This window comes from Diabrotica virgifera, chromosome 1, assembly GCF_917563875.1.
Source record: "Diabrotica virgifera virgifera chromosome 1, PGI_DIABVI_V3a".
In the NCBI taxonomy this organism is placed as follows: domain Eukaryota; kingdom Metazoa; phylum Arthropoda; class Insecta; order Coleoptera; family Chrysomelidae; genus Diabrotica; species Diabrotica virgifera.
The window spans coordinates 282,057,480-282,129,568 of record NC_065443.1 but is presented as its reverse complement, the minus strand read 5'-3'; the positions used below and the strand labels follow the sequence as shown (position 1 = coordinate 282,129,568).

The 72,089-nt window shown below is 32.2% G+C and overlaps 4 protein-coding genes across 4 annotated transcripts; all 4 read right to left on the bottom strand.

Annotated features, from left to right (window-relative positions):
- Positions 1 to 40,280: 40,280 nt before the first annotated feature.
- On the bottom strand, positions 40,281 to 50,440 carry LOC114327349 (uncharacterized). The gene is made up of 3 exons (XM_050663655.1): positions 48,641 to 50,440; positions 48,565 to 48,596; positions 40,281 to 42,299 (listed from the first exon to the last, which is right to left on the bottom strand). Exons 1-3 carry the CDS (start codon positions 50,362 to 50,364, stop codon positions 40,465 to 40,467), a joined length of 3,591 nt encoding a protein of 1,196 aa, XP_050519612.1. The 5' UTR covers positions 50,365 to 50,440; the 3' UTR covers positions 40,281 to 40,464.
- A 5,892-nt stretch (positions 50,441 to 56,332) lies between these two features.
- LOC114327346 (uncharacterized) lies at positions 56,333 to 58,517 on the bottom strand. The gene has a single exon (XM_028275934.2). The coding sequence runs from the start codon at positions 58,038 to 58,040 to the stop codon at positions 56,343 to 56,345; it is 1,698 nt and encodes a 565-aa protein (XP_028131735.2). The 5' UTR covers positions 58,041 to 58,517; the 3' UTR covers positions 56,333 to 56,342.
- Positions 58,518 to 62,944: 4,427 nt separating this feature from the next.
- Positions 62,945 to 64,966, bottom strand: LOC126879136 (uncharacterized). Its single transcript, XM_050642107.1, has one exon. The coding sequence runs from the start codon at positions 64,871 to 64,873 to the stop codon at positions 63,176 to 63,178; it is 1,698 nt and encodes a 565-aa protein (XP_050498064.1). The 5' UTR covers positions 64,874 to 64,966; the 3' UTR covers positions 62,945 to 63,175.
- A 3-nt stretch (positions 64,967 to 64,969) lies between these two features.
- On the bottom strand, positions 64,970 to 69,022 carry LOC114327345 (uncharacterized). Its single transcript, XM_028275933.2, has one exon. The coding sequence runs from the start codon at positions 68,939 to 68,941 to the stop codon at positions 67,208 to 67,210; it is 1,734 nt and encodes a 577-aa protein (XP_028131734.2). The 5' UTR covers positions 68,942 to 69,022; the 3' UTR covers positions 64,970 to 67,207.
- Positions 69,023 to 72,089: the final 3,067 nt, after the last annotated feature.

Below are 72,089 nucleotides of genomic sequence, written 5' to 3'. Positions count from 1 at the left end.
GGTAATTATCGCATATATTTTTACTGCCTTTCTTGTGTATTGTAGAAATTACAGACAATTGCCATTCTTTTGGTATGACTTCGCCATTCATACATCTATTAAATAGATCTCTTAGGTATTCATACAGGGTGTTGCTACCGTATTTGAGCAGTTCTGGTGCTATGTCGCCAGGCCCTGACGCTTTTCTATTTTTTAGGGATTTGCATGCATTTCGTACTTCTTCCAGTCTTAACCGAATCGGTGAGCCACCGACAATTACATTGAAACTTTCGTGATCTTCGTTTTTAACAAAATCTTCTCTATTTTCTACTAGTAACTGCTTGAAATAGCCATCCCACTTTTCCAGAGTAATCGGTGTTATTATATCCCTTTTGGTATCTGTTCTCAACGTTTTAAGGAATTTCCAGCTCTCTGTGTTTCTTGTCCCCCCAATATAGGTGTAAGTTGATTGCATTTTTTTGTCCACGTTTCGTTTTTCTTCTGTGTGATTTTTTACCGCACTCTTGCTTGTGCTTCTTTGTATAAAACCTTATCGGAATCTTTCTGTGTACTCATATATTTCCGGTACTTTTCTCTCTTATCGTCTATTTCGGTGGCTATTTCTAAGTCGCACCAGTATGGTTTATTTCTTATGTTGTCTTTGTACTCCCCCAATGCCTCATATGCAGCTTCGTGTATACATTGTGTTATATGTGTATGAAGATGTTCCGTATTTATAAATGTATATTGTCCTTTCAGTTTCTCGTCCAGTCGCTTTTCGTATAACGTTATTCTTCTGAATACAATAAAACTTTTGAAAATATCTCTGCATCAAAAAGTCCACAACATATTATTACACAGGGATAAATAAAAAGAGATTTAGTCCATATTGTGAGTGCATTGCCGCATCAGTATGAAAATTTTTCTGATTTGGAGTCTTTGCTGATTCCTGTTAAAAAATGTCCCCTTTAAAAAACTTAGAAGGGTGCCGGGCAAAATTTGTGGGTAGAAATTGTTTAAGTGAATGAAAATTAATGTTGACGACGATTCAAGCAAGCTTGAAGATATTTAAATATCAAACGGACGACGCTTAGGAAAAACATAACATCGATGCATCTCAGGTTGCCTACCCGAATCGTCATAATTTTTGTGCTCGTATACTGAGTAAAGTGTAAAAACAAAATAAACGGTTTCGTTTTGATTCAAATCGAGCCTCTTGCCATCCTCTGACACCGAGTTTCGGGTTCTACCTCTTATCAAAGAGGCTTGTGAGAATTGCATCGATGAGACTTACATTTTTTCGACTTAAAAAATCATAATATGTAAATTTTTGAGATTGCCAAGTGCCTACATTGAAGTTCAAAGATTCAGTTTCAATTACCTGACGAGTAATCGGAGTTTATTTCAATATATATGTAGATTATTATTTTTTTATTGGGGAGCACGGAAGGAGCCCCCACGCAAGTGATATTATAAGAACAAAATGTCACTGGCGCTCCCTGGAAACGCCCCTCGGGCGGCCAATCCTTCCACAACTGGTTCCGAACAAACAAACGAGAATCAACGGCTACATTGACAATGATGACCATAAACATTGAGGGTATTACTTGTAATAAACAGGAAATTTTGTCTGAACTGTGTCAAATCCACAGATGTGATATATTATGCATACAAGAGACTCACCGTGACATATCAGCACATAGACTTAGCGTTGAGGGAATGCAGCTTATCATTGAACATCCAAGTGCAAAACACAGAAGCTCCATCTTCGTGAAAAGAGATATTCATGTAACATCAGCTCAAAAAACATGCTACAATGACATTGAATTTCTGACCGTCGAAATAGGAGCCTGCACAGTTACATCTTTGTATAAACCACCCTGGAGAGACTTTGTTTTCTCCCCTCCAAAAAATTTCGCTTCTCAAAAAACCAGATTTATTCTCGGGGATTTTAATAGTCATAATGTTCATTGGGGCTACGCTTCAACTAATAAAAATGGAGATCTTGTGGAGTCGTGGGCTGAACAAAACAACCTGGCACTGCTGCATGACCCAAAACTGCCATATTCATTCCAAAGCAAAATATGGAAGAAAGGTTACAACCCTGATCTCACCTTCATCAGCATGTCTCTAGAGGACCGTTGCGTCAGAAAGATATATAAGCCTATACCAAAGACACAACATAGGTCCGTGGGAATATCCGTATACAGCGCTATAAAAGCTCCCAAAATCCCTTTCAAACGAAGGTTTAATTTCAAAAAAGCGAACTGGGAAAAATATACTGATGAATTAAAAACACAAGTGAAAAATATGCAGATAAGTACTAAGGAGAATACAGAATAGCAGGGAGATACTGGATTCCATCAAAATAAGAAAACTTCAATACTTGGGTCATATAACACGTGGTGACAGATATGAAGTCCTAAAATTAATTATGCAGAGAAATATTCAAGGAAGGCGCAGCATAGGTAGGAGAAAAATGTCCTGGCTGAGAAATCTCAGAGAATGGTTTGGATGCAGCTCAACTGAACTCTTTCGGGCTGTAGTGTCAAAAGTGAGAATAGCATTGATGATTGCCTTCGTCGCGGAGATGGCACGTAAAGAAGAAAGAAGAAGTAAACCGTCAATTTTGAAAACATAACCTGCTAATAATTTTGTGTTGGTTATACATTTTAGCAGATACTTTTAAAATCTTTTTTGAAAACTATTTCCGGTGCGGAGATCTAAACGTCAAACATTAGTTAAAATGTAATTCATATTGTGGCTTTATAAATCTCGAAAACCCTACAAAGTATTTTTGTCCTACATTTGTTAAATTAATAAAATTAAATGTACCCCCTCTGTGACTTAGTGGTAAGAGCCCCTACCTTTGGATTAAAAGGTCCGAATGGTTGGTAGTTCGAATCTCACCAGAGTCAGAGATTTTTTGTTTATTATAAATTAATAAATGAAAATAGTTTCTGTCCTTGTAGGATCGGTACTCACCAGAGGGACCGCAGACGTTCGGATACAATTAGCGTCTCTTTGCAAAGACAATGACGTCGACTTTGCAAAGTAACAAGACACTTACTCAACACACACACACTACACATAGGTATCTAACTGCAAAAATTCACCGTACCTACCATGCCAATGTCAATGATGGCCATTAGTTGTCGAGGCATTAGCTAAATAAAAAAAATAAATGTGTTTAAAAGTAATAGCATCCACATTGTCTTTATTTAGTGAGTAGCATTAAAAAATATTAAATTTTAGATTTGTATTTTAGATTATAATTAATCACATTTAGTATTGCATTGTAAGTTGCTAATTCGCTATAGTGCAGCCGATATGTGAAACAATTGTGCATTTAATGATAGAAGTATATAATTTGGACCACATATACTGCATATTTAAAGGTTACAACTTAGATACGAGCCCATCCCAGCTTTTGTTCCTTTTACAAAAATGGCGGGCATTCAAAATGGCGACTATACATATGTGACTAATAGCACGATAACTTTTGAACGAAACGTCAGTTTCAACCAAATTTAGAATATTGGTTCAATTTTTTATTGGTTTACCAGAATTTGTGTTTTACTGTTTTTTTATGTAATAATATGTTGTTTCTTTTTCAATTCTTTCACCCTGTATATATAAATTTTTCAAAAAGGTAATAACGCCGTTGAAAAGAGTGTAAATATATTTTTTAAGAAATATTTTGAACTTTTCAGTTGTTTTAATTACCATTTAATAAATGCATAACGTATTTTCACATGTACCTATGGGCGGTAGATTCATTTTGAATTCCCGCCATTTTTGTAAAAGACTATATCTGAGATGGCCTCATATCTAAATTTGAATCTTTGTATGTGTAGTATGTGTGGTCCAAATTATATGCTTCTAACTTTAAATGCACAATAATTCTTATATTATTATTTGCACGAATCTGCCGCACATATTTATGTAGGTACCGGTACACGACAATTAGACCGAAATCATTAGACCGAAAGCAGTAGACCGGACTCATTAGACCGAAAAGCACTTTACCGAAACCTCACTAGACCGAACAGCATTAGACCGAAATGGTACATAAATTAAAAAGATTGCAGTAAATTATGCTAAGATTTTGTATATCTGTCTTTTTGATTCTTGGATTTTTTTTATTATTTTATATATAGACTGTGTAAATTGTTACTCTGTACAGTTTGATATGAAATAATTTTCATCCGTTAAACAAATTAGTAAACGTTGAATTTAAATTAGGGGAAGAGTGACGTTAACACCATTTTAACTGTTTATAATAACCATCCAATAACATTTAGTTGTAATTACAATTGTCTTATCTCTTTTACCGCGACAAGTAAAAAGAATTGCTTTTCGGTCTTCTGCTGTTCGGTCTAGTGAGGTTTCGGTAAAGTGCTTTTTGGTCTAATGAGTTCGGTCTACTGCTTTCGGTCTAATGATTTCGGTCTCTTTACAGTAAACCGTAGGTACCTACATGTGAAGATACCTACGTTGTAGGTACAATGTATAGTATTTTTACTACAAAAACGTTATTACGTAGGTCAAAATTTTTGACGTAAGAGAACTGTCAAAACATTAGAATGTGACTTTTCATTATTGCTATGTTTATTATAAACACGGCAATAATGAAAAGTCACATTCTAATGTTTTGACAGTTCTCTTACGTCAAAAATTTTGACCTACGTAATAACGTTTTTGTAGTAAAAATACTATACCTACGTTGTGCATGTATTAAATGGTAATTAATATAACTAAAGAGTTCAAAATATTTCCTAAAAAATATATTTACGCTCTTTTCAACGCCGGTATCATCTTTTTGAAAAATTAATATATACAGGGTGAAAGAATTGAAAAAGAAACAACATATTTTTACATAAAAAAAACAGTAAACACACAAATTCTGGTAAAACAATTTTTCCGGTTTAAGACCTCGATATTATTCATTAAAAAACCTATATACCAAATTTGGTGGAAATACGACATCTCGTTCAAAAGTTATCGTGCTACAGTAAAACCTGTCAGTAACGGCCACTAAAAATGAAAGAACTATTGGCCGATATAGAAAGGTGGCCGCTATTGCCAGTTTTTGTAGTCTACATATTATAATTGGTTTGGGAAATTTTTAAACTGGCCGTTATGACAGGTGGCCGATGTTCGCAGGTGGCCGTTAACATAGGTTTTACTGTATTAGTCACATATGTATAGTCGCCATTTTGAATGGCCGCCATTTTTGTAAAAGGAACAAAAACTGAGATGGCCTCGTATCTAAATTTGAACCTCTATATGTGTAGTATATGTGGTCCAAATTATATTCTTCTACCATTAAATGCACAATAATTCTTATAATATTTGCACGAATCTGCCGCATATAGGGACATGTGAAGATACGTTTTGCACTTAATAAATGGTAATTAATATAACTAAAAAGTTAAAAAAATTTCCTAAAAAATATTTTTACGCTGTTTTTAATGGCCGTATTAACTATTTGAAAAATTAATACATATAGGGTGAAATAATTGAAAAAAAAAGAAACATATTTTTACATAAAAACCAGGAAAAACACAACTGCTGGTAAACCGATTCATCCGGTTCAAGACCTCGATCTTAAACATCAAAAAAATAACCTATATACCAAATTTGGTTGAAATCTGAAGTCTCGTTCAAAAGTTATCGTGCTATTAGTCACATATGTATAGTCGCTATTTTGAATCCCCGCCATTTTTGTAAAAGGCAAAATCTGAGATGGCGTCCTATCTAATTTTGAACCTTTATATATGTCGTATATGTGGTCCAAATTATAAGTTTCTATCATTAAATGCACAATTCTTATAATATTTGCACGAATCTGCCGCACTACAATAACAATTACAAAAATAGAATACGTGAAAACATTGAAAGGTAAAATACGAAATATTCATGCCACTACAGTAAAGCTCCATTAACTCATATATGTAAAAACTTGTAATAGCACAGAACGCAAAGATTTGGCAGTTATTTAGACGATTCTTGTTAACATTTATGACCTTTTCGTGTTACGTTTCAACTGAGGCCATAAAAATGACAGCACCTGCAATTCTACACGGCTTTTAACAACGAAGAACTCTGCAGAGTAAGGCAACAACCAGGGGATGATGTTGGTGATGTAGTTTTCAACTTGGTCATAAAATATTTTACGAGTCACGTTACTTATTCCGTCACAACAAAGAAATTTGCAATCTTAGAATATATTGAAGGAGTAGAATTAGAAAATGCAGTCAGGTTATACAACCTTATTTAAAAACACCAGGGAAATTTTCAACAGCTTGATTTACACCCAGAAAAGGTACCTAATACCAATCTAAATTTTTAATTTTAAATTTGAGATTTTCTTATGCTACAATACAGAACAATATACAGGGTCAACCACCTCTAAGTAATGACATCACTGATAACTTGCTTAAATAAATTAAATGCACTGTATACTTTTATAATAGTAAAAAGAGAACTTTTATAGTCCATTAGCTCAGTTCGAGAATATTTTTGACATATTCATAGTCATAGAAACCTACATAGATTTGACCAACTCTGAAAAATAGCGTAACGCGGAGCAGTTCGGGTCGGTGGTCTATCTATCTCTCTCTACTGGCGCTTAGCTTTCTCTCTCTAGCATATGATGGCTACCGCCTCTGTGTAACTGTCGTTCCATTACTCCCACCTCTTGGTAGATACGCTCACACTCGCACGACAGACAAAGATAGCTAGACCACCGTACTTGATATCGACGTTACACCCCGATGCATTGTTTAGCATATTCCTAGCCAGATCTATTCTTGACATATCTCTGCCTACAACACAACAATTTCTACTTCCCAGTACTAATAACTCAAATAAACTTACTATTGCAGACTTCTTTCATTGAAAAAAGAAGGATAGTTTCACTTCTTTCACTTTTTTTATGTTTCGGAAGTATATCCGTCCTTTATGCAAGAAACATTATTGACAAGCATGCAAAAGTTGGTTGCGAACACATATACAAATAAACGTCACAATTAAAACAAAGCATTCCAATATGCTGTCAAAATTAAATCAATATGGCGGCTGGGAGGCAAACATAAATGTTATTCTGTTGGTTCTTAATGTGTTTTAGATCATATTAGTTACGATTATTTGTAATTTTGTTTTGTACAAAGATTAATATAATATCTTCACTGGAAGAATCGATTTAAAAAGATAATAATACCACATATATGCCAGAAGCTCGAAACAAATGACTGTGAATGAAAAGCCCTATTCAAGAAATATTATTGACAAGCATGCAAAAGTTGGTTGCGAACAAATACACAAATAAACGTCACGATTAAAACAATGGCATTCCAACATGCTGTCAAAATTAAATCAATATGGCGGCCGGGAGGCAATCATAAATGTTATTCTGTTGGTTCTTAACGTGTTTTAGATCATATTAGTTACGATTATTTGTAATTTTGTTTTGTACAAAGATTAATATAATATCTTCACTGGAAGAATCGATTTAAAAAGATAATATGACTCATTTCTGTTGTGTTTTGAGGTGTGGAATGTTAAGTAATCGTGGTAAAGTTCAGTTTTATCGGTTACAATCAGTGATACATTTTAAGCACAAAACTGAACTAAATAAGTTATTATCTGAGGGACAAAAACAATGGTTAAGTGCTATAAAATGTCCTATAAAAATGCTAAATAACTAACTATGTCCATGTTACTTACGCTTGGAAAACTGTCTCCAGTGTAGGTTAACTGAGACTCCTTGAGGAAAAAATTAATCAATATTATTTATTTTGCTAATATTTTGCTTGTACCTAGTTCTTCTTCTTCTTTTAGGGCCTATTCGTTTCGAATGTTGGCGATCATTCTGGCTGTAATTATTTTATTAACTGATGCTTTAAACAGATTAGTTGTTGTTGTGGAGAACCATTTCCTCAGGTTCTTTAACCGTGATATTCTTCTTCTCCCAATTCCTCGCTTTCCGAATACTTTACCTTCAGTAATCTGTATTTAGTGCCGTTTCTCATTACGTGTCCGAGATATTCTAGCTTTCTCCTTTTAATGGTATACATCACCTCTCTTTCTTTGCCCACTCTTCGTAATACGGTCTCGTTGGTTATCTTGTCCGTCCATGATATCCTTATGATTCGCCTGTATCGCCTGTATAGCCACATTTCAAAGGCTTCAAGTTTTTTCTACCTAGAGGAAACACTTGTACCTACTAGCAACATCTATATTGTTTGAGAACAACTTTCGAAAATATTTACTCACTTTTTATTTATTTGCTGCTTAAAACTAAATGAAGTCATTCAAGTACTTCCACAACTGAAAACTACACAAAATCAACAACAAAATGTTGGCAAAATAGAACTAAAAACTACTAAAGGTAAAAAACTTGGAAAAAACACAATGACAAATACAAACAAATAAAATTTTTGCCTCCCACCGGTGACATAGACGTCAAAGTCTTGGAATATATATATACACTGTTTTAGGCGTCAACGCCCTTCCGGTAGGGATCTATGGAGGAGTGTCACCGAGCCGCAAGCCCTTATCCCTTGCCGTACCGCTCCTCCATAGGCCGATCAGACACCAGCTTATTCCAGACCAAGTCGTAGATTCGTTTTAGAATTTTAGACTACGACGTCAGCCTTTTTATTTTTCTATTCACCGGGCTGGGGCACGAACCTCGATCGCCTCGACCGCATATCCACTATAGATTTGTCAATCGTGCGCCTCAGTCCGCTTGGCTAATCTGATCGACATTGTCGATCACATAGTCTTGTATCGACATAGTCTTGGAATGCCATATGTTAACAACATAGAAATAGACCCACTAAGTCATAACGTTTAAAATGTATTATGTATATTATGTAGAGCTTCTACAACTACACTTTCGACGATCTAGAAGAATTGCCTATTAAACAAAGAAGAGATATGTGGTTAATGCAGGATGGATCTACGTCTCATTATCCCCTAATAGTACGGAAATACATATATAATAGGACACATAATGCACCTTAGGGAATTTGAGGAGCTCCAGGTAATATTAGAAGGCAAGATCGAAGGTAAAAGGTGTATATGAAGCAAGACAAAATCGTGGCAACGAAACATCAGAGATTGGACCCACATAACAGGAAGTAACTTAATTCATTAAGCCTAGAACAGAGAAATTTGCTATATTGATCGCCAACCTCAATAGAGGAAACACTTAGTAGAAGGAGGAGTACGGAACTATCTAGATAAGCACTTTCCTCCTAGTTGGATTGGCAGAGGTAGTGAAGTTCTGTGGCCGCCTAGAACACCCGAATGTAATCGCTTTGATTTTTATTTCTGGAGGCATATGAAATCACTGGTATACTCACAAAAATTAAATAATAGTCGAGCAATATGGCTGAAAATAGTAAAGATCGTTTTTAAAGTAAGAATATCGTTTAACGAAAGAAGATCGTTTAACGAAAGGATTGATAAGCATATCTCACACTAGTAAATGTACGTCACACTGAACATTTGTTATAAAAGGTGTAGTTAAAATGTGTTTTTTGACATTTTCATGTTATCAAAATTGTCCTTTTATTTTGATTATAGCACAATGGTTCCTTTTAGAAACAAAATTTGTTTTTAAATTACTATTGAATGCATCTATCCCTATCAAGAAATTTCAATAAATAACATTATGCTTTTTTATTAATAGCGATTAAAATTTCATTTAATCAAAAATCCTAATACCCAAAAACATCGACATAATTAATATATTAATCAAAATACAGTATTGCAAAGACTGTCCTAGAGTGGAAACCCCAACGAAAAAGAAAAATTGGTCGCCCAGCACAAACTTGGAGAAGATCCATCATGGACGAGATAAGAGGTCAAGAAAAGTCTTGGAATGAGGTGAAGACCTTAGAGCAAAATAGAACCCGATGGAGCATTTTCACTGAAGCTCTATGCTCCACTGAGGTGTTCAAGAACCTTTATGGAGAATCGAAAAATTGCGCTAAAATAGCAATTTCGCCTATAGCGTAGAATTTGGGAAGAGCCAACCATTCCCTTTCCCCTATCGTATGACTCTGGTAGTAGCCAGAAACGTTTATTTAATATAATTTAACATAATTTAAAAACACCCTGTAACTCAGTATAGATATACATTTTATTTAAGTGATTTGGCTTAAATCTAAATACATATTTTGAGCACAGAAATCTACATTTAAAATATTTCCAATTATTAATGAAACACTGTGTATATAAAATATAATATTTAGTATAAATAATTATATTTTCAAATAATAAAAATTTCAGTAAAAATGGGAAATCGAACAATATTAAATTGTTTTATTAATCACAGACCAATAAACCAAGGACATTTACATAGTTTTATTGAAAATTTGCGGTCAGGAAATAACATACATAAAATATACATACATGATTTCAACAATAATTATTAAGGTACCAAGGCTATTATAAGGATAATAACGCTTGAGGTCAATGGTGTATAAGCCGATGGCCTTTGGCCCGAGGGATATATACGTTGACCGAAAGCGTTATTATCTATAATACCCGTGGTGCCTTCAACGTTTAATGTCCGACTAAATTATTCTTTATATGCAAAAAATTTGAATGAATTTTGAATTAATTAGTTTTCAAATAATGGTAGGGGAGCAAAGTATGCTAAATGTGCAGTCACTCGAGCGCTTTGGGGACCTATTGGGTTGTAAAGAGTAGGTCCTAAAACCAAAAAAAGTTAAGTAAAGTTTTTCATTTTAGTGGGCGCTTGCCATTTTTTAATTTAATTTTCCATTTCCAACAATCGTTTTTTCCGATTAAAGCGACATCTATCCATAATTCGAAAAAATGTTTCGAATAAAAGTTACTTATTTTTACGTAAGGAATCCAAATCTGCAATAAAAAATGAGGGTTCCTATTTAAGATTTTAAAGTAACCCCCCACCCCACATCCATGGGGGGTCATGTTTGGTGCCTTTCGACATATTTTTCAAAAATATTGAATAAGTGTATTTTACAGTTTTTCGATGTAATGTTCATTTCGCGAAATATCGCGGGATTCGTATTTAAAATATTAAATTTACCCCCCATCCCTCTCCGTGAGAAGTCATGTTTGGTATCATTGGATAGATTTTTAAAAAATATTGAGCACATATTTTTTAGTTTTTCGATCTGCCATTCATTTCGCGAAATATTCGCTTTTTTCTTGTGAAACTTTGGGACTCACCCATTTCCTTACGCCCGGCTCAAATCGTCAGATTTTTGAAATATACACTCTTTTGCATGTACTTAACCTACCTTATCTTAATCTGACAATTTCGAGTTTTTTTAAGGGTAGATTTTTTTTTCGGGCCCCCCTTAACGAACTCCCCTGTGTTAAGAGCCAATGTATAGTAGAGGTGCATCTGCAGGGTACCAGGTTTCTCACCATATGCTAATCTGACGCGCTCGAGTGACTGCAAAAATCCCCGCTTGGGCTCCCCTACCATAAGTACATTTACCAGCAATGGTCGTAACGTAATTGTGGTAACCATAGTTTTACTTAGGTTGTTATTTGTCAACTTGACAGTATTTAACTAGTTATTTAAATTTAATGCACTAGGGCGTTATTTTTCAAAATAACGCCCTAGGCCCTAGGCAGGCACGTAGCCAAGGGAGGGGTCCATGGGGTCCGGACCCCTCCCAAAACCGCCTCGGCTTTGGTACCAAAGCAGCAAGCTTATCCCCAAGTTAATTATTATAATTTTTGAAAAATTGAAAAATTGTTATCATTTTTTTTTATTGGGATTATTTCTGTTTCTATTATATCCAATTTAAAAATCAGATTTACCAAAAACGAAAGAATTCTATCAGCATTTCATATTCGTTTACTTGGATTTGCCTCTACAGAAAAAGCAAAATTGCTAGAAAATTTGTCTGCCCATTACTCCGCGACACTTCCCTTACAGCAATAAATGAATATGTGTTATGGTGTAACTGTAATACAATATCATCTTTGGAACCAAATACATACTGAAGTTCTCCTCGTAATGGAACATTTTAATAAAGTTTTTCAAACATTTACAAATTCCTTACAATTTTGGAAACTATCCATGCCACAACGGCCAGTGTATAACGTTCGTTCTCAACAATGAAGCGAGTAAAAACTTTAAGATGAGAAACGAAAGACTCAGTTTGCTGGCTTTTGGTCCGATCATTGGAACGTTGAATTAAAGCCAGATTTATAATCAAATAACCAAAAATTATTAGGTAAACAGCTGAATAGAAGACCAGGTATACTCTTTTCTACGGAATCCTATATTTCTTTAGTAGTCACTAATATCATCAGGTACGCTAAAATGATATTAAAGATAGAATGGTGAAATTAGGTAGGTATTAAAAACAACTCACTAGGGTGATATTATAATAATACAACATATAGATGTATTATTATAATATCAATGACGACAATAATTGTCGTCATATAGATGTTATATCTTAGTAAAGTAGTAAAAACAGTGATTTGAAAATTTATAAAAATGTTAGTTTTACATGGTTAAAATATTTTATTAAATTTAAAAAATATTTTTTAATTAAATCAGAAAATAACAACAAATTTCAATTTTTCAAATATTAGAATAGTCTTTTCAAATTGTGCGTACGGATATAAATTTTGTTCCGAATAATTTTTTCAATACCTTACCATCTAATTTAACAAAAAATTTGATCCAGCAGGAAAGAATTTTCCTGTAACTGGCTATATACAATCAATCACAAAAAAATGTTTATTGAAAAATCCTTTATAAAAGGTATAAAATTTATTAAAATCCCTCAAAGAACTACATCAATCACAGAACGTTTTAGATATATAAAATATCATCATCATTGTTAGAACTGGTTGATCACATGCTGAGCCACCAAAAAAATACCAAGGTATAAACCCTTTCAATGGTATACAATACAATTTGTTACATTAACATTGTTACTTAAAATGCCAAACAATGGATAAACTTTATAAAGATAAGGCCCTTAGGCACTGTATGACTCGCCCATCACATGGGTTGCTGAATAGATGAGGGAGTCATACAGTGCCTAAGGGCCTTATCTTTATAAATTTTATCCATCGTTTGGAATTTTAAGTAACAATGTTACTTAAAATTATATACCATTTAAAGGGTTTATGTATACAATAGTATTTTTTTGGTGGCTCACCATGTAATCAACCAATTCTAACATTTATGGTGATATTTTATATATCAAAAACTCTCTGTAATTGAGATAACCCTTTAAGGGATTTTAATAAATTTTATACTCTTTATAAAGGATTTTTCAATTTTTTTTATTTAAGTTGTGTTTGGACCCCCCTCAAGCACATTTCCTGGCTACGTGCCTGGCGCTAGGGCATTATATCATACTTAACTGACTTCGAAATCATGTCATTATTTGTCAAATAATATAAAAGTCGGACATTAAAATAATAAAACAACATGTATATTAAAAAATCAAAATGGCTGAATAGTTGTTTTAACAGATTTTTTAGAAAACAACAGAACACTGTATCTTTGATTATACCAGCCTTGTTGGATGTTTACTCAATATTTCTGCTATATTTGATAAAAAATATTTATGCAAAAACATAACCGAAGCTGCATGGAAATAAAAAACCGACAAGTCGACCATCTGCTTCTAGAATCCAATAAAATTCCAATGGGGATATTTTTGTATGGAGCAAAAAGGCCGAGACTAAAAATCTGCCGCAGGAATTTAATCTAAGTCCTTTCCTGGAGAGCCGGAAAGAATGCAATAAGATAGAGAAGATCGCTCTCAATATGGGGTGTTTGTTTTTCCACTTTCCGAGAGGTATGTAATAAAATTTTTTATTTGGATTCGTCGCTTGTGACTATTTCGCTAGGTACGTGTGGGAAATATATTCCAGGAAATTTAGAGATTCTATAGTGCATTTGATACATAAAATGGGATGTAACGATGTGTGGTGAATATTTGCTATGTAGCATTGAAAATGCAACACTCGGTAAAGCATAAAGAATCCCAACAAAATGTTTGTTAACGATTTATTGTAAATACTGAAAATAAAAGAAACAAAGATGGAAATTGTCGAATCCTTTTATCGCAAAATTTATAAGAGCATTAATGAAAGGCAAGATCCAGCATAGAAAATACTTTTTTATTGGTACCCCATTTTGCTTATTTAAAGTACATCTCAGCGTATTTAAATTCAACTTTCAAAAACGCGCGTGTTTTAAAGTTATCATGGCAACATCAACAGTTTTAAATATTGATTTGACCTGACAGGAGTATATACCTTGTAACGTCAAATAAAAATAAAATATGAATAAAATATTACTGACAACTGTTTCAAAATCTTTATTCAAATATTTGAAAATCTTAATCTTTTAAATGAATGTGAAAAGTACAGTTGGTATGGTTTGAAATATTTATACTTTCGTTTTCTAAATCTGGAGAAATGCTGTTTAAATTAATACTATCGACATTCTCGGAAGCCAATGAGGTTGTACTTCCATTAGTGGCACTCCCAATAATGTTTGAAATATTCTTCTTATTGATAATAGGTACTCTCTTCACCAGTCACCACAGCTGCCGATTTCCATCCTACTTGTCATTGGATTTGATCTATTGCTATACGAGCGGACGTACGTCGAAACACATGTCCCGTGTATTTCTCAGGATCGTCCAATTTTAGATAACGTGTAATTTCTCATAGTAGGGGAGCAAAGTATGCTAAATGTGCAGTCACTCGAGCGTTATGGGGACCTATTGGGTTGTGAAGAGTAGGTCCTAAAACCAAAAAAAGTTAAGTAAAGTTTTCCATTTTAGTGGGCGCTTGCCATTTTTTAATTTAATTTTCAACAATCGTTTTTTCCGATTATAACGCCATCTATCCATAATTCAAAAAAATGTTTCGAATAAAAGTTACTCAGTTTTACGCAAGGAATTAAAATCTGCAATAAAAAATGGGGGCTCCTATTTAAGATTTTAAAGTAACATCCCATCCCATTTCCGTGGGGGGTCGTGTTTGGTGCCATTCGATAGATTTTTAAAAAATATTGAATAAGTGTATTTTACAGTTTTTCGATTTGATGTTCAGTTGGCGAAATATCGCGGAATTCGCATTTAAAATATTAAATTTACCCCCTACCCCTCTCCGTGGGAAGTCGTGTTTCGTATCATTCCATAGATTTTAAAAAAATATTGAGCTCATATTTTTAGTTTTTCGATCTGTCATTCATTTCGCGAAATATTCGCTTTTTTCTTGTGAAACTTTTGGTACTCACCCATTTTCTTAGGCTCGGCTCAAATCGTCAGATTTTTGAAATATACACTCTTTTGCATGTACTTAACTTCCTTTATCTTAATCTGAAAATTTCGATTTTTTTTAAGGATAGATTTTTTTCGGGCCACCCTTAAAATACTCCCTGTGTTAAGAGCCAATATATGGTAGAGGTGCATCTGCAGGGTACCAGGTTTCTCCCCATATGTTAATCTGGCGCGCTCGAGTAACTGCAAAAATCCCCGCTTGGGCTTCCCTACCATCATGGATATGATCCAAATATATTAATACCAACTTGATTAGTGCATTTCTCTTTATCATACCCTAAGAAAGCTGGATCTGTACATATATTTTTCGAAAATAACTTTTCGAAAGGAAAGTACTGAGGAGAATAGTAGATGTGAGGGAAAATAGAATCTTCAGAAGTCGATACAACAACGAGCTCTATAAACTGTATAAGGAAACACCCCTGTCAGACTTCATTAGAATACAAAGATTGCAATGGACATGTGATAAGAATGGGAGAGGATAGGCTACCAAAAAGAGTACTGAATATTAAACGTGACCGGTTGGAAAGCCGTGAAAGCACTGGGAAGACAGCGACGCACAATCCCTTTTAGGAGTCCGTGTATGGAGAAGAGCAGCCACAGACAAACAAGGGTGGAGGCAAAAAATAAAGGAGGCCAATGCTCATTTTGGCCTCCAGTGCCGTAGAAAAAGAAGAAGAAGACTTATATTTTTGGATCACAATAACAATAACTTCTTCATCAAACGCATCTTTCTTCCTTGATGTCGTGTAAGTGTAAATCGCAAAATTCACATCTTCTGCAAGAGTCAAATATACTGCAAATAGCTACCACCTTCAAGAATAAATATGTAATGTCCGGTGATTCTGTGAACAACTTCCACAAATAGTCTTCCTTGAATACATACATCTTCTTGGCAACGTCATTCTTGTTAATTGTGTAAGCAATATACAACCAGTAATAACAATTAACCCTATGTGACATACTGCAAATTTATTTTTGCTTTTCTCATTTCCCAACAACGAAAGGTATAGTCTAGGCGCCAGAGGGGTCACCGTATCATATTCAATTCTGATGGACAAACTCAATGGTTTCTTATGGATTTTTGGCTGCTGATTACGAATTTCGAGGGGGGATTTCGATCCGAGTGGTCAAAAAATTCGTATAAACAATTTAATTGTTTATAAATTGTTTATAAGGCTCTGGCTCATAAACTAAGAGAGATAAAAAAATGTTTCAAATAAAATTTGTTCCTTAATAAAAAACGAAGCAAAAACCGTTTACTAAACTTAAATCTAACAATTATAACTCAAGATATTGTAAAATTAGTGCACAATGCAAATTGCAAATTGCAAAGTAAGTATTTTTCGAAGCTTTATCGATCGTAACTCGGCTTCTACGCATGCAAATGAGCCTTAGAAGGTGTCGTTTTAAAGCTTAATTAACAGGCTTCCAAACAAAGTTTGTTAAATTACTTGATCTTCATTTGTTTTAAAGTTATATTCGTTTGAAATTACAATTTTCTTAGAAATATTGTACATTCATTTGTTTATAAGGGTTTCAAGCAAATTTGAGCTATAAACATTTATACTTTAATGAACAATAATGATAGAAAAACTCAAAAGGAACAATTTGAGGTTATGAAAATATTCATAAGTTTATTTTTGGCCAAGATGTCGATATTTTAATGGCGCGCTATGAGGCGGAAGATCGGCTTACAGTCAATTAAGTATTTTTCGACGCTTTATCGATCGTAACTCGGCTTCTACGCAGTAAAATGAGCTTTTCATGGTCTCATTTTAAAGCTTAATTAATAGACTTCCAAACAAAGTTGTCAAATTACTTTATCTTTATTTGTTCTAAAGTTATACTCGTTTGAAGTTATAATTTTCTTAAATAATTTGTACATTAATTTTTGTATAAGGGTTTTTAGTAAATTTGAGCAATAAACATTTATACTTTAATTAAAACTACTAATAGAAAAACTAAGAAGGTGTATTTTGAGTTTAGGAAAGTGTTCGTAGGTTTATTTTTGGCCAAGATATTGATAATATAATAGCACGCTCTGAGGCTCAAGATCAACTCTCTTAATCATTGTCATTGTCTCTTAATAGTGTAATGTGATATTGATTCGTTGCAATAATGAATAATTTAGTTAATAATAAATTATAATATGTAATAATATGTCAAAAAAATATCAACATCAAAGTGTCTTCTACTGAGAACGGTTGTGCACGTATAATTGAAACAGCAAATATTCGTAAAGATTTATCTTTTGTTTTCTCTTGTTGAAGGAGGCATTTCTCTTGTTAAAGATATGCCACCAACATCAAACTCAAACCACTTACATATAAAATGAGTATTTTATGTGGTGTACACACAATTAACGTGCCTCAAAGATTCTGCAAAAGAACTTGATCCACTTGTATATGGATATCTTATAGATAATGAAACTCTAAAGCCCCAAAAAGTTTTAATTTTAATGCCTTCAAAATCAGATTTAGTACCACCATGTGTCTGTAAAAATTGCTCGAAGAATTTATGCAGATGTAAAAAAGCTGAGATTACCTGTATATCTCGATGCAGATGTATGAAAGAAAATGTTTGTAAAAATAGGAATAATAAATAATATCAACTCACTTTTTAGTTATATTTCTGAAATATTAGTTTTTAATGTGTTTTTTTTTCTCATTTAGTACAAAAACATAGAAGACAAATTAAATAGAATGAAAGGTGATACGAGATACAGTATGATGATTTAATTATAAGAAGTATATGATAAAATTTTATTAGGATCTTCAAAAATGAAAAATGAAGATAACGTACATATACATAGAAATTATAATTTGCATCGAGATCTTAGCGCGTGAACCTTTACGCTGTGAGCCAATCTTGCGCCTCATAGCGCGCCATTAAAATATCGACATCTTAGCCAAAAATAAACTTACGAACAGTTTCGTAAGCTCAAATTGTTCCTTTTGAGTTTTTCTATCATTATTGTTAATTAAAGTATAAATGTTTATAGCTCAAATTTGCTTGAAACCCTTATAAACAAAAATGAATGTACAATATTTTTAAGAAAATTATAACTTCAAACGGGTATAACTTTAAAACAAATGAAGATCAAATAATTTAACAAACTTTGTTTGGAAGCCTCTTAATTAAGCTTTAAAAGGACACCTTACAAGGCTCATTTACGTGCGTAAAAGCCGAGTTACGATCGAAAAAGCTTCGAGAAAAACTTATTTTGCAATTTGCAATTTGCATTGTGCACTCATTTTACAATATCTTGAGTTCTAATTGTCGGATTTAAGTTTAGTAAACGGTTGTTTCTTTGTTTTTTATTAAGGAAGACATTTTAATAGAAACATTTTTTTGTATCTTTTTTAGTTTATGAGCCAGAGCCTTATAAACAATTTATAAACAATTAAATTGTTTATAAGAACTTTTTGACCACTCTAATCGAAATCCCCCCTCGAAATTCGTAATCAGCAGCCAAAAATCCATAAGAAACCGTTGAGTTTGTCCATCAGAATTGAAAATGACACGGTGACCTCTATTTGGCGCCTAGACTAGTATACTTATGTAGAATTGTAAATATTTTATCTTATATTTTTAAGTCTCCTGTATATAATTTTTCTTAATTATTATCACAAGCACGAAATAAGAGTCTCACATTTATGGACCTACGTCGACCCAGATAGGTGGAACTGATTGGGATTACTACGGTAGCTCAGCCGGTGCGAACTACTTTTAACTTTGAATCTTTAAGACATAGGTAAGAATAACATTCGCCACTGTGTGAACCAATTTTTATAACTAATAGGGAGCGAAATTTATTGCAGTAGAATTTTAATAGTTTCGGATTTAAGCATGAAAAGGAGACGGTTTTGGTTAGTGTGGTAATCAATACAGTTAGTCGATTTTAACATCAGAACCTCGACGGACGTGTTATTTGGGATAATCGAAAAAGACGCAACTTAAAGAGACGCTTTAAGACGGGTATTATGACAAGCCGGTTATAATATTGATTAGACGCAATTTTTTCCAAATAAATTTCTTTCTGTAAGAACACGTAAATTGTGGTCGCAATTACACAAACACTTTTACATTTCGTCAACTTAATAGTATCTATAATTTAGTTGTCTATTTTATTAATTAAAACTGTTAAACATCACACGGACTTTTATTACGATTGGCTTTAACGAATCCTACAATTTTGGGGGCTCAGCCGCGGTTCTAAGAAAGACAAGTTCGTTGTAAAGTTCGCGAAATACCGTAAAGTGACGTGTAATTTAAAAAATAGGCTCAAGTGACGTGACTTAATTTTTGGAAACCGTTAATGACTGTTCGTGAAACGTGAAAACTGTTGGTGACTTTCGGACTTTGGAAACTGTTGGTGACTTTCGAACTTTGGAAACTGTTGGTGAATTGTTGTGTTGGTGGAGTAGAGGCAGACTAATACAGTGTAGACGACGCCGTTTAGTATCTATAGTATCCATAATTTAGTTGTCTTTTTGAAGTTATTCTTCTTTACCGGCGATATGAGGGTGAATTTTTATATGTTAAAACCTATGATCCCGGCGCATGCGCATTATAACTTTGTTCTGATTGGATGTTCAAATGACATGTCAAAAATTATTCAATATGGCGGCTGTGGCACAGCTGTAGTTAGATTATTTATGGTTGTTGCGTTTTAAAATTTGTGTGAAAAGAAACAACAAACAAAAGTTAGTTAATAGTTATACTGCCTTTTTAAATAGTTTTCATATACCTATATTTTTGGACTTTTGGACTATTTTGGACAAGGAAAACTCATTCTAATTTGGTAAGTAGTTTTTATTATAATCATATTGTAATTATACATTTGGATTAGGTTGAAATACAGTAGAGCGTCGATTATCCGAACTAATTGGGGGACATAGGTGTTCAGAAAACCGATTTGTTCGGATAATCAAACTACGATATATTGATACATATTTATAGTCATACATATTTATCCACAAGTGAATAAAAGCCATATTTATATACCTACATATTTATTTATATCTTGATAATGACAACTCGCAACTAAACAAAAAAGTGCAGTCTTTGCAACAACATAATTATTTTTGGATACAATATTGAAGAAAATTGAAGATATTTTAAGCGTCAATTACTAAAGCTTGCTCGGTATTCGTTACTGTTTTGTTATATTTTAATATTTTCTTCCACAAAATTTAAACTACATAATTTAATTATATTCAAAACAACTGTCAAACAGTAAAACGTTCAGTTACCCTATTTTTCCACATGACAAATAATGTGGAATTGGACGAGTGAGTCTAGGCTTCGATTACGAATCAAAGCTCCCCTAAATTCACAGGTTCGATTCCCGATGCAAGTTTTTATTTTTTTATTTTTTATGCATTTTATGATTGTAGATAAGTACCTATATTTGTTATATAATTTTTTTTTCAGAAAATGCGTATTTAAAATTTTTGCCAACAATTATTATCGTTCAGAAATCATTTTTTCTTTGTGGCATTTTTCAATGTGTTTGTGTGCGTTTTATTCTTTTATTTTTTTAAATTTTTGGTATTGTCTTAAAAATCACATAATATGTAGTAGAAGTATAACTTCTTACGTGCGTACAAAGTACACACACATTCTTTTTACTAATTAAAACTGTTAAACATCACACATACTTTTATTACGATTGTCACTAACGAATCCTACACTTATGTATCTCACAAATTCAACTATTTTACGTTATTAGCTCTTATTTCAATTTATTGTAGTAATACATGATTGAAAAGGGTACCATTAAAAAATAGCGTGAAGTATTCGTGGACAACTGATCTTTAACTCACTTGCTGAGACTTGCTCTATTTCAAGCACCTCGTCTGCGCCGTCGCATCGCGTCGTGCTCGAAAAATCGCGCGTTTTAAAGCCCTCAATACCCACTTATACTTTAATATACCTACTATTTTGACGCTTTCAATTTTTAATATTTGTGATTGTATCATGTCGTGCTTATCTCTTTTCTGTCGTTCTTATTATTTCATCTTGATTGACATTCTATTGTACACAGTTTAGTTTACCCTGTATAAACTACATAATGCTTTTTATAGCAATGTTCGATCGAAATCTATTAATAATATTATGATATCATGACGAAAAAAAACCCCAAAACCAATTTCCCAAACCACCAAAGGCTCGATTCATCAATTATATATAAAAGAAAAAACTGACAGATTACCTGAAAGAGACCTATCGCGTGACAGCCGGCCACACTGGAGCGATGAGTCCGTCTATTTGCCAATTACCTCGGATTCCGGCCTTCTTAAAGACCCAAGCAAACGCAAAGGGCAGCACACGCAAGCGAGACGTCATCGATGGCACACATAGTGGTCATTTTTCACTGTCGGATTATTTATATTACATTCTTATTATTTGCTGGGCAAAGGACCCCGCAAAAACCTTATGAGAAATGGCTCTCTCTCAAATGCTCTGAAACTTTGGGTTCTGGTAGTCCTTGATGTATAGAACAAAAGACTCGATGGGCGCGTAGTTCCAAAAAATCATGGTTTTAAGATATAAGCCACTGAAGTTATAGGTACAGTGAGGACGTTTGAGTTGGAATAAATTCATTTTCTGGAGAATGGGCGACTCTGGAGATAAATTATGAATCAGGTCGATTTTTATTTTTAAATTATATTTTTTTGGCATATATATCGTACTAGTGACGTCATCCATCTGGGCGTGATGACGCAAACGATGATTCTTTTAAATAAGAACAGGGGTCTTGTGATAGCTAATTTGAAAGGTTATTCAATTATATGTTCACTTATATAAACATTAACATAATTATTTATACAGGGTGTCAAATTTTTTTTTTTTAAATAAATTAGACACAAAAAGAAGAATGTATATAATTTATTTAATTCGAAATACATTTTATGGCTGTCAGAAAACCGAAAAAGATGTTAATTTGAAAACTAAACATCGCTTTTCGCTTTTAATTAAATGTTTGAACTGCTAAGAGGCAGGTGGGTGGCAGCTTTAATATTGAATTTAAGCGAAAAACAATATTTATTTATCAAATAAATATTTTTTCCTGTTTTCGGACAACAGTAAAATGTATTTCGAATTAAATAAATTATATACATTCTTATTTTTGTCTCAATTAATTTAATTAAAAAAATTTTTTTGGGCACCCCGTGTAAATAATTATGTTAATGTTTCCCTTAGTTAATAGAGAATTGAATATCCTTTCAAATGAGCTATCACACAACCCCTATTCTTATTTAAAAAAATCATCGATTGCGTCATCACGCCCAGATGGATGACATCACTAGTATGATATATATGCCAAAAAATTATAATTTAAAAATAAAAATCGACCTCATTCGGGATTTATCTTAGGAGTCGCCCATTCTCGAGAAAATTAATTTATTCCAACTCAAACGTCCTCACTGTACCTATAACTTCAGACTTCAGAGGCTTATAATATCTTAAAACCATGATTTTTTGGAGCTACGAGCCCATTGAGTCTTTTGTTCTACACATCAAGTACTACCAGAACCCAAAGTTTCAGAGCATTTGACAGAGAGCCATTTTCCATAAGGTTTCTGCGGGGTCCTTTCCTATCAAAATACCCGAAATCAATACAAAAACATCCAAATATTCTGAAAACGAAACATGTACAGGGTGATTCATTAAGAATGTACAATCTCTGAGTTGTCAAAATATTAAGATTTAAAAAATCATACAGAAGTAAAAAACTTCATTTGTACAATGGTATAAAAAGTTTATTAAAAACTATTAAAAGTCATCCAAAAGGATCTGCAAAACGTTTTCGATCTAGATCAGATCATCTTCAGTGTCTAGAACGAAGTATTTCCACGTTAGAATGAATGCAAAAGGTTAAAATTGTGACTTGTCGAAGAAAAAATGTGGTAATACTCACGTTCTGCCTAGTACATGGAACTAGCAACCTTATGAAAATGGTAACATCGAGAAATATGGTTGACATTATAATTCTATAATATTTATAGCGACTCAAAGTCGATGTTAAAGGATTAATTTATGTGTTAGGAGTGCTCAAAGTGCAACATGGTTCCCTGCTCGATAAAACATCGTGGTTCTTGCCAGTTCAATGGACACAGACCAACAAAAGTGAAGGAGATGACAATCCAATTATTAGACAGAAGTGACATGACAAGACAGGTAGTCAATTTTTGGTTGTGAATATAAAATAGTGTTTTTAGAATTTAGATTATTAGTTAAACTGAATGTAGATTAATAACTGTATTAAGTGAAATTTAAATTATAATAAATTAGGAATATAATGAAAAATCGAAAAGCCTACTCTCTGTTACAGAAAGAACTGTTGTTACTGTTAAATTGATAAAAATATTACTCATAGTAGAGTCAGTGACGTCACTGGTGACAGTTGTGAAAGAAGACGAATATTTAATTTAATTTGAAATAAAAAGTGAAAGAAAATTAATTCAATGTGAACACTTAAAGACCTATAAAGGTAAGGTACATAGTAATGTTGTAAAAATAAAAGAGTAATGATGTAAAAATAGAAAGAGTATTGTTGGTTGCCTATTATTGTAGTTGTGATCGTTGTTGCAAATTGAAAAAATGAACTGGCAAGAACCACGATTTTTTATCGAGCAGGGAACCATGTTGCTCTTGAGCACTCCTAACACATAAATTAATCCTTTAACATCGACTTGGAGTCGCTATAAATATTATAGAATTATCATGTAAACCATATTTCTCGATGTTACCATTTTCATAAGGTTGCTAGTTCCATGTACTAGGCAGAACGTGAGTATTACCACATTTTTTTCTTCAACTAGTCACAATTTTAACCTTTTGCATTCATTCTAACGTGGAAATACTTCGTTCTAGGCACTGAAGATGATCTGATCTAGATTGAAAACGTTTTGCAGATCCTTTTGGATGACTTTTAATAGTTTTTAATAAACTGTTCTTTACCATTGTACAAACGAAGTTTTTTACTTCTGTATGATTTTTTAATTATGGTATACAGCCAGCTACTGGGTATTTTCCCATTGATTAAGATTTAACCCTAATTGCTTAAATAAAATGTGCCTCGTTACTTAGTTACAGGGTGTTTTATTTAAAAATTTAATAACCATTTTTACCCAGTACTTTAAAACTATTTGACATATCCTTGTCATACTTTGCAGAAAGTGACGAAGTGCATACCGTACATCGTACTAAATTATGATAAACAAACGTTTCTGGCTATAGTGGAGTCAATGAAGGTGGATATGAGTTATTACCTCAGATTTCGTTGAACCTCCATCGATTTTCATAAAAATTGGTGAGTGGTTAAAGGATACCTCAAGAAACAAAGATGACATAGTGCCAACTTGCGCTTTTTGCGTTTTAGGGGTGAAATACACCCCTTTTTAAAAAATTATTTTTTAGATTTCTGAAAGTGCAGTCACTGTAAGTTTTCACTTCATATTTCGTTGAACCTTTATCAATTTTCATGAAAATCGGTAAGTGGTTAGATAATACCTCAAGTAATAAAAGTTATATAGCATCAACTTGCGCTTTTGCATTTTAGGGGTGCAATACACCCCTACTTTTTAAATTGTAAAAAATGCAGATTTCCGCATTATGGCGCAGGTAATCTTTAATTAAGAAAAATAAATATTTGTTTTATAATTATGTGCATGAATTACATTTTTTTTTTAATTTTTCAAACCTTATAGTAACCAAAAATCCGAAAATTAACAAGTCGAAAATCACGAAAACCTTATTCTTCTATATTTCTGAAAGTGTAGTCACTGAATGTTTTCACCCACGATTTCTTTGAACCTTCATCGATTTTCATGAAAATTGTTGATTAGTTAGAGGATACCTCAAAAAACAAAAGTGATATGGCACCAAGTTGCGCTTTCTGCATTTTAGGGGTTCCACCTTTTTTTAATGATAAAAATGCAGATTTCAGCATTATGGCTCAAGCAATCTCTTTTAATTAAGTAAAATAAATATTTTTTTACATTTATGTGCATGATTTATAATTTTTATTAATTTTTCAAACCTTATAGCAACCAAAAATCAGAAAATTAGCAAATCGACAATCACGAAAAAAATTATTCTTTTATATTTCCAAAAAGGCAGTCACTGAAGGTTTTCACCCCTGATTTCGTTGAACCTCCATCAATTTTCATGAAAATTGGTAAGTAGTTAGAGGATAACTCAAGAAACAAAAATGATGTGGTACCAACTTGCGCTTTTATCCTGGGGGGTGGATGTTACCCCTTCTCATGGGTGAACGCTATTTTATTAAAAATAACCCCATAATTAGATAGATGAGTAAATTCTAAGCAAACTTTCTTGTATCAAGTTTAGAAAATTTTTATTTAAATAATATTTCATAATTTAATAAAATATTATTGGTACAGTAAAACCTGCCAATAACGGCCACTAAAATTGAAAACAATTGGCCGTTATAGAAATGTGGCCGCTAATGCTAGGTTTCCTTTTCCACAAATACATAAAATATAATTGAAAATTTATTTATTTTAATAATTAAAGCAAATCTAATTAAATATAATTCTACAAACAAACGGAACATACTAAAACTAAATTCAATTTACTACAATATAAAACAATATCTATACGAAAAAACAACTACAAGAAAAACAGAATTTTTGTTTGTTTTACATTTTTTTAGATAAACGAAACATACTAAAACTAATTTAATATAGGTAATACATAATATAAAACAACATACTATAGCTACTACGAAAAATACGCTTATCACTAAAGTATCGTCGTGCTTTCATGCTATATTCAACAAAACCAACTTGGTACGGCCTTTAATTAGATATCGCAAATCACTTTGGCTGATTTTGTCTGCATATATATTAGGTTTGAAGAATCCCTTTTTTTTGAGACTGGATATAGGACATTTCTCAAGTATGAATTCACATTCATGGTATATCGTTGCTATACAGGGATAATAATCTGTGCAATGTTATGGTACAGGCTACGTTAAATATGAAGTAAATGTGGAAGATATACACTGGTTATTCATTTCAATTTAATTTGATTGTTTTTTAATCGTTTACAATATTTAAAATAATTAAAGACATAAAGTCAGGGGTTTCAAAAATAAATTCAGTTCTCACTGGCAGGGTGGGAAATAATAAAGTGCCATACAATAGCATTTCATTATAATGCTCATTACAGGCATTACAGGCTGCTCCGTTTGAGAAAACTCATACTCTCAAACTTTGAGAAAACACTCATTCAGATTCGACCAACCCTGTATTAGCTAAAATTAAAAGTTTTGCTAGATTAATCATTTTTAACAATAATAGACTATATTAAAAATCACTTGAACATAAATTGATTTTCTGATGTCAAATCACTACAATTATACAGGGGGTGAATTTTGCTATGAAATTTGAAAAAAAAAACGTAATTATCTTTTAAACTACTTCGTATAACATCACAAAACCTGATATTTTAAGAAATAAAACATAGAGGAGAATCCAAAAATGTAAAAATATACAGGGTGTTTCATTAAACAAAAGATAATTTTGTTTCACCCTCTCAATATGGGTGGCCCTGTATATTTGGAAATGTATTTAAATTCTGATATTATCTATGCTCCAATCTCACCTAAATAAACTTTTTTCGTATCTCCTACAACAAACGACTAATTGGACTTCCCACAACCTGTATACATACAAAATCTCCGCTATAAAATTTTTTCAAAGAAAATGTTATTGGTTTTTTTAAAATAACTCAGTTAATTTTTGAAATATGAGATTTATCCAAAAACCATTACAGAGCTAAGTAAACGGTCTATAACAGTGTATTAAACATAATTTTCTAAATCCTTTATTTTTTTTAATACAAGGTGAAATCGCCCCGGTTACATGGTTCTCGCAGTAAAATTTAGGTTTTAAATGTTTCTATCTCGGTTACTTTTTGTCGTAAAAAAATATTAAAAAAAGAAAAAGCTTAAATAAAGTTAAAACTAAAATTTTGTTCTCTACCATTTTTTAAGTATATTGAGTATTTTTGGAGTTATTATTAAAAGAAAATGAAATTCACGAAAATTTGAAAAATTCTAATTTTTTTTAATCGTATTTTTTTTTTTCAAAAATATGCATTCTAAACCGGTCAAAATTGTTGAAGTTATTATTCATGTTAAAATAAATAAAGTTTTAAATGGGTTACTATAAATTTTAATTTTTGTGGAAATGACGTATGTTTCATTTTTCATTCTTCCCTAAAAAATCTGAAAGGGTCCTCTTATTTCCATCATAACTTGCTTAATTTTGATGCTATCGACTTCTTATATAGCTTTTTGATAGTTACCTTTAAGCACTTTATTAAAATGTTTAGTATCTATATTTAACAAAGTGCATCGTTTCCTGTTATTTAAGCTTGAATACTAAGATATGAGTACTCGCGGAAAAAAAATATACATTCAATTGCATATAACTCACTTTGTATATGTAATAAAGGATTTTTCGAATAAGGAACTTATTTATTTTTATATTTTTTTCGATTTTGGTAATAACAACTTTTTTAAAGAAGCTTATGGTTTTTGAGTTATTTATGAAAAACTGCTTTAACACATGGATTTTTTTCAGGAAAAATCAAAACTTTTGATCTTTAATAACTCAAAAATTATTGATTTATTGGAATAACTTTATATAACAAATTTTACTTATAATTTGTCCCTCTATCGATTAGTGGTATTATTTTTAATAAAATAATTTCCACCCCGAGAAGGGGTGGCATCCCCCCCCCCCCAGGGTAAAAGCGCAAGTTGGCACCATGTCACCTTTGATTCTTGAGGTATCCTCTACATACTTACCAATTTTCATGAAAATCCATGGAGGTTCAACGAAATCGGAGGTGAAAACCTTCATTGACTCCCCTACTACTAGCAGAGGCATACGACAGAGGACAGTGAATGGTTTACCCTTCCCAAATTCTACGCCACTGGCGGAATTGCTATTTTAGCACAATATTTTTCTCCAATACTTTTAGGTAAATAATATACTCTTTATTCGTAACGATAAAGTCATTAATTTTCGAGATATTATCAAAGAGCATCCCCATTAATTTAACAATCATGACTAACAAAAACGTAACCAAACACTCTACTGATCATGAAACTGGGAAAACAAGATCCGACAGAGTAGGAAAATCACAAGATTGTAAGGTATGAAAAAGTAGTCCAAATTCGAAACAAAACATAGAGAAAAGAGACTTACAAATAATAAAAAATCTTTACTTGCATCAAATTGAAAACAGAAAAGAAGTTAGACAGGGATGTATTAGGGCTTTATTACTATTCAATATTATGTATACAGGGTGTAAAAAAATACAGGTCATACATTTAATCAAATATACTGGGATCAAAAATAGTTTGACTGAACCTAACTTACCTCAGTACAAATGTCCATACAAAAAAGTTACAACCCTTTGAAGTTACAAAATGAAAATCGATTTTTTCCAATATATCGAAAACTATAAGAGATTTTTTATTGAAAATGGACATGCGGCATTCTTAGGGCAGTAGCATCTTAAGAAAAAATTATAGTGAAATTTGGACACCCCATAAAAATTTATGGGGGTTTTGTTTCTTTAAACCCCCCCCCCCAAACTTTTGTGTACGTTCCAATTAAATTATTATTGTAGTACCATTAGTTAAACACATTGTTTTTAAAACTTTTTTGGCTCTTAGTACTTTTTCGAAAAGTCAGTTTTACTGACTGAAAAAACATACTCTCAAGACGACTATGGAAGAAAAAACATAGAAAATCAACAAAATCTACATCATCAACTACACAGTGAAGAAGCAACAAGAGAAGACATGTCAAATGCCATCCTAAAACTCAAAGACAATAAAGACCCAGGAATCGATGAAATCTTATAAAATATTCGACAATGTATTGTTTGAAAGACTTAAACATTTTACAAAGGATGTTGTTGGTCAATATCAATGCGGATTTACTGCTGGAAAGTCAACTATACATCAAATTCCAGCACACAGGCAGATTCTAGAAAAGTCAATAGAATATAACATACCTAAATACCATCTCTTCGTCGACTTCAAAGCAGCCTAGGACAGTGTTAAAATAACTGCATTATATATAATGCAATGATAGGTAGACCTTCAGATTCTACCTAAGTTGGTTAAGTTGATCCAACTAACAATGGAAAACGTAAGATCCTGCGTTAGAATTGAGGTGGAAAACTATACGGTCTTTGACATTAATAGTGGTCTAAGACAGGGAGAAGCGCTGGCGTGTCTCCTCTTTAATATGGCCTTGGAAAAGGCAATCAGAAAATTAAATATTAGAATGAATGGAACTATTCTCGCATTCTCTAACGATATAGTTATAGTGGGCAGAAGTATAAGAGACATGATACAATGTTTTACAAGGCTTGCGGACGCGGCAAGTGAATTAGGGCTTGTGGTAAACGAGGAGAAAACCAAATCGCACACCTAGTTCAATAGTGCCACAAGTGCAAAACACAATATTCTCGAGAAATGAGCAAAACGTTCTGTAGTAAACGCGTTTTGCCCTGTAAATAATTTATTTTGAGAATGACTGGCTTCAAAATTACAATTTAGGTAGCAAATTATACACTTATTAGCTGGATCTTATTACAATTTATTAAAAATAAAACGTTATTATTTTGATAGTTATGGCGATATTGCATTGTGAATAAAGTCATTTATAAAATGATACCTAGGAGATACGGCGACAATATAATGAAAAAATCAATTGATTTCTGCAGTTGTGGCCGTATTGAATTATATCGGTTGTATTGTAGCAGTGTATATTATCGCCACATCTCTCTTGATTTTTGCAGTTGTGGCCGTATTGAACGTATTGAATTACATCGGTTGTATTGTGGCAGTGTATATTATCGCCACATCTCCCAGTTATGGCCATATTGCATTTTCAAAACCTCCAAAAACCCTACAGTGAAATACCGAAGTAACTTACTTTATACTTATCCAAAACAATATTTTAGTACAGGCTGTATTGCATTAGATGGGCCATTATATAGGCAATATTTTACAGCCTTAAACCAAAATTCGAATTTTTTGCAGTTGTGGCACAATTGAACTAGGTGTGCGAAATATATGGTGGTTTCTAAAAACTCCCGAAATATCCAACAGAGAATTCAAATCAACAATCATACCTTTGAGCAAGTCAATGAATCCACATATCTTGGATCGCTAGTAAACGCAACAAAGACGACAAGCGACGAAATAAAAATACGATAGCCGTAGCAAACAGAATTGTTCACGGCCTCCAGAAACATTAAAAAAATAGGTAAAATTGAAAAAATTTTCTTCGTAAAAGGTATATTATTTTAAAATCCCTTAAAAGGGCCACAAATATCACAAAACGTTTTCGCTCTGTAAAAAGAGCATCATCAGTGTTACAAGAACATGCTAAGCCACCCAAAAATTAAAAGGTTAAAACCTTTTAAAAATGCATTGATATGAATAGGTATTCTTCGTGTTTATTTATAAGTTCATACCTACACAAAAATTAAGATTTATTAAGCAGTCACATTTCCTAGTGTGTACTTTTGTAGTTCAAAATATCCCCATCAAATTAGAAACAAAAGAAGCAACAAGCGCGTTAGAGCGGGCCCCTGCGGGATCCGGGCCCTGGTTCTACAGAACCCGCGGAACCATGCCCAGTACGCCACTGGCCTGGTTTAAATGCAGTTCAACAGCACTCTTCAGATGAGCGATAGAGTGATGATGACATCCAACCTCCGATTGAGAGACGGCAATTAAAAGAAGAAGAAGAAAAATATGTTAAGCTATTATAAATTAGATTTAGACAAAATTTAAAAGTTTATATGCCAAATAATTTCAAGATTTCAGTCTGTACTATAGTCGAGGAAATGAAGCTGGAAAAATGGCAAAACCTCGCAATTTTTTCGTCCAGAATCGATTTGTACAAAAATTTGGGATTAGGCTCATTACACCCTCTAGTTCATTTTCTATATTGAGCCGTTGTACGCTTTTGGTTTTTTAGGGTGAAAACCACCCCTAATTGTAAAAAATTATAAAATAACATTTTAAACTTTAATATTGTCAACATTTTCTTCTTATTAATTACATAATGATTGTTTTGTGCTTTAAGATATAATTTCACAATATTTCAACCCTTAAAACCACCCTTGTTGGAGCTACATATGAAAAGTTTACTTATCCTAAAAAAATAATTTCGGCTTGCATCAATTTACATAAAAATTTGGGGCTAGGATCATCTTACCCTGTACTTCATATACAAAAACATTTATTTACACAAAAATATGAATTTACAAATATATAAAAATACACATACAAATAGTTTTTAGTCATCCAATATACGAACCGGCTCTGTGGTATTATATTATATTATATATATCTATACATACCTATATAGGTATGTACATTGAAAATGCTCTATAAGGGAACAATTCGAATTTTTCGAAAAAAAAAATTAGTTTTATAAACCTAGCTCCTTCATTTTTGGCGATAAAAAGTTTTTTCAATAACAGTTTTGTAGGATTTTTGAAGAGTAATAAGACTGTGTAAATTAAATTCCGTAAGATCCCTTAAATTTTAATTGAGGTGTGTTTAAAGAGCTCGAATAAGGGGATATTTGCTCGTAAATAGATGTTTTAAACAGCTATATCTCGCTAACTGTTCACTATAATGAAAATCTATGCATAAGGAAATTTTAGCTATTAAAAAAGCTACAATTTAGCAGGTTATAATTTTTTTCTGATCTCCAGTATTTTCGGAGATATTTTGAAGAAAATAATAAAAAATGCAAAATTACAAAAAAACAATTGTTCTTTAAACTCCAATTTTTCTAAAATTAGGCCTTTTAAATAGGTCAAACTTCTTGGGTGTATTGATAATATAAATATAAAAGCAATTATAGAAAGGAGAAGACCAATTTTTAGTTACAAGGGTAGTTAAGGGGTTGTTTTCACTGTTTTTTTCGTAGAGAAAAACAGGTACCTACTTTTTTTTGATCATAAGTTGCTCAATTTTTATGCTAGAAACTTTTAATTTTTTTTTGAACGATCTTATTGTATGCTTGAAAAAACATCAAATAAGTTTTCCCGTTATTTGGCTTTGATTATTTCAAATTATGCATTCGACGAAAAAAGCTAACTTTTAACATGCCGTATCTCGGTTTGTATTGGTCGTAAAAATATATAGTCCAGGGCCCATCTGTTTTGAGATGGACGTAGAGAGGTGACTCAAATTTTTTTGCAGAAATTGCTTGAAAATAGCTCAAATAATAATATTTGAGTTATCCTTCCTCTCAAAAAGGTCCGGAACATTGTTTAAATAATTAAAATGTCAAAAAATGAAGGAAAAATTCGATTTTTTTCTTCGTTTTTTGATTATAACTTTAAAAGTATTCATTTCCCAGAAAAGATGTACTGACATAAAAGTTGCGTAATTAAATTTCCTACAATATAGAAGTAGTTAAAAGTTGAAAAAATAGTCACCCTTGTTGCAAAATAGCAATAATTGCGAAAAAAACATACAAAAACAAGTATTGGCATTTTACGTTTTTCAACCATTTATGCTACACTTATGACCTTCATATTTTACCCAGCAAAACTTTATGATACAGTGAAACAATACTGTAAATTTCATTAAGATCGGTTTAACAGATTTTGCAAAATAAATTTTGCAATCCAGCTTTCGCAAAAACAATTCATTTTTTCAAAATGTTACAGGACTGAAAATAAAGCAGATAGCAAGTTGAAATTTTTTTTGCTTATAGAAGTGTACTGTACCTTTCATTTGCAATTTGCAAAATTAAAATCGAGTAACTACCACGGCGTCAGGAATTTTTTTAAATAAAAATTAATTATTGGTGCTACGCGCAGGACAGCGGTGTTCGATTCACATGAAGTTGATTTCCACCAAAATGTCTTCCAATTTTCATCTAATATATTATTTTCTTACTCTATATTTTGTTGTATTTTAATATTTTAATTCCACAAAAATTATACTAATTTTATTATTGTTTGTGAAATATTGTTTAAACAATTGTATATGTTTAAAAATAATAAACTTTTATTCTCAAGTTAAAATATATGAACAAAGAAAGTTTTTGCTAAAAAAAGTGTTAGTTCAAAGGATAGAGTATGTGTTTTTATTTTGCAATAAACAAATTTATTTATTTATATCGAAATGTAATAAAAATTAAAATGTATCACTAATTATCAAAGGTCATTGGAATGCCCAATCAAAGCAAAATATCCGCTGTCCTGCGCGCAACACCAATAATTAATGTTTATTTAAAAAAATTCCTGACGCCGTGGTGGTTAATCGATTTTAGATTTGTAAACTGCAAATGAAAGGTACAGTACACTTCTATAAGCAAAAAAAATTAAACTTGCTATCTGCTTTATTTTCAGTCCTGTAACAGTTTGAAAAAATGAATTTTTTTTGCGAAAGCTGGATTGCAAAATTTATTTTGCAAAATCTATTGAACCGATCTTAATGAAATTTACAATATTATTTAACTGTATCATATAGTTTTTCTGGGTGAAATTTGAAGGTCCTAAGTTTAGCAGAAATGGTTGGAAAACGGAAAATGTGAATACTTGTTTTTGTATAGTTTTTTTTCCCAATTATTGCTATTTTGCAACAAGGGTGACTATTTTTTAAATTTTCAACCAACTCTATATTGTAGGAAATTTAATTACACAACTTTTATGTCAATACAACTTTTCTCGGAAATGAATACTCTTAAAGTTATAATCAAAAAACGAAGAAAAAAATCGAATTTTTCCTTCATTTTTTGACATTTTGATTATTTAAACAATGTTCCGGACCTTTTTGAGAGGGAGGATAACTCAAATATTATTATTTGAGTTATTTTCAAGCAATTTCTGCAAAAAAATTTGAGTCACCTCTCAACGTCCAAATGTACTAATATTTTTACAGATGCGCCCTGGTCTAATAGTAAAACAGTTTCGTTTGTGTTACGAAAAGATACAATTTTGATACCTATCTACAGTTTTTTTGATTAAATGCAAATTTTTCGAGTTATTCTCAAAAAACCCTCTAAAAAACTCGATTTTTCCGTCGAAAAACTGTTACTTTCAACCACGAATAACTCGAAAAATAACCCGTGTTGAGCTGGCCTCTTTAAGCGTGATCTTTAATAGAGCGTGATCTTTAATAACTTAAAAAGTATTGACTTATTTTATTAACTTTATATAATAAATTTTGCTTTTAATTTGTTCTTTTATTGATTTGTGCAGTTATTTTTTATAAAATAATTTTCACCCCCGAGAAGGGGCGGTATCCACCCTCAGGGTAAAGGCGCAAGGTGGTACCATGTCACCTTTGTTTCTTGACGTATCCTCTAACCACTGACCAATTTTCGTGAAAATCGATGAAGGTTCACCGAACTTGAAGGTAATCGTTGATTTTTACCTTCAGTGACTGCACTATACAAAATAAATTGCAATTTACTGATCTAAATGCGCGTAATTTGGAAGCTTATAAATTATTAAATGATATGTAGTCGCCAAATAATTAGTTTAACGCATTTTAAGTACAACTTTCTCTTAAGCCGGGAAGATAGGGTGGTTTTCTTGCGAAGGGGTTGTAGCTCAATAATCGAAATGCCCTTGATTTAATAGTTTATTCTTAGAGTATATAAGCTATAGGAATTATATCCGCAATACGATATATTTTAAGTTTTCTCAGCATCTTTCTCTTAAGTTAAATCAATTAAAGGGTTGTTTGGGGGTGAAGGGGATGAGCTCAAAAATCGAAACTATATAATTTCAAGAGCTCATAAATAGCTCGTAATTCTGCCGCAAAAACCGATTCAATATTCCTATTTTTAAGTAGGGTATTAAATTCCTGCTCAGTGGAACGAGCTCAAAATTTTTAGTTTGCGGAATATGAGAGCTCATAAATAGCTCATAAATCAGGGCTATTTGTTTTTTAATTTTTGCAAGTGGGGGGGGGGCAGCTCAACACGGGTCGAAAAATATTAGTTTTACGAAGAAAATGGAATAAACATTTTTTTCTTAAAATTACTTTTTACATCGATTTACATGGTTAAAATGTAATAAAAAATTCCCACCGCCGAGACGGGGTGGCAACTACCCCCAAGGTTTTAGCGTACAGCAACATAATATAGAAAATGATCCTTGGACTATTTCCTACCTTCTTTGAAAATTTCAAGTAAATCCGTGCTGGACGAGAAAATTGCGAGCCAAAATGCTTCATTTCCTCGACAACTAGTACAACGCCAAATTCAACAGGAGACGCATGTAAAGGCCACAATGGCAAACGCGCAGACACAAACATATACACATCGACAATGTTATTCAATAATTAAATAATAACTGTGACCGAAGAACAAATTGGAATACCGAGGGAAGTGTTATATTGGTCCTGTGCGTACATACGAGCATACTATTAGTGGTCCTTTGTACTCTAATTGCTCTGATTGTTCGAGTAACGTAATTGCCAGTCTTGTACAACGATATTCTCACTTGTGTGATTTCAGAGGATATTGTCAACCAAACAGTTCGTTGATTCTCGTGTGGTTTATGAGTGAATATAAATAATGTTGTTTCGTCTCTGTCAAACCTATGTTTTAAATTGAAAACCTATGTTTTAAATGATTTTTTACTTTGATTGCAAGTAAAAATATGATTATATAGTTTTAGATATGGTATATATTAAGGAAATATTCGTTTTTACATTAACATATAATATTTTTAATAATATCATTAGCATAATAGACTAGGGCGGATCTGTTTTGAGGGGGATATGAGAGGTGTGGCATTCGGATTTTTGCAGATAAAGTTAGGTGACAACTTCAATAATTTTTAATGGCACAACATCATCAGAAAAGCTGAAGAAAATCAAGGAAACGTCTGGAAAATGATGAAGGCCAGAAAAAGAGGAAAACAGAAAATGCCACCTATCACGGATGAAGAAGGAACACACTACGAGGCCCAAAGAAAAGCAGATGCAATTGCAAGAAAACTGGAAGCCACACACAGGCAAAATCAACACATGTCGGACCAACAGACCATAGACGAAGTAAACAGGGCCTACAACAGGATTTCAGAAAGAAACCAATTCGTGATAGAAGAAGAAGACCAACTACACCCTGCAGAAGTCCACAGGATCATCAAGAAACTCAAAGGATCCAGAGCTCCAGGACAGGAAGACATCCACAACATCGTCCTCAAGGAACTACCGAAGAAAATGATAGTACAACTGTACTATATTTTCAAGTATTGCCTTGAGAAAGCTCATTTCCCAAACAACTGGAAACACGCAAAGACGATACCTCTCCTGAAGCCAAGAAAAGATGGAAGAAGACCAGAAAGCTACAGGCCAATCTCACTGCTGGAACCCTTAGGAAAAATCCTGGAGAAAATCATATTCAAGAGGCTCATCAAACACGCTGAAAGAAGAAACATCATCCAAGAAGACCAATTCGGATTCAGAAAAGGAAGAAACTGTGAACTACAACTCGCAAGAGTTGTCAGCGACACCAAAATCAGGTTAAACAGAAAACAGAAAACAGGGATGGCAATACTGGACATCGAAAAGGCATACGACACGGTCTGGAAGAAAGCACTCATCTTCAAAATGGACAAGGCTAGATTACCACATTATATAGTTAATATTTGTGACACATATTTAACTAATAGAACTTTTCATGTTACAGCTGACAAAAAGATGTCCAGGATACAACAAATTCAAGAAGGGATGCCACAAGGCAGTATTTTATCTCCTATTTTATATAACATTTTTGTTTCAGACTTACCAACAGATGCAAGAACCAGTACAGCTTTGTATGCAGATGACACAGCAATCTACACTTCAGGCAAACAGGACAGAAGAATCATCCAAACATTAGAAGGCCACCTAGAGAGGATTGCAGAATTCACGGATAAATGGAAAATCAAAATAAACGCGGAGAAGACACAGTTCACCATCTTTACACAGCAACCCAACCCACCAGCGGCAGAACTAACGATGAAAGGAAACGTTATACCAGCCACACCATCAGTGAAATACCTAGGAGTCCACCTAGACAGAAAAAATGAACTTTCATCTGCATACAAAGCAAATTAAGAAGAGAGCCACAGTCAGTAAAAAACTAATTCTGCCTTACATTTTCAGGTCATCACCACTATCGAAGAAGAAGAAGAAGATCCAGCTCTACCAAGCATATGTCAGGTCGACTATGCTTTATGCAGTCCCAATATGGAGTTCAACCGCCAACAGCAACTGGAAGAAACTAGAAGCAACAGAAACGTCATGCTACAGGATAATCGACGGTACAGCATGGCAGGACCGGGTGACGAATGCAACCATCCAAGAAAGGCTCCAGTATACACCACTGAGGGAGGTGGCCGAGAAAAGGACCCAGTACTTCTTCCACCAGGCCACAAGAAGACTCCTAAAGACCAGGAACATCCTCGAGAACAACAGGGCCCAGAGGATGTTTCGAGAAACACATCGTCTGATCGACCATATGATCAGACGATAGCCAGGTGGTTGCAAACCGGTCAGGAAAGTAGGAGGCAGATAAAGTACCTACAGAAGAAGACGTCCAGGACACAACAAGAGAAGAACCAACACCGAGAGGATGAAGATCAAAGGAGATGGTGCAATTGCGGAACTTCTAAGAAGAAAATAAAATATCTTAAGGTTGAAATGTACATATAAGTTAGGGCAATAAACGTTTTTATTTTTTATTTTATTTTTTATTTTTTTATTTTATTTAATAATTTTTTATTTAGGTACTTATGCTCCTTCTCAAATATGACGGGAACATTAATAATAAAATTAAAATATTTAAAAATTTTGAAAAACATCAAATTTTTCTATTTTTTTTTGCTATAACTTTAAATCGATTTATTTTGGAACAAAGTCGAATAGAAATAAAATAAAGATAATTAAATTTTGTATGATATACTACTGGTTAAAAATGTCTTAAATTATTACCATTTCTGCAAAATAGCAATAAATACAAAATAACGGGACAAAATAAGTCTCTTTTTGTTCAATGTTTTTCAACCATTTTGGTTGCACTTAAAACCTCGTAATTCGCTTAAACAATTCTTATAACATACTTAAACCGTACACCAAATGTCATTAAAATCGACCTAATAGACTTTGCATAATAATTTTGCAATTTATTTTTTTTAAGTTTAATTTTTTTAAAAACTTTCTGAACAAAAAGTAGACCATTTAAAAAAGTTTCTAATTTTTTAACATATAAACAGACGCTCTATATTTCTACAACACCTTACATAATTAAAATCGGATTATTTAAGCAGCCTCACCAATGTTTCAAAGTTATAAACAATTGTTTGGCTTATAAACAAATTAATTTTATGCCAGGGGGGCTGTAACGGCCTGCTCTATTTATATAGACTTACCCCAGGCTTTTTTATGTATTTTGACCCGTAGAACACGAATTTTTTGGGTAACAGTTGATCCGGATGTCGATAAGGTTGTTATAAACAAAGAACTTGAGGAATTACATAACAGCGATTTTTCGCAAAATAAAACAATTTTTTTTGAAATATATTTTGAAATATATTTTTTGAAACAATATTGAAAATAGAAATAAATTTTACGTATTTTTGCATATTTTTAGATTTTCTATAGGTACCAAATTATAAAGGGTGGTACATTTTCAAATTGACACACTGTATATTAATACTTTGTTATTAATTTCGGTAATTTTTTTGCTTTTTAGTTGATATTTCAGTAGGTAATCAAATAGTAGCTGCATGATCAGCATTGTCAATAAATCACTAAGAGACAAGGGTCAAGATATATTCAGTTCGTAGAAAATGAAGAATGAGAGATTGGCACAATAATTAAAAAAAAAGTAGATGAAACGATACGAAGCAATAGACAGAATACCAGTAACAAAATTGTTATACAGTATTTCTCAAATGAAAAACTGGATACTGGAGAGTCAGGAGTGTTATCAAAAGAAGAGAAGCCAAAAAATTTAACACTACAGATACTTAATGACTTATAAAAAATTAAAAACAAAATAATGCAAAGAAAGATTAAGAGAAACAAGAGTAGAAGCGAACGCATTTGGAAGAAAGCATTGTGAGAAAAATCTGGAAGTTAAGAAGCAAGATATGCTGATAAAATAAATGGAATTCTGAAAGCATATGAAAAAGGAGCACAAGAAAGCATTTCACATAAACAATATACGAGCATGCGAGATCTAACAGGAGCAGCACAAAAAATATATAACAGAAACAAAGGAATAAAATCAAAAAATATAGAAAAATAGTATATTGTACAATAAGAGAGAAAAAAGACATATTTCTCACGAGCGCAGAAGTTTGTTGGCACGAGAGGTGAGTGTCGAAAATCAAGCGAAGGAGAAATATGTCGTTTTCTCACGTATTGTACACTGTACTTTTTCTATGGATGCGTTTTTGTCAAGAGTTCAAACTTCAAAATTAAATTATTTAGGTGCTTTTATGTAGATTATATGCCAAAATTGAAATAACTTAATATTTATATACTTCTATTTATTTAAAATTATAGTTACCAGTTATATTTGAACAGTTTTGAAAGGTAATTCCTGGTAAGTTTTGATTTGACACATTTTATTTGACAAAAACATTTGAATATTCATTAAATATTTAAAAATATTTGTGTTTGTATTGAGAACCAGTGAGAAAAAATATTTCTCACTGCAATGGCCGACTTTTCTCACCGCCTGAAAAATTGTTCGTTTTGAATATATGTAAGTAGTGAGTTAGTGAGAGAAGTTGCACATTGTGTAGCATCCGTAGAAATAGGTATATTCTTACCTAAACCTATTTGATGTTTTGATCTTCAGATTTTTTTATACAAATGATTTTTTTGAAAACAGGGCAAATCGCAAATCTAATTCAAATATTTTACTTAACTACCATGTTTACATAGCTGATAAAACTGATTTAAACAGTGATAATAATCATGGCACAAAATACTTACTTACTAACAATTTAATTCATTTTTACATAACTCATATAAAATTGGTAAACAAAATAATCCTAACACAAAATATGTACTAGCTTTAAAACTATTTTATGCATTTTTACATAACTCATACAATTCTTCTATATTGTTTAACCACTCGTTCTTCCAAACTTCTGATATATCTTCCCAAAAGGAATAACACAGATCTGTTCTAAATTTAGGATCGGTCCAAAAGATAGTATTTGTTTCAGGATTTGCGAAGGCTGGTCCAAACTTTTCCTTCGGCAAAGCCATAAAGTATCCATATAGACTTCCAATATAATTTCCGTAAATCCGCAGCTCCTGTACAGAAGCTTGTAAATCATTGAAGCTGATAATATTCTCTACATCTATATTAAACCTGATCAAAGTTGATTTCAATTCGTTATGGTAGTCTAGAAGGAGCTGGAACATGTAGTTGTCTCTAGTCTGTTTTGTAGCATTAACATGGAGCAGCATAAGTAAGTCCAAAGCTGGGGGTGCATACCTCAGTAGTTGAAAATCAAAAACTATAGCACTGCTTGGCTTGTGCTTTGAATCAAACTTATAGAAAAAGTTTGGTTGCCACACATCACCATGATTCAGAACATTCTTGTATTTCTTAGACTTTTTGACGACATTATAGACATCGTAATACTTCTTTCTAGCTCTAACGACAAAATCTTCCAATGGAAAATCTTTAGCTACACTTGGAAACTTTTCTAGAAACAATAACAAGTGCTCAATATGAGAGTTGTTGAAGAAATTTGGTAGTACTTGAGACTCTTCTAATAAATCTGGAATATATGTGTCCAGTAAAACTCCTTCCCATAATTTCTTACTAAAATATTCTTCAAAAATGATAGAGAATGAATGGATTCGAGCAAAATATTTTATTATTAAAGATAAATGATCATAATCAAGGAAATCTTGACCGGAATGGGAATACCCTAGCTCAGTAATGTCACTTAATACAATCAAATCATCTCTAATTAAGTAGCTCTCTGGAATAAACTCTAATTTTGTCTCACCGAGTTCTTTTAATAGAGGCACAAATTTTTCATAGAATAAAACTTCTTTTTTGAAAGCCAGAGCACTCATGAATTTCTGAACAGTTGTTTCTTGTGTTGGCAAAAACTTAATGAAAAACTTACAAGTTTTTTCTTCGTTTTCTTCTACTATTGAAACGTTGAGGCTGGCACAATCAGTCAAAAGTCCTTTATTGGATACTGCTGCCAAGTAATACCGTCTCAGCTTAAAATTGCTATGACCAAATTTCTTCTGTAAAACTTCGTAAATGTCCTCTCTAAGAATATTTGGCATATCTAAGTACTCTACCAGTTCTTCTAAACGGATGTTATTTATAGTGGGATACTGTTCGAGCAGTATTTCCAACTTAACCAAAGGTATTAACTTTCTTACCAAGTGTTCATATTCTTGGAACGTTAGCAGACTGTCTAACTTATGTAATTCTAGCAATTTTTGAATTAGGCCGTTGTAGAAAAGTTTAATTAAATCATGGTAGTGAAGGAGCCTTTTCTCTTCATTGATATTCAATAAAATTACTTTTAGAGCCTTAAACACCAGGCATTGAACTTCACCACGGATTTCTGCCTCAGCTTTCTTCTGTAAATCTTTAATTTTCACTACATCTACTTTATTATGGACATTTTTAAACAGTTCGTCGAAACATTTCAAGTTAATGTTCTTTCTACACGCACAATTTTTTTCAGAACTACAAAGTTGTTGAGGCAAAACTTTTAGCAGTACTTTAACACAGTCACCCATTATGATTTTTGTTAAACTAATAGTTACTAACAAATAACAAATATTCAGGTTATCTGTAATTAGATAATGAAAAAATAATGTTGGGATAATTATGTCTTCAAAGTACGTGATAATTACATATAGATACAGGGTGAAAACTGAAAAAAGATAAATGATAAACCACAAAAATTAGTATCCATAAATATTTTTTCTACGAGCGTGCAAAAATGTCTACTTTCGCACACGCGTTTTAGTTTAGAAAGTTTTACTTTTCCGCACGCCTTTTACTTTTCCGCACGCGTTTTACTTTTTCGCACGCGTTTAGATATTTTAATGTGGCCTTAAAATAAATATAATACATGCAATAAACTAGTATTTAGATATTATTTACTATTTTATTTCAAATGTATCTTATTGTGTTCCTGTTTCAATGAAATTAACGCGATTATTTCATTCATAGGAGATTCTGACCAATAGAAAGCTACAGAAATCTAAATTAAATTGATAATTTTTGATAATTTCCCGTCGTCAAGTATATTACGTCAGATGCCCTTCGTTGCTATGAAAAATACATTCAGTGACATTAATGACAATTAGGGCCGGTTGTTCGAACGCTAATCAACAATGATCATTATCAAATATTTAATTACTGTCACCAACTGTCAATGTCAACTTTGATTGGGTTGCTGAAATCATAATTATTGATTACAATTATGAAATTACTTAATCAATTATGTTAATAATTGTTATGTTAAATGCTTAACTAATCTCATAATTCTAATCAATTATGGTTTCAGCAACCCAATAAAAGTTGACATTAACAGTTGGTGACAGTAATTAAATATTTGATAGTGATCATTGTTGATTAGCGTTCCAACAACCGGCCCTATATGTTTTAAAAATTATAAAAGTGATGACTTTCAACCGTAAAATATTTATAACAACTGTGTGTTTAATTGTACTAATTTGTACTTGCATAAATAAATTACAATTAAATTTTGGGTTTGAACAGTTTTATTCATGAAATAATCGAAACAAATTGCACTCGATCTCTAAAATTAATATAGAATTTTTGCCCTCGTGACACTTTGACATAATTTCAATCGCCTTCGGCTCGTGAAATTAAAACTGTCAAAGTGTCACTCGGGAAAAATTCAATAATTTTAGAGCTCTTGTGCAATTACTACTGACAATTCAATGAAATAAAATTATTTTGACATAACATTCGAAAGTCAAATCGGTAGACAATAACAGTCGTTTTGAATCATCGTCATGGAAACCAAGATCGTCGTCATGCTAACTAATTATATTGAAAGTTTGGTTTTGACAACCTTGTCAAAGAATTAATTTGTGTATGTATTTTCATATTAATTAAATTAATTAATTAAGATTTGGTCATTTTTTAAAGACTCATAGAAAAAATATTGTTCCTAACTCTTGCAGAAAGTCTCTTTTCCGCACTCGACTGCTTGCCGAACTCCCGATTCGCGTCGTTCGGCAAACTGCAGTCGCGTGCGGAAAAGTATGACTTTCTGCACTTGTTAGGAAAATAACTATAGCGGAGATAATATTATCAGATAAATCTACAGCAGGTATTTCTTAACAAGGTATTTGACAGGGTCAAATTAAAGGACTTTATTCATATATTGTACGCAAGAGGGGTACATCTAGGAATAATTAAAACGATCGAAAATGTCTACCAGAACAACACAATAAAAGTAAAAGTAGACGAGGAACTAACTAACCCAATTGAAGCTTGCAATGGGATAAGACAGGAAGACTCCCTGAGCCCTTTGTTGTTTAAACCGATTATGTATGAAATAATAAAAAAAGTAAGAACTAAAAAAGGATACCTACCAAATTGGAGAAAAACAATTTAATAATCTGCAATCCAGACGACGCAATAAATACTAATCTCTCAAGTGATTTACAACGTATGCTGCACCAATTTAATATAACCAAGCAAGCAAGCATAGTGATTTAACCCAGCCTGAGAGACTTGCTCACCCCTAGAGAATGACATTCGGGTGATACAATTCATTGGGGCGAGGAGGATTAACTCCCGTAAGCAGGAATCACTCCACCCCGCTTCAATGCTCCAGGCCATCCACTTACCCCCCGATAGCACTCTGATGCGCTATAGGGGCTCTCAATCAGCAAAGTGCTTATCATATGGGAGTCTTGGGTACACGGACTCCCATATGAAATCCTACCCCGATCAATGCAGGCCAGCGTGAGGCGCTCTATTCCCGCTATCTCTAGTGACTTATCTTCGATCTGTTTTGCTTGCTCGGGCGCCGAGTCCCCGCTCTGGGCTATGTCCAGTTCGGTGACTCGGCGCTCGAGGATGTGGGCCCCTCATGCCCGTTTTTTGGGTTTTGTTACTAATATTTTTTTGTGGCTTTCGCCTATTGTTAATATTTTATTGATTTGTTTAGTGGCTGAAGCCGTTTTGAAGTTTTTGTATATTTTTTTTGAGGGATGTCTGAAACGTATAAAAATCAACATTAATAAATATAATGAGATGCCAAAGGTGAGCAAGTTGTTTTCTTTTGATAGAGCTACGATTATCTAGCCTTTATTATATATTAACTAATATTTGCTGTTTGGGTCTCCTGTGTTTCCATCTATGGTACACATCATACCTTAATATCTCTTGCAGGATCCGGTTTGGGTGGTATTCTAGCTCAGCAAATTTTGTTCTGGCTTTTTCCTCCATAATATCCAGTACTCTTATTTGTTTTAGGTTTCTAAATAAGAACCGTTCGGCGACATATCTGGGCACGTTTGCAGCTTCTCTGAGGCAGTTGTTGTGTGCCGCTTGTATCTTCTTTTTGTTACTTTGACTCGTGTGACCCCATGCAAGAGATGCGTATGTAATTATTGGCAGTATAATGCTATTTATAAGTCTTAATTTTGTTTTCATAGCTAATTTGCTTCTTCTTCCTGTGAGTCCTCTTATTGCCGCTCTGGCCGCTGCTGTTTTCTGGACTGTTGCGTTGACATGTGATGTGAATGTTAGACCTTGGTCCATTGTGACCCCTAAATATTTAGCTTTGTTTTGCCATTCGATGGGTATAATATAACCATTAACTTTGCCATTTAATATAACCGCTAGAAAACTTAACATGTTAATTTTCCCACAAAAGACCAAATGCATAGTTACAACTAGTCCATGAACCGAAGCTTTTCACCTCGCCATTTTTACAGAATGGATCGATTTGCTTGAAAATTTGAGAAGAAGTAGTGGAAAGTCCAAGGATCAAAATCTATATGATGCCGAAAGGCGCTTTTACCATGGGAGGTGGTTGCCACCCCATCTCGGGGTGGAAATTTTAAATTATATTTTGAGCGCAAAAGTTGATAAAACGTTCATTCTAAGCAAAAAATGTATACATTTTTTTTTTGACAAAATTAATAGTTTTCGATTTATTCGCTACCGAAAGTGTTAGTTTTATATCGAAAAAATCAATGTTTTTCGATATAATCATTTACGTTTCACTCAATTTTTGGCGTAGAAAAAATTTTTTTAAACCAAGTTCTTGAGAATTAAACAAACTACAATTTAATATTTAAACATTTTTTCATATCTCTGATGCTAATCTTTCTATTCTGAAGAAAATGGCATTTTTTACCAAACTTTCCAAATTAACCAAAAATTCGTTATTCGCTTTTAACTCCATTTTTTTTAAACTTCATTCCAAGCCAATCAAACTTCTAGAATCTATTAATAATACATAGATAAAGAAGAGCGAATAAGGTCAATGACTAAAAATACCGCCAACTTACATTATTATGCTTCCAATTGGATTTCTCCTTTTTTTTCAAAAAAGTATTGATTTTTTAACCGTAACTTTTTTATTTTTTACCTTAGAAAGCTTGTTAAAGAAGAATTTTGTAGGTTTTCAGAAGATCTATGAGGCTGTTAAAACTAAATCTTTTTCAAATCCTCAGTCACAAAAAGAGGTGACTTTGAAAGGATTGGTAAAGGTGGTTTTTGTATGTTATTACAAGTTTTAATTATCAACAGCTCACTTAATTTTTGCCGCAGAAAAAATTTTTATAAAGCGAGTTCTTGGGAATTAAATAAGCATCAAAATCATATTTAAAAATGTTTTCGTATCCCTGACGCTAATCTTTCTATTCTGAAGAAAAAGGCATTTTCTACCAAACTCCAAAGATTCGTTATTCGCTTTTAACCCTTAACTACAGACATCCCAATATTAGCACGTAATTACAGATCCCCGGTATTTTTTACCGGCCATTATAAAATAGAGTCAAAATATAAAGTTAATAATAAAAAACAAAAAAAAATTTCATTATGAGTTTTTATGGAGTCTCTGGATATGGGAAAAATGGTAAAACGAGTGATTTTAATAATATAATACAAGATTTTTGAAGAATAATCTATTAAACCAAAATTTTGGTAACATTTTTGGTCTATTGAAACAAACGGCCATAAATGCTATGAAAAAAAATTTAGACTTTTTTTAACAAATAAACGTAACATAGAATCACAAAGGAAACATAAAATAGCATTCACAAAAATTTTTACATGAATGAGAAAAAATCGACAAGGGGTAAAATTATCACAAAATTAAATGGCAATTCCATTTTTGCAAAGTGGCCTCAAAATTTTTATCGTCAAATTTAACCTTCATTGAAGGTCCAGGATGACTTCCACAGTCCATTTCTTTACTTTTTTCCTACAAACTCCAAAAAATAATATAAACATTTCAGATTTACAAATATAGTACCCATATAAAAATACTTACTTAACACAGACATCCGGTAATTTTTACCGGTTAAGATTTTTGATGTGTGCTAGAAAAGAAAATATTGACAATACACACTACACGTTTTGACTAGCATTGTTATACAAACTACCCGAGAGATACAGAGACACATGAACTTGTAAGTGGTGAGGTTACCATGAAATCCACATTTTGGGAATGCCCGCCGGTAAAAAATACCGGATCTCTGTAGTTAAGGGTTAACTCCATTTTTTTAAAAAACTTATTATTCTAAGCCGGTCAAACTTCTCGAACATATTAGCAATACATAAATAAAGATGATCAAATAAGCCCAATGACTAATTTTAATTAGGGTGATGATTAGGGGGTTTTGTTTGATCACTTTTTCGCTGAAAAAAAAAATAGGAACTGACATTATTTTCATTATAAGTCACTTAATTATTGAGCTAGAGACTTTTTTTATTTCTGGAAATAGATATTTTTAAATACTTTAAATTAGTTTGAACAAGTTATCCACGAAAAATGCATAGTTTTCCCGTCTTTTGACTTTGAAACTACAATATTTAGCATTTGACGAAGAAGAGCTAACATATAATAAAGTATAGCTCGATTACTGTTGGTCTTGAAGAGTATTTTTAAAACAAGAGTTTTGTTTATTTTTTCAAAAGGTACATTTTTGTTAAGCAAAGTTGTTTTAATAAAACGAAAACTTTGTAAGTTATTAGCAGAAAACTGATTAAACACATTGATTTTTTTGATATAAAACTAATATTTTTGATAGCGAATAAATCGAAAACTATTAATTTTATCCAAAAAATGTATAGAAAGTTTTTTGCTTAGAATGAATGGTTTTACCAACTTTTGCAGTCTAAATATATTAAAAAATTTCCACCCCCGAGATGAGTTGGCAACCACCCCCATGGTAAAAGCGCCTTTCGGCATCATACAGATTTTGATCCTTGCGAAGTTTTGATCCTAAAAATGGCGAAGTTTTGTCATATTTTAAGCTTTATTACTTGGACTAAACAGCAAATTTAATAATATACAAATTAGAGCTGGAGGCTCAAATAATAGAACAAGTCATATATATCTAGGCATCACCTTATCTAGCTACGGAAGGCTCGAAACAGAAGTGGAGTATCAAGTGAATAAAGCAAACAGAACCGCAGGTTGCCTGAAAGAAACAATATAGAGAAATAAAAATATCGGAAAAGAAGTGAAAGGCAGAATTTACAAAACAGTCATCAGACCAATAATGACATAAGCGGCAGAAACACCACCTAATACCGAAAGGACAAAAAGAATGCTAGAAACAGCAGAGATGAAAACCCTTCGAAAAATCGATGGTAAGACATTATGGAGTAGAGCTAGAAGTGCAGATATACGAAGGAGATGCACATAGGCCGACGAATGGCCACAAATAGAGTAGTAAGGACGGAGAGAGACGGTTCTCCAATAGGAAGACGATCAGTGGGAAGACCACGAAAACGATGGAATGACAACTGGTGGCACATTGAAAAACAGACAGAGTCATATCTACACAAAAAGAAGCAAAAGAAGGATTTTTTTAATTTCTTCTGCAATATTAAATCATAAAAAATATAAAGTAAATAAATAAATGTAAAAAGTACTTTATTAATCTATAAAATGTTTATGTCAGAATTCAAACCTTTACAAATGGTTGGAAAGAATATTATTATGCTAATAACATTAAAAGAATAAAACATTATATTTACATATTTCACATCGACATACACAATTCATACAACTCTATTATATTTTCCTCGCACTTTTTTTTCCATTCCTCATGCACGTCGTCCCACATCGAATTCAAAACTTCTATTCTGTAGTTAACGTCAGTCCAGAATTGCTTATTTTTTGCTGGATATTTTAGTGTATTCCCTAGTTTATCTCTTGGTAGTCCCATAAATTTGTTGTACAACATCGCGATGAAGATACCAAACACTTCCAGTTCCTCTACGCTCTGTTTTAGATCCTTAAAAGGAGAAATTTGTTCAATATCCATACCAAATTGTCCCAAAGTTGATTCTAGTTCACTATGGTATTCTTCCAGAAGAATACCCATATACTGGTCTCTTGTTTGTTTGGTAGCATTGACGTAAGTTACCATGAGGATGTCGATGGCTTGAGGGCAGTATTTGAGTAACTGGTAATCTAGAATAACAGAGTGTTGGGGATGTTTATTCGAGTCCCATCTAAAGAAAATATTAGGCTTCCATATATCGCCATGAGAAATAACATTTCTAAAGCTATTAGACTTTTTAACTGCAGAATAAATTTCATTGAACTTGATTTTGGCCCGTTTCTGAAACTCTCCAATAGATATATGTTTGGCTAGATGAGAATAGGCTTCCAAATCAGCAACTGCATATTCTATATGAGTATCGTTTAATTCATTTGGAAGAATATGATATTCTTCGGTTAAATCTGGAAAGTATTCATCAATCTTAATATTTTCTCCTAGTACTTTACTTAATCTATGTTCTATGAGAAATGACATGGAATGCAACTTCGCCAACTGCCTTATAACCAGAGATAAGTGTTCGTAATCGAAAAATATTTCCTCTGTTGATGAATATCCCTGTACGGAAAGGTCATTTAAAATAATCATGTCGTTTTTTACCAGATAACACCTTGGTAAGAAATCCATATTGGACATACCCAACTTTTCTATTACTGGAACAAATGTCTTGTAAAACAAAACCTCTTTCTTGAAACCTTCTGTGGTTAATATTTCTTGGAAATATAACAATTTTGACGGTAACAACTTAATAAAAAATTTGATATTATTAATCCGTTTTTCTTCTTCTATTGATACTCTGAGTTTCAGATACTCACTGAGATTACCATCTTTGATATTAATATCGTCTAAATAGTATGCCAAAAGTTTGTAATTTTTGTGTTTCATTCGTTTCTGAAGTATTTCGTATACATCTTCCCTTAAGATTTGTGGTATTTGTAGGTATTCTATCAATTCTTGGACTAGTTCTTGATTAAGGGCTGACTTTTTAGAGGAAATTTGATCTAATACCACTTCTAATTTCGCCATGGGAATGTAGCTTCGTATAACATCTTTAAACTCTGATAGGGTCATCAAGAGCTCGAGCTGGTTGTGTTCTAACAGTGATTGAGTAATAGAATCATAGCTGCAGCAAACTAACTGGTCAAAACCAAACAACCTTTCTGCGCTATTTGTGTTTATAAAAATAACTTTTAGAGATTTAAAAATTACATTTCTTACTTTACTATTTTCTCTAATGCTTTCTTCTCTTCGTAATTTTTCTAGCAAATCATCCACTTTCATAAGATCAATATCGTTATTAATGGATTTTATATACTTACACAACAGATCAATATCAGATGATTTTGTATTGGTTTCACTGATATTCTTTTTAAAGATTTGTTGCGGTAAAATATTCAATAGCACTCGCACAGATGCAAAATCCATGTTTATCTTTTCGTTGTAAAGGTGTAACTGAATTGTTTTGATTCAGCCTGTGAGTGGTTTTCCAAGATTCGATAAAATAATATAATATATCAGGCTAACCACACTTAAAATTGTTTTATAAAAACCAGTCGTGCTGCATTATTCAAATGAATTAAATGATAGCAGTCATTAAAAAATATAATCTGTTATAGTCCAGTCAATAGTAAATATATTGAATTGGAAAAGACTGCAAGACTTGTACACACTTATAAATAGGTCAAAACGGCAAACAGGTGTATGTTTTCAAAAAACTTTTGATAGTTTGTAAAAAATATTTTATTATCAGCTAAGTACTTTCGACGCATAACGTGTCATCATCAGAGCTTCCTAAAAGGACATATTTAAGATAAGATTTTTTTTATATAAAAAATAAGTGAAAAACTTACGTCCTCTTATAAAACCTTCATAGAAGAGCAATTGTTAAACGACACAATAAAAAACATGTATACTAGGCAAAAGCCACATATATAGGGTATAATAACCCTTAAAAGTGAATAAAATCACATCTAAATTCTTTTATTAATTAATAAGACAACATGGCTGAGTCATAAGGGAAAATTATATATATTTACTGGGTATTCCAATTCCCTGAGTTACTGGTTATCTGGCAACATGTAGAAGTTTGGATCAAAGAAAAGTACTAGGTAGTAGTCTAGAATTTTTTCCTGACTATCCAATGGCGACCTTTACTTTGACCTTGACCTTCAACGGACATCATCTTCTAGAGTGTCGATGGTTTTCGCCATTTAATCGATGCAAATGAATTATTGGAGGGTTTTTTGAGGTGGCTAAACACGAATATGCCACCAGAATCGACTCCCGGAGCACCTGGTTTCCAAGGTTAATAAAAGGGGCTCCTGGAGTTTCGAGGGTCTTCGGTACTTCATTGATGCAAACGAATTACTCACAGGTTTTTGGAGTTGCTGAACACGAATACCACATCAGAACAGACACCGGGATACCTGGTGCCTAAGGCATGTCATCTTCTGGGGTTTCGAGAGTTTTCGGTACTAAATTGATGCAAGCGGATTACTCTTGTGTTTTTAGGGTTTCTGAACACGAATATGACTTAGATAAAAATTCTGGAGTATCTAGTGACAACGATGAATAACACTATCAAAATAGAATATAGTAAATAGATCTTAAAATAAATGAAGGAAAAACATTGTCAGATGACAAACCCCAAAAACCTAAGAGTAATCCATTTGATTCCTCCGAAACTCCAGACAATAACCTGTCTTAGGCACCAGGTGCTCCTGTGTCTGTGCTGATCACGCATTCCTGTTCAGCAACCCCAAAAACCTATAACTAATCCGTTTGCATGGAAAACCCTCGAAACTCCAGGAGCCGCTTTCATTGACCTTGGAAACCAGGTGCTCCGGCAGTCGGTTCTGGTGGCATATTCGTGTTTAGCGACCTCAAAAAACCCTCTAGTAATTCATTTGCATCAATTAAATGACGAAAACCCTCGAAACTCTAGAAGATGACGTCCGTTGAAGTTCAAGGTCAAAGTAAAGGTCGTCATTGGATAGCCAGGAAAAAATCCTATACTACCAGTACTTTTCTTTGATCCAAACTTCTACATGTTGCCAGATAACCAGTAACTCAGGGAATTGGAATACCCAGTAAATCTTATAATTTTCCGAGTTTGTGCCTCTATATCTTGAAAATTCTCCATACGATCGAGTTGTGCCCATAAGAACTTTTCATCACAATGCTTCAAAGAGTATTTTCCCAAAGTATGAACTAAATCCACTGGGACCTAACTTCCATAAGGTTTGTGCGGGGTACTTTGTCAGGATGTTGGAATAGCAAGACCACCCGAAATAATCAGTCAGCCTGACTGTCAGGATCACTCATTTTTGTCGTGCGACAAGCCTAAACACGCTCCAACAGTCTAACTTTGCAGTGGCGGCTCGTGACCTCAGTATGCGGGTAGGCTACACATATACTTCGGGTAGGCGACAAAAAATATCCTACAGTTTGTAATACATTTTGAGCCGTCTTGCAATACTAAATGTAATCTATGAGCGCAACAATGTGTAAAAATTGCTTTTGGAGCATCTACTTTAATTTTTGATTGTAATCCGTTTAAAGAGCCAGCCATTACACTTGCACCATCGTAAAATTGAGCAATTAATTTATTTTTGTAATCATATGGCTCAAGCACGTTTGAAATTAAACTATATAGAGCGTCTGCAGATCTATTATCGCTAACATCAAAAAACCCTAAAAATCTTTCTGTTACCTGACCAACTTTGCTAACAAAACGGATTGTTAAAGTACACTGTGATTTTTCGGTTATATCAGTAGTATCGTCAGCTAGTATAGAAAAAAATTGACTTTCATTAATTTCTGTTGAAATTTCATTTTTTACGTAATCGGCAAGACAATCTATTAAATCATTTTGTATTGTTTTTGACAAACCCGTGAACACCCCTTCTATTTTTTAACATGATCCTGGATTTCCTGATCGCGTTTAACTACTAAATTAAAAATTTCTTTAAAATTACCCATGTTTGAAGAATTATGGCTCTCATCACGACCGCGAAATGTAAGTTCTTGTTTTGCTAAAAGAATTGTAACATCAATTTCTTCAACTTCTTCAATCTTTTTCAACTTCTTCATTATATATCTTATTAGATAGAGAAATATGTCCAGCGAAAGCACTGTCAGTAGTTTGTTTATTTTTTTCTAACCGTTTTAAATCTAAGCAATTGTTTAAATGTTCTTTCGAAGATTCATGTTTTTTTACACTAGCTGATAAATTTTTCAAATCTGAATATCCCTGACTCACCCTAACATTTTGCTTCAAATTTGAGAGCAACAGACAAGGCCAACAGAAAAGTGAATTTTTAAAATAACTTCCGCTTAGCCATTTATGATTTTCATACCATATTGTTTTAAACGATCTCGAAAATGGTTGATTGTCTTTTGTCTTATCTGTGGATAAAATTGTTAAATTTTGTAAAGGCCGGCCCATTGAAATAATTACTAATCTTTCTTGATTTTGGCGCCTTGAAAAAGGCGTCTCGCTCAAACTGCATATTACATCGTTTAAAATATTCATATTCGATGACTAAAGTTTTTCCACCAATAAAACTAACACACCTACGTTTCAACAACGTCAAATATTACTTATTTTATTTATGTGTCAAATAATAATTTACTATTCGAATAAATTGGTAAGTTAACAATTAACCTCGCTTTAAATTTTTAATTATCTATATAATCTAATAACACATTATTCAGTTTTCATAAACAAATTTAAATTGTCCTACCTAGTTTTATTCAATACTTAACCTACTAATAACAGCCAAAATCAAAAAACAATTATTTTAAAACAGTTTCACAAGACACAAGAGAAGCAACTGATAAAATTTTGTAGGTCCGGCCAAATACTGTCCGGCTATAAGACTCTGTGCCTATCCGCCCGTTCAAAATCGTAGAATACGGGTCGCTACCTCGCGTAAACAGAGAGAGATCGCACGTCAATTCGATGTTGGCGTCGTTCTATTTCAGGCTACGTTCCCGAGTGCCTGACCAAGGAGAATATAGAATCTATACAGTACTACTGATACTACAAGGAGCGTACAATAATTATAACTACGGAGAAAATTTTTTGGATATTTTTAAAAATAATTTGGATAATTTTTGCTATTTTATTATAAATATTGTGTCAAAATTTATAAATTACAATTTTGAAATAAGTAATTTATATTAATAATTTATATTATTGTACTACATTTGAAGAGGGTAGGCGGCGCCTACCTTGCCTACCCCGACGGGCCGCCCCTGTAACTTTGTCAGACGTAACTTTGCCAGACGTAACTTTGTCAGCCCCGCCTTTGTCATAGACGGATGAAAACGAACAAAACAAGTCAACAAATCTACTACATATGTATAATCAAGAATATAAAATGGAAATGGATCCGATACACTTTGAGAAACCAAAATAATATAGCGACACAAGAAACAGAGAAGGAGAAGAAGACAAAACTACAGTTGGAAAATAAGCATAACTAGAGAGAATGAAAAAAGATGGGGATTGAAATAAGTAAAGGTCAAAAGCAGAATAAGAAATACACAATAATGAAAACAACTACACTCTTCATATAGGGAGACTGGACAAAGAAGTGAGAGATCAAGCCCCAAAAGCAAATGGACAGGCAGGATGCCTTAATTACACTATATGGCGAAGCTGACATATTAACACTGATATTAGGTCAATAATTTAGAAAGCCAGTGTAAGATCAATAATGACATATGTATCAGAAACAGACCCGACATTAGAACAACTAAAACTAAACCCAATATTAGACGAAAATGTAACGTACAGTATATGAACGAATGTACACCTAATAGAAAAAAAAAATAATGAAATAACCACAAAAGGAGAATGGGAGAGTGCAGTCAAAATAGCAAGAGTTTAAATTATTACTAATCGGCAGAAGAAGTATCGGACGACAGCGCAAATTATCGAGTGACAACCTTCGATAGAGGTATCAATCCGCCAATGAACAATCAGAATTGGTTATAAAGAAGAAGAAGAAGAAGAAGAAGAAGAAGGAGAGGATTAAGAATAAGAAGAAGAAGAAGAAGAAGAAGAAAAAATGAAGAAAAAGAAGAAGAAGAACAAGAAATTAGTATATAGATTATCTTGCCAGTTAGCCATCCCATGTTACCTACTGCCTTCACCAAACACTGAGAAAATCAGAAGCCAAAAATCAAAAGTAAGAAATGCCATGCAATTGACATAAAATAACCAGTTGATATTAATATTGTAAATAACAATAATATAAACACATTGATAAAGTAATCGTGATAAAATAGAAAGCTATATCTAAAAATTTATCACAATCACTGGTATGGAACCAAAATTGGCACAGTTATCTTCCAATATGAAATATTAAAAGGGCCGGTTGTTCGAACGCTAATCAAGAAGTTGATTATAATCAAGTCTCCTGAACAACTATCAAATAACAAAATCCGTTGTTCGTACGCCAATCAGTTGATCGCCAATCACTGATTGATTAATTAATTATTAATTAACATAACAATTATTAACATAATTGATTAACTAATCAATTAATTTCATAATTGTAATCAATTATGTTTTCAGCAATCCAAACAAAGTTGACATTGCCAGTTGGTGACAGTAATTAAATATTTGATAATGATCAGTTGATTCCATTTTTGATTAGCGTTCGAAAACTGGCCCGGACCTTAGAAGCTATTTTTGTGACATCTTACCAAATTATTAAATTAATTTGATTGATTGATTTTTTTTTTTTCAGAAAAAAAGCCGAAACATAAATCCAATTCAATAATATTGTACCTAACTTCTACTATTACATAACAGAAAAAACTGGTTAAAGAAATAATATGGTTCATTCCACCAACATACGACTGTTTTGGATTATCGCGTCAACGAATATTTCAGTGTGCAACATAAGAAGTACGAAATTAAGGGCCGGTTGTTCGAACGCTAATCAACAATGATCACTATCAAATATTTAATTACTGTCACCAACTGTCAATGTCAACTTTGTTTGGGTTGCTGAAAACATAATTGATTATAATTATGATATTAGTTAATCAATTAACATAAAAATTATTAACATAATTGATTAACTAATTTCATAATTGTAATCAATAATTATGTTTTCAGCAACCCAATCAAAGATGACATTGACAGTTGTGACAGTAATTAAATATTTGATTATGATCATTTTTGATTAGCATTCGAACAACCGGCCCTTAATGGCTCTAATAATAATTATTCCAATAAACAGCCATGTAATTTGCAATTTATTTTCGTTCTTCATATTTTGCAGAATAAAATATTCGTTGTCGAAATAATCCAGCACAGTCGTATATTCGTGGAATAGGGTACAACACAAAAAAAATATTTATTTATATACGATTTCAAAAAATGTTTAATTATTTTTACATAACTCATACAGTTCTTCTATATTGTTCAACCACTCTTTCTTCCAAACTTCTGATAAATCGTCCCAAAATGAATAACATAAATCGGTTCTGAATTTAGGATTTGTCCAAAACTTATCGTTTGTTTCAGGATTTACGAAAGCTGGTCCAAATTTTTCCTTCGGCAATGCCATAAAATATCCATAGAGAGTTCCGATAAAATTTCCGTACATCCGAAGGTCCTGCACAGAAGCCTGTAGATCATTGAAGCTGAAAATATTCTCTAGATCTATATTAAATCTGATTAAAGTTGAGTTCAGTTCGTTGTGGTAGTCTAGAAGAAGTTGGGACATGCAATTGTCTCTCGTTTGTTTTGTAGCATTAACATGGAGCAACATAAGTATATCCAAAGCTGGGGGTACATATCTCAGCAGTTGAAAATCAAAAACTACAGCACTGCATGGTTTGTGCTTTGAATCAAACTTATAGAAAAAGTTTGGCTGCGATACATCACCATGACTCAAAACATTCTTATGCTTCAACGACTTTTTGACGACATTATAGACATCGTAATACTTCTTTCTAGCTCTAACGACAAAATCTTCCAATGGAAAATCTTTAGCTACATTTGGGAACTTATCTAGAAACAATAGCATGTGCTCAATATGATAGTTGTTGAGGGAATTTGGTAGTATTTGAGACTCTTCTATTAAATCTGGAATATATGTATCTAACAAAACTCTCTCCCCTAATTTCTTACCCAAGATTTCTTCAAAAATAATAGAGAATGAATGAATTCGAGCAAAATATTTTATTATTAAAGATAAATGATCATAATCAAGGAAATCTTGGCCGGAATGGGAATATCCTAACTCAACAATATCACCTAATACCATCAAATCATCTCTAATCAAGTAGCTTTCTGGAATAAACTCTAATTTTGTCTCACCGAGTTCTTTTAGTATAGGCACAAATTTTCCATAGAATAAAACTTCTTTTTTGAAAGCCAGTGCACTCATAAATTTCTGAAGAATAGTTTCTTGTGATGGCAAAAATTTGATGAAAAACTTACAAGTTTTTTCTTCGTTTTCTTCTATTATTGAAACGTTGAGGCTGGCACAATCAGTCAAAAGTCCTTTATTGGATACTGCTGCCAAGTGATAGCGTATCAGCTTAAAATTGCTATGACCAAATTTCTTCTGTAAAACTTCATAAATGTCTTCTCTAAGAATATTTGGCATATCTAAGTACTCCACCAGTTCTTCGAAAAGGATGTTGTTTGTATTGGGGTACTGTTCTAGGAGTACTTCCAACTTAACCAAAGGTAATAGTTTTCTTACCAGGTGTTCAAATTCTTGGAACGTTAGCAGGCTGTCCATCTTATGCACTTCTATCAATTTTTGAGTTAGGCTGTTGTAGAAAAGTTTAGTTAAATCATTGTAGTGAATGAGTCTTTCTTCTTCATTGGTATTTAATAAAATTACTTTTAGAGACTTGAACGCCAGACATTGAACTTCACCACGGATTTCGGCCTCAGCTTTCTTCTGCAAATCTTTAATTTTCACTACATCTACTTTACTATGGACATTTTTAAAAAGTTCGTCGATGCATTTCAAGTTAATATTCTTTCTATACGCACCATTTTGTTCAGAACTACCAAGTTGTTGGGGCAAAACTTTGAGCAGCACTTTAACACAATCACCCATTTCGGATTTTGTTTAACTGAAATTTTTTTGCTCAATTAGAAATCCAATGAAATCAATTAATTTGTGGTCATCTGATTGAATACAACCAATAAAACCAACATTATACCGAAAACAGATCCATGGGCTGTTTTCACTCAAGCATGTAGCTATGGATACCTACATTTCGTTTCATTTCGATTTTGACATTTCAAATATTCAATATTTCAAAATGTCACGATTTGGTTGTAATACTGATGAGAATATTAATGAAATTATTAATTATCTTCATTAAATTTTTCTAATTGTTCCTTTGTTAATTGCACATTTAAATAAATTGTTTCTGCTCTGTATTTTTTTTTTCATAACCAGCAAAAAATTTTCTATCCGAATAACCCTCGAACATTGATAAATGCTCAAAAATTTTTTAACAACTTTCTCAAGCTTGTTGCTTACAGGCAACAGACCTCCGCCTACGGCGTCGGTCTGTTTCCAAGCAACAAGCTTTCGAAATCTGTTATAAAATTTTTTCGAACAATTATCAATGTCCTTGGGTTATTACTACTGATAATTAAGTACTAACATTTAGTCAGGTTATTTAATATGGAATTAGATAACGAGAAAATAATGGGACATTCTTTCAAGGTATGTGTTAATTACATACACTTAGATACCTAGTAGGTGAAAATTGAAAAAAAATATTGATAAAAAACAAAAACTATTATTCATAATAGTTATTTATGATAAGAGTTAAAAATACAATTTTAAGGCACGCATGTGAAGGTTTGCAGAATGAGCGAAGCGAATTCTGCAATTCACATGAGTGCCTTAAAAATGTAATTTTAACACGTATATCATACAATATTTTTTCTACAAACGTCTTATATATCATCAATTATAATTGATTCATTCTCAATTACAGGACAATATCTACAAAAACTTTTTTCTACGGCCGTGCTAAAAGAGCCACTTTCACGCACGCATTTCGTTTCCAAAAGTTGCACTTTCCCACACGGCGTGCGTGAAAGTAAATTTTCCCGCACGGTGTGCGGGAAAGTAAAATACCTTATATTATGGCATTATAATATATATTATAATACATGCAATAAACTAATATGTATTTAGATATTATTTAATAATTTATTTCAAATTTATCTTATTGTGTTCATGTTTTAATGAAATTAGCGCGATTATTTCATTCATAGGAGATTCTGACCAATAGAAAGCTACAGAAATGCAAATTAAGGTGATTATTTTTTTCACCTGTCAAATTCTGATGTTTTTGCTTTTTCAGCCAATCACCACGCGTCGTTCTAGCCAATCATTGAGTGTAATACTGATAAAACAGCCTCTTCCTTGATAAAACAGTCTCTTCCCTGATAAAACTTAAGGTACCCTAAATTTAAAAATATAAAATAATTTATCTATAACCGACTTAAGACATTGATCCTAGTTGTCTTAAAAATATTTCACAGATGCCCGTATTTACTAATAATACATATTGGTTCACAAAATAATCTTTTCAAATACCACTCGTCCTCTAAATTTTGCTTGATAAATTTTTTCGTTTTCATACTTAAACTTCGTCCTTCGGACTCGTGATTTTATCATTCGGTTTGTTTTCGTAATTTTACCAAATAAAGAAGTTTTCGTGAAAACAAAAAAAATTATCGATAAAATTTAGAGGACTCGTGGTATTACCTTTGATAATTTTTGATAATATCCGTCGTCAAGTATATTACGTCAGATGCCCTTCGTTGCTACGAAAAAATACATTCAGTGACATTAATGACAATTAATGTTTTAAAAGTTATAAAAGTGATGACTTTCAACCGTAAAATATTTTATATCAACTGTGTGTTTAACAGTATTAATTTGTACTTACATAAATAAATTACAATAAAATTTTAGTTTTAAACAGTTTTATTTATGAAATATGTAATCGCAACAAATTGCACTCGATCTCTAAAATTAATATAGAATTTTAGAGCTCTTGTGTAATTACTACTGATAATTCGATGAAATAAAATTATTTTGACATAATATTTAAAAGTCAGATCAGTAGACAATTACAATGGTTTTGAATCGTCGTCGTGGAAACCAATATCGTCGTCGCGGTAACCCATTATATTGAAAGTTTGGTTTTGACAACCTTGTCAAAGAATTAATTTGTGTATTTTCACTTCTAAATAAAATTTGATATAACTTTATTTTTTGTGGCTTTTTTCCAAACGTACGGCCCTAGAAAAAATATTGTTCCTAACTCATGCGGAAAGTGTCTTCCCCGCACTCGACTGCTTGCCCGAACTCCGCTATCGCGTCGTTCGGGTCAACGGCAGTCTCGTGCGTGAATGTATCACTTTCCGCACTAGTTAGGAAAATAACTATTTATAATACCACGTTTTTATTATTTCTAGGACACAATATAAAATTATAAACTATTTTGTTGTTTCAATTACTATGTCATGAAATAATTTTGTAATCGATTTTAAACTCATATAAATCAAAGAAAATGTCTAAAATGGTAAAAAATTAATGAAACATGTTTAGAAAGAATAATTGAGGCCCCTAGAACACAAGGGGTCTAGGGGTGTAAGTGACAACTTTTAGGAAATTGGGTTGAATACAAAAATAAACTCCTAAATACGTAGAAAACATAGTGGCTTCAAACTCTCTACGTAAACTAACAATAACATGATTAAAAATGACATCTCGTTCAAAACATGCTAAGTAGTACCTACCTAGATTTTTTAAATTTGTCTAGAACTTTGAACAAAGTTTTCTCAAAATTTGGCACTCACACTCCCTGTATTCTAATGACCTCAATTGTGATATGCCTAATAAATATAACTCGAATCACTTTCTAGTCAGAATAGATGCCAAGATAAAAGAAAGAGACAAGGGAAAAAATAAAAAGAAATAAAATATAATTAAAAGATTTGATGTAGGAAACCTGATGGAATCAAAAGTGCAACAAAGTCATGAGAAAGAATTGCAACGAATATGCCAAGAAATAGAACAGGATAAGGTAGAGGGTATAAATGACCAATGGAAACAATTGGAGGACATAATAAAGGAAGCTACCGAGCAAACATTACCATATAAAAAACCCCAGAAAAACGAAATATGATGGGATGAGGAATGTCTGGCAGAGACAGAAAAAAAATAAACTAAAAATGTTAGCATTATAAGTACAGCAACCTGATGCAAAAGTAGCATATAAGGAGCAGCGAGCAAAAGTGAAAAAGATAAACAGTTAAAAAAAAAGAGAAAGTAATGAACAATGAGTAAAAAAATAGAAGCCTACTATAAAATAAAAGAAATTAGAAGCTTTTACAGAGAAATTAAGAAATGGGAAAAAGATATAATAACAATGTATATACAGTGCTAGTCAAAAGTCCGTACCCCCCGTCGTATCTTTTGAACGGTTATACCTATAATAGTGAAATTTGGAGATAGGAAATAAACGGACGTAAGCTTCTTAACTAGTCATGACAGGTGACGTAATAGTGACAGATGACTTTACAGCGCCACTGTGACAGATAATTTTAAATGGGACCTTATGGCAAGTGACACCTCGTTTGAAAGGTATTGAAAATACCTATTCAGTCATACTAATATTGTTTAAGTTTAAGCTAATTTTGACGAATTAATGAAATAAATATAAAATTGTAGTTTCATTTAATTAATTCAAAATTCAAAATTCCGCCTATGATTACTTGTCAAAAAGGTTGGCGTTGACGTAAAAACTACTAGAGAATCGAAAAACGTCAACTTTTTTGACAAAAAAACCATAGGCGTACATTTGAATTTTTATTAATTAAATGCGAAGCTACAATATTATATTTATTTAATTTATTCACCAAAATCAAAATCAACTAAAACACAAAAAAATTAGTATGGCTGAGTAGGTATTTTGAATACCTTTCAAACGAGGTATCACTTGCCATAAGGTCCCATTTAAAATTATCGGTCACAGTGGCTCTGTAACGTCATCTGTCACTATTACGTCACCTGTCATAACTAGTTAAGAAGCTTACGTCAGTTAATTTCCTCCATCCAAATTTCACTATTATAGGTAAAACCGTTCAAAAGATAAGAGGGGGGGTACGGACTTTTGACTAGCACTGTATAAAGGAAAATGCAGGAAACTTATTAGGCGACGAAGAAAAAATGAAAGAGAGATGGAGAGAATATTTCTGTGAATTACTAAACGAAAACCCAGGGGAAGAAGAATGGCAGACAATAGGAGAAGACGATATTGACGTACAGGAACCAACAGAAGAAGTTAAGAACAGAATAAAATATATTCAATAATAAAAACAATTGAGTATAGAGATTATCTGGCAAGTTAGCCGTATCGTGTTACAGCCTTCACCAAATATTAAGAAAATCAGAAGTCAAAAATCAAAAGAAAGAGACGCAATGCAATTATTGATATAAAATAACCAGGCCAATAATGTAAAAACATTGATGAAGTACAGAAAACAGTTTATTTAATAGTACATTGTTTACCGGGTAGGAAAAGCTTAACATTCCTGGACGACTGTGAAGATTGCAAGTCGAGGCGCAAGCCGAGACTTAGCAACACAGAGTCCAGGAATGTGGCTTTTCCTACGAGGTAAACATACTATTTTTCCGCAAATCGTTTAAAATTCGACAGATATTGATTGATTTAAAAAAAACGCGATAATTTTATTCCCAAATAAATGGTGCTTTGAAATTCCTAATAAAATTACTTGGGTTACTATGGAAACGTATTGAGGTTGAATTGTCAAACTTGACGCTTATAAATTTAACACTAACAACTGTACGGAAATATCATTTCCTTACAGTAAGGAAATGACATTTCCTTACAGTAAGGAAGTCCTGACTTTTTCTTCAAGAAATTTTGACAGGAATGTCAAAATTTCCTGGCGATTTGCGGAAAAAAATATTTTATTTTCTGAAAACATGCCGAAACGTAAGTCAAATTTAATAATAATTGTACTTAACACCAATTATTATATAACTGACAATTTTGGTAAAAAAATTATCATAACACAAAAAAAATATTCATTTATAAAAAATAGCTTCAAAAATTTTTATTCATTTTTACATGAATATTCATATCTACAACACAAAAAAAATATTTATTTATATACGATTTCAAAAAATGTTTAATTATTTTTACATAACTCATACAGTTCTTCCATATTGTTCAACCACTCTTTCTTCCAAACTTCTGATAAATCGTCCCAAAAGGAATAACACAAATCTGTTCTGAATTTAGGATTTGTCCAAAACTTTTCGTTTGTTTCAGGATTTACAAAAGCTGGTCCAAACTTTTCCTTCGGCAATGCCATAAAGTATCCATAGAGAGTTCCGATAAAATTTCCGTACATCCGAAGGTCCTGCACAGAAGCCTGTAGATCATTGAAGCTGAAAGTATTCTTTAGATCTATATTAAATCTGATTAAAGTTGATTTTAGTTCGTTATGGTAGTCTAGAAGAAGTTGAGACATGTAATTGTCTCTAGTTTGTTTTGTAGCATTAACATGAAGCAGCATAAGTATATCCAAAGCTGGGGGTGCATACCTCAATAGTTGAAAATCAAAAACTATACCACTGCATGGTTTGCGCTTTGAATCGCACTTATAGAAAAAGTTTGGCTGCCACACATCACCATGACTCAGAACATTCTTGTGCTTCAACGACTTTTTGACGACATTATAGATTTCGTAATACTTCTTTCTAGCTCTAACCACAAAATCCTCCAATGGAAAATCTTTAGCTACATTTGGAAACTTCTCTAGAAACAATACCATGTGCTCAAACTGACAGTCAATCAAGAAATTTCGTGCAAATTGAGACTCTTCAACTAGATCTGGAAAATATGAGTCCAGTGAAACTTCCTCCCCTAATTTCTTACTCAAATTTTCTTCAAAAATGATAGAGAATGAATGGATTCGGGCAAAATATTTTATTATTAAAGATAAATGATCATAATCAAGGAAATCTTGACCGGAATGGGAATACCCTAGCTCAGTAATGTCACTTAATACAATCAAATCATCTCTAATCAAGTAACTTTCTGGAATAAACTCTAAATTTGTCTCACCAAGTTCTTTTAATAGAGGCACAAATTTTCCATAGAATAAAACTTCTTTTTTGAAAGCCAGGGCAGTTATAAATTTCTGAACAATTGTTTCTTGAGTTGGCAAAAATTTAATGAAAAACTTACAAGTTTTCTTTTCGTTTTCTTCTATTATTAAAACGTTGAGGCTGGCACAGTCAGACAAAAGTCCTTTATTGGATACTGCTTCCAAGTGATACCGTATAAGCTTGAAATTGCTATGACCAAGTTTCTTCTGTAACACTTCGTAAATGTCTTCTCTAAGAACAATTGGCATATCTAAGTACTCCACCAGTTCTTCGAAAAGGATTTGGTTTTTAGTGGGGTACTGTTCAAGAAGTATTTCCAACGTAACCAAAGGTAGTAGATTTCTTACCAGGTGTTCGTATTCTTGGAACGTTATCAGGCTGTCCAACTTATGCAATTCTAGTACTTTCTGAATTAGGCTGTTGTAGAAAAGTTTTATTAAGTCATGGTAGTGAAGGAGTCTTTCTTCTTCATTGGTATTCAATAAAATTATTTTGAGAGATTTGAACGCCAGACATTGAAACCCACCACGTATTTCTGCCTCGGCCTTCTTCTGAAAATCTTTAATTTTCATTGCATCTACTTTATTATGGGCATTTTTAAACAGTACGTCGATGCATTTTAAGTTAATATTCTTTCTGTCCACGCAATTTTGTTCAGAACTACCAAGTAGTTCGGGCAAAATTTTGAGCAGCACTTTAACACAGTCAACCATTTCGGATTTGTTTTTAATTTTAAATTGCTAACATTAAGCCAGGCAATTATGTGTTATAGAATTAGATAGCCAGGCAATTAGATAAGAAAAAAATAATTGTGATTATTTGTGTTATGATATATTTTAAAGGTCAGTGTTAAATACCTATAGATACAGGGTGAAAATTGAAAAAAGAAAACAACATTGATTTTCATAAATTAAAAAAGAACGTATTAGGGGAGTGCATATAGATTTTCACTTCGGAAAAAATCAAACAAGACAGAACTTGTTCTACTCGACAATTGGGTGCTTCATTTTTTATTAAACAAATGAACTACGAAATTAGATGTTTTTTTAATTAACTCCGAAAATAACAATTTTAGAAAAAAGCTGCCATTGAGAAATTCAGAAAATTTTACAAAAAAACCTTATATAAAGAATTTTCTAAAATTAAATTTGTATCTTCTAAAAATTTTTATTTATAACGCTAAAGTCACCTTTCTCAAAACATTAGCGCACTGTAAACTAGCGTACGGCGAAGTGCACGGTTGAGTTATTTTAATGTAATTCTTTAACTAATGGATCAAATAAAATTTTACATATTGAACATGAAAGCAGAATAACTATGCTATCTTATGGTTATAATGGAAAGAAATAAAATATATGGGCATACGTACGGTGTGGGCGGAAAATGAGCCTTACATGAATTTTGTTTAAAAATGATTTAAAAATGTGTAACTAATACAATTTTTCTTATAAAACTCTCAATTTTGGAAAACTTACCTTTCAAGCATCTTACTAAATGACGTTTCGTTCAAAAAAAATCTCAAAAATTTAATTCAAATGATATGACGTCTCAAAAATGTAATTTTTGAAATCTTCGTAGTTTTATAGAATTTCCACCATTTTAAGACGGTATTACTCAAGTTCGAACAGATATATTACAGTTTTATAAGTGCTTTTTTAAAGCCTAGGATGTAATCTTTAAAATGCACTAAATTATTTTACTTTAGAGATGAAATAAACTATTTCTTTTTAAAAAAATTAAGAAAGATAACAAAAATGTAATACAAAAACCGAAAATTACCAGCTAAAAAAATGTTTATACAAAGTGATCAACACTTTTTTCTTTAAAACCTACCTGAAATATATTTAATAATAAGCTTCAACAATAATAAATGTTCAGCAAAAAAAATTTTTTTAGCTCTTATCCAGTATGTCTGCGTAAGTTGGAACCTATTGATAACTTTTTTATAATCAGTTTTACGAAAAAAAGTTATTCTTTATAAAATACTCTGCTTCGTATATAATCTAAGATGCAATCATCAAATATCAAATTTAATTAATGTTATACGAGGTATGTCAAAAAATATGAATTTCACTCAAGAGTAAAATACCTTTACATTTCACAATATCGAAAATTGTTATTAAGAAAAGTTGTTTGGAATTAAAAAATTTGTTTAAGTGTTCAATTATATCCTTCTAATTAAAATATTGTGAGTATTAAAAGCACTCAACTCTTAAGAAAAATTAATATTTTTTACATACCTCGTATAAAATTTAAAAAATTTGATATCTGATGGTTGTATCTTAGATTTTAGACCAGGTAGAGCATTTTATGAAGAATAACTTTTTTCGTAAAAGTGATAATAAAATAGTTATCATAATTGTAATAAAATGATGACGAGTATCCGTAATTTGAGAAAAAATTTTAAAAAATTTTTCGATTACAATGATGTAATTGTATATTTAGACATAGTTTCTAATTTCAAACAACTTTTAATAATAGCATTTTTTGATATTCTGGAATATAAAGGTACTTTACTCTTTAACGAAATTCATATTTTTGACATAACTCGTATAAAATTGAAAAAATTTGATATCCGATGGTTGAGTTTTAGATTTTTGACTATCCAGAGCATTTTATGAAGAATAACTTTTTTTCGGAAGATTGATAATAAAAAAGTTTTCCATGTGGTTCCTAGCTACGCAGACACACTTTATAAGAGCTTATGTATAAGAATTTTCAAATTACAATGCCATATTCGGATTCAGCATAATGAAAGACAAGATTGAAACATATTTGATCAAAGTAAAATGATGAATTTAACGATATTTTTAAATTTATTCATACAAAACAATTGTTATTGTTTAAACAATTAATAAACAATTAGCGGCCAAATCTGCGAGTAGAACTTTTATACTTTAACATATATATAAACTAACAAATAAAGTTTTATAAAAATATAAGCTTGTTTGAATTTTTCCGAAACAATGCATATTTTCGTTCTAATTGCACTCCCCTATATATTATACTAACAGTATTAAACTAATAAAAAATTATTTTTACATACTTTACATCGACATACACAATTCATACAATTCTATTACATTTTCCTCGCACTTTTTTTTCCATTCTTCATGCACCTCGTCCCACATCGAATTCAGAGTTTCAATTCTGTAATTAATATCAGTCCAGAATTGCTTATTTTTCGCTGGATCTTTTAGTATGTTCCCTAGTTTATCTTTTGGTAGTCCCGTAAATTTGTTATGCAATATCCCCATGAAGATACCAAACACTTTCAGTTCCTCTACACTCTTTTTGAGATCCTTAAACGGAGAAATTTGTTCAATATCAATACCAAATTGTCCCAAAGTTGATTCTAGTTCACTATGGTATTGTTCCAGAAGGAGACCCATATACTGGTCTCTTGTTTGTTTGGTGGCATTGATGTAAGTTACCATAAGGATGTCGATGGCTTGAGGGCAGTATTTGAGTAACTGGTAATCTAGAATAACCGAGCGTTGAAGCTGTTTATTTGAGTACCATTTAAAGAAAATGTTAGTCTTCCATATGTCGCCATGACAAATAACATTTCTAAAGCTGTCAGACTTTTTAACCGTAGAATATACTTCATTTAACTTGAGTTTGGCCCTTTTCTGAAACTCCCCAATAGATATATGTTTGGCTAGATAAGAATATGCTTCCAAATCAGCCACTGCATATTGTACATGAGTATCGTTTAATTCATTTGGAAGAATATGATATTCTTTGGTCAGATCTGGAAAGCATTCATCGATATAAATATTTTCTCCTAGGACTTTACTTAATCTATGTTCTATGAGAAATGACATGGAATGCAACTTCGCCAACTGCCTTATAACCAGAGATAAGTGTTCGTAATCGAAAAATGTTTCTTCTGTAGATGAATATCCTTGTACGGAAAGGTCATTTAAAACAATCATGTCGTTTTTTACGAGATAAAATCTTGGTAAGAAATCCATATCGGCCATACCCAACTGTTCTACTATTGGAACAAACGTGTTGTAGAACAGGATCTCTTTCTTAAAACCTGCTGGGGTTAACATTTCTTGGAAATATGACAATTTTGAGGGAAACAACTTAACAAAACACTTGATATTATTAATTTGTTTTTCTTCTTCTATTGATATTATAAGTTTCAAATAATCACTGAGAGTACCATCTTTAACATTAATATCATCTAAACGGTATGCCAAAAGTTTGTAATTTTTGTGTTTCATTCGTTTCTGAATGATTTCGTATACATCTTCTCTTAAGATTTGTGGTATTTGCAGGTATTCTACCAATTCTTGGACTAGTTCTTGATTAAGGGCTGACATTTTAGAGGAAATTTGATCTAACACAACTTGTAATTTTGCCATGGGAATGTAGCTTCGAATAACATCTTTAAACTCTGGTAAGGTCATCAGAAGCTGGAGATGTTTGTGTTCTAAAAGTGATTCAGTAATAGAATTATAGCAGCAGCAAACAAACTGGTCAAAACTAAACAATCTTTCTGCGCCATTTGTATTTAGAAAAATAACTTTTAGCGATTTAAAGATTACATTTCTTACTTTACTATTTTCTCTAACGCTTTCTTCTCTTTGTAGTTTTTCTAACAAATCATGCACTTTCACAAGATCAATATCGTTATTAATGAATTTTATATAGTTACATAACAGCTCGATATCAGATGATTTTGTATTGGTTTTAGTTTCAATGATATTATTTTTAAAGATTTGTTGCGGTAAAATATTCAATAGCACTCGCACAGAGGCAAAATCCATTTTTATCTTTTCGTTGCTAACCTGTAACTGAATTGATAAAATTCATTTGATAAAATAATATCAGACTTTTAGCGACACTTACAAAAATGGTGTGATAAAACTACTCGTCTGCATTATAGACAAGTGAAATAATGATTGCAACCATTACATAAGTTGTCATAGTCCAGTCAATAGTAAATATAGTTAAACCGAATCATAAAAATAAAATAAAAATTTTATTTTTAATTCAGTTGCAATGCGAAGGCAAAACAATCTTACAAATTAGGTCCGATTTTTATTTTTAAATTATGATTTTTTGGCGTAGATTTATTTATCTAGTAGGTATGTAATGCTTTGATTTACATGCTTAATTTGATTACCAACAAAAGTTCTACCAATCTTCATCTAATATATTGTTTTCTTACTGTTTTGTTATATTTTAATATTTTCTTCCACAAAAATCAAACTACATAATTTGATTTACATTCAGAATAACTGTCAAACAGTAAAACGTTCAGTTGACCTATTTTTCCGCATGACAAATAATGAGTAACTGGATGAGTGAGTCTAGGCTTCGATTACGAATCAAAGCGTCCCCAAATTCGCGGGTTCGAATCCCGATGCAAGTTTTTATTTATTTATTTTTTTATGCATTTTATGATTGTAAGTATATTTATTATATATTTTTTTTCAGAAAATGCGTATTTAAAATTTTTGCCAACAATTATTATCGTTCAGAAATCATTTTTTCTTTGTGGCATTTTTCAATGTGTTTGTGTGCGTTTTATTCTTTTATTTTTTTAAATTCTTCTTCTTCTTCAGGTGCCGTCCTCGTTCCGAAGTTTGGCTATCATCAAGGCTATGCGTATTTTTGATACCGTAGATCTAAATAATTGGCAGCTGCTGCACTTGTACCAATCTCTTAAATTCTTCAACCATGAATGTTTTCTTCTGCCAATGGATCTTTTATGGTACTTTTGTCCCCTCATTATATGTCCCAAGTATTGCAGTTTGCGCTTTTTAATAGTAAGCACAAGTTCTTTTTCTTTCTGCATCCTTCGCAACACTTCCACGTTTGTCACTCTCTCTGTCCACGATATTCTCAGTATCCTGCGGTACATCCACATCTCGAATGCTTCTATTTTCCTTGTATCGATCTTTTTCAGTGTCCAAGCTTCCATTCCATAGAAAAGAACTGACAGCACGTAACATCTCATCAGGCGAATTTTAAGATTTAAACTTAGCTCTCTTCCGCATAAAACTGTTTTCATTTTGGTAAAAGTAGCTCTAGCTTTTTCTATTCTGATCTTGATTTCTTCAGAGTTGTCGTTGTTTTCATTAATCACAGTTCCCAGGTAATTATATTTTCTAACACGCTCAATTCTTTGATCATGTACGGTTATGTCAGAAAAATTTTGTGGAGATTTCGACACCATCATTATTTTTGTTTTTTTGATGTTAAGTGATAAACCGAACTTTTCGCTGCACTCTACTATTCTGTTTATCAGTGTTTGGAGATCTTCCGGGGTTTCTGCTATTAATACTGTGTCATCAGCGTATCTCAAATTGTTTATTAAAGTGCCATTTATTTTTTTTTTATTTTTTTTTATTTTATTTTATTATTTAAATTCTTGGTATTGTCTTAATAAAAATTTTTGGAAAGTAGTAAGTATTAAAATTAGTTTAATATTTAAATAAAATATAAATAAACTGTTTAATGTACATTATATCAATTTCGTTAAAATCGCATAATATGTAATAGAAGTATAACTTCTTACGTGCGTACAAAGTACACACACATTCTTTTGTTTCGTATCTCCAGTATTTTCGGAGATATTTTGAAGTAAAAGGTGAAAAATGTGAAATTCCAAAAAATTATTTTTTTTAAACTCCAATTTTTCTAAAATTAGGCCTTTTAAATAGGTCAAACTTTTTGGGTGTATTGATAATACAAATGTAAAAGGAATTACAGAAAGGTGAAGAACAATTTTTAATTAGGAGGATAGTTAGGGGGTTGTTTTCACTGATTTTTTCATAGAGAAAAGCAGGTACCGACCATTTTTTTTTATCATGTCGCTTAATTTTCAGGATAGAAACACTTTATTATTATCTTTTGAAAGGCCAAGCTGTATACTTGAAAAAAGATTATTTAAGTTTTCCTTAAGCTTAAATTTTGCTGCGAGAACCATGTAACCGGGGCCATTTAACCTTTTATTTTTAAAAAAGTAAGGAGTTAAAAAGATTAAATTCAACGTCGTTTAATTGCCCTTGTAATTAACTTTCAAATGGTTTTTAGGTGAACCTTATATCCTAATAATTAACGGAGTTATTGTAAAATAAACAAGAACATTTTTTGGAAAAAACTTTAAAAGATAAATTTTGAAAAATTTTTGGAGCATAAATTTTAATGCTATCAACTTGGTCGAGGACTCCTTTAATAGATACTTTTAAGTACTTTGACAAATGTTTAATAAGTTTATGTTATAAAATGCATCATTTTCCCGTTAGTTAAGCTTGAATACTTAGATTTGGGTACTCGCCGAAAAAAATATATATTCAATTACCTATAACTCAGTTTCAGTTAAAACTAAAAGATTTTTTTAGCAACTAGTTTATTTCTTTTTTTATTAGCTTCAGTTTTGATAATAATAACTTTTTTGTAAAAACTTATAGTTTTTGAGTTATTTATGAAAAATCGGTTAAAAACATGCATTTTTCTCACGAAAAATTAAAATCTTTGATCTTTAATAACCCAAAAAGTTTTGATTTATTTTAATAACTTTATATAACAAATTTTACTTAGAATTTATCCCTCTATCGAATTATGTAATTATTTTTAATAAAATAATTTTTACCCTTGAGAAGGGGTGGCACCCACCCCCAGGGTAAAAGCGCAAGTTGGCACCATGTCACCTTTGTTCCTTGAGATATCCTCTAACCACTCACCAATTTTCCAGCAAATCTATGGAGGTTCAACGAAATCGGAAGTAATAGCTCATATTCACCTTCAGTGACTGCACTAGTTGTTCTTATATTAAAGTATATATAAAAATTATTTTTTTTATTAAAATGAGGTAATTTATTTTTACCTGAAACATACGGCTAATTTTTCTTCACTATCAATATGTAGGTTTCTGAGCATTACATTCCCCCCTACCCTTATCCTGGC

Coding starts and splice junctions, on each gene's coding strand:
- LOC114327349 (XM_050663655.1), bottom strand. CDS start 50,364: ATGGATTTTGCATCTGTGCGAGTGCTATTGAATATTTTACCGCAACAA. Junction 48,597..48,640: donor TATGAATTGTGTATGTCGAT/GTGAAATATGTA, acceptor TAATGTTATTAG/CATAATAATATTCTTTCCAA. Junction 42,300..48,564: donor CTTTCCAACCATTTGTAAAG/GTTTGAATTCTG, acceptor ATCTTTTTTCAG/TTTTCACCCTGTATCTATAT.
- LOC126879136 (XM_050642107.1), bottom strand. CDS start 64,873: ATGGTTGACTGTGTTAAAGTGCTGCTCAAAATTTTGCCCGAACTACTT.
- LOC114327345 (XM_028275933.2), bottom strand. CDS start 68,941: ATGGATTTTGCCTCTGTGCGAGTGCTATTGAATATTTTACCGCAACAA.
- LOC114327346 (XM_028275934.2), bottom strand. CDS start 58,040: ATGGGTGATTGTGTTAAAGTGCTGCTCAAAGTTTTGCCCCAACAACTT.